This window comes from Chelonoidis abingdonii, chromosome 11, assembly GCF_003597395.2.
Source record: "Chelonoidis abingdonii isolate Lonesome George chromosome 11, CheloAbing_2.0, whole genome shotgun sequence".
Lineage (NCBI taxonomy): Eukaryota > Metazoa > Chordata > Testudines > Testudinidae > Chelonoidis > Chelonoidis abingdonii.
The window spans coordinates 43,247,903-43,318,412 of record NC_133779.1 but is presented as its reverse complement, the minus strand read 5'-3'; the positions used below and the strand labels follow the sequence as shown (position 1 = coordinate 43,318,412).

At 47.0% G+C, this 70,510-nt stretch overlaps 4 protein-coding genes across 5 annotated transcripts in view; all 4 read left to right on the top strand.

The window, feature by feature from the left end:
* TMEM38A (transmembrane protein 38A) overlaps positions 1-2,987 on the top strand; it is a 17,265-nt gene extending 14,278 nt beyond the window's left edge. Inside the window, exons 4-6 of the mRNA XM_032792267.2 lie at positions 755-842; positions 958-1,075; positions 2,391-2,987. Coding sequence (XP_032648158.1) covers positions 755-842; positions 958-1,075; positions 2,391-2,597 — 413 coding nt within the window. The 3' untranslated portion in view covers positions 2,598-2,987. The remainder of the gene's footprint in view (positions 1-754; positions 843-957; positions 1,076-2,390) is intronic.
* Positions 2,988-16,239: 13,252 nt separating this feature from the next.
* Positions 16,240-28,014, top strand: LOC116831932 (tetraspanin-33-like). Its single transcript, XM_032792268.2, has 8 exons — positions 16,240-16,371; positions 18,666-18,723; positions 19,623-19,747; positions 23,069-23,143; positions 23,666-23,761; positions 24,516-24,656; positions 25,719-25,880; positions 27,304-28,014. The coding sequence occupies exons 1-8, from the start codon at positions 16,315-16,317 to the stop codon at positions 27,397-27,399; spliced, it is 810 nt and encodes a 269-aa protein (XP_032648159.2). The 5' UTR covers positions 16,240-16,314; the 3' UTR covers positions 27,400-28,014.
* Positions 28,015-40,323: 12,309 nt separating this feature from the next.
* On the top strand, positions 40,324-62,015 carry NWD1 (NACHT and WD repeat domain containing 1). The gene is made up of 18 exons (XM_032782879.2): positions 40,324-40,469; positions 41,177-41,293; positions 42,796-43,144; positions 43,424-44,702; positions 45,151-45,354; positions 45,545-45,704; positions 46,094-46,211; positions 46,723-46,887; positions 47,456-47,650; positions 50,158-50,280; positions 51,667-51,866; positions 53,494-53,766; positions 54,594-54,684; positions 55,207-55,361; positions 57,644-57,920; positions 58,239-58,795; positions 59,920-60,028; positions 61,257-62,015. Exons 1-18 carry the CDS (start codon positions 40,356-40,358, stop codon positions 61,541-61,543), a joined length of 4,773 nt encoding a protein of 1,590 aa, XP_032638770.2. The 5' UTR covers positions 40,324-40,355; the 3' UTR covers positions 61,544-62,015.
* Positions 62,016-64,075: 2,060 nt separating this feature from the next.
* Positions 64,076-70,510, top strand: part of SIN3B (SIN3 transcription regulator family member B) — a 28,675-nt gene continuing 22,240 nt past the window's right edge. For both annotated transcript variants that reach the window (XR_004374043.2, XM_032782877.2), the window contains exons 1-4: positions 64,076-64,177; positions 65,214-65,320; positions 66,473-66,626; positions 70,365-70,510. The exon at positions 70,365-70,510 is cut by the window's right edge and continues 118 nt beyond it. Coding sequence is in view for 1 of the 2 variants with exons in the window: in XM_032782877.2 (XP_032638768.1) it covers positions 64,076-64,177; positions 65,214-65,320; positions 66,473-66,626; positions 70,365-70,510 (509 nt within the window). In the remaining variant the exon portion in view is untranslated. The remainder of the gene's footprint in view (positions 64,178-65,213; positions 65,321-66,472; positions 66,627-70,364) is intronic.

Genomic DNA, 70,510 nt, shown 5'->3' with positions numbered 1-70,510 from the left:
CACTGCGTTCCAGTCCGGGGCCCTAGCAGCGGTCAACAACACACTGACATTGGATCGGGCGAGTCTGCAGCCGGACGAGAGTCAGCTGCCCCCAGGCCACTTCCAACCTCCCCCTCACTGGGTACCTGCCCTTAGCCAGCATCGTCCGGGGGGTCCCAGACCATGGGCTCCTCAGCAGGTTCGGCGGCATGAGGTCCAGTCCAGTCCTCCGGGTACTGGGGTTCGGGCGGTCCGGTCCACTCCTCCACAGGCCGAGCGTCAGAGGGCTCCGCCGGCTTCTCTGGGTACTGGCCCCAGGGGAGGTCAGGCTCTGCCCGGGGCCGCAGCTTCTCTGGCCTATTCCCTTCAGGAGCGTGGGGGAGGGGGGCCCCCTCGCTACAGTCCCATTCATGTAACCACTAGCTATGAATCACCTATATATTTTTCAGGGTGTTTCTGTCTATGCCAAAAGGTTTAAATCCATTTTCCTTAGGGTTTTTGCTAACAGGTTGTTTAGTCTGTGTCAGCCCTACTGATTGAGATGGGAACCAGATACCCTTCCCCTACATGACAACACTTTAAAGAGCTGTACAAGTGTTTAGCTTTGGCTCCAAGGTTGGTTTTAGGATTACTTTTGTTTTGATCAGGAATGGGTTTTATGACCCTTTTATTCCTTTTAGGATTAGCCTGGTTCCCATATGATTGGGAAGAGTTATGCTTTTGCAGGGATCTTCTGGTTTGGCGATTTCACCACTTCACTTTAACTGTTTCCTAGGTTCTGGCATTACCTTGGTGTCTAATTTTGAGCAGCTGCTGCGTGGAGTCTGGAAGCCAGAAACAAATGAAATTATTCATATGACCTTGTAAGTATCTAGAATAAGTTCTCTCAGACCAAGAACATATCCAAGAACAATGCCTCCTATTTTGTGCAATTCTACTTGATGTGCTGTATGAAATGAGAGTTAATTTCTTTCCTAGCCCAACAAAAGCCAGTCTGTATGGCGCAATCCTCTTCACCCTGCAGCAGACTCACTGGCTCCCCATCTCTAAAGCGAACCTCATCTTCTTCTTCACCATGTTTATGATTGTTTGCAAGGTGAGTTTACAACAGGTTTGCAGCTAAAGAGTCTACAAAACCAAAAGGAAAGAAGGAGTGTGCATTGCCTCAGGAGTACATAACTAAGTTGGGGGGCCATATCACCACTGGAGTACAGAGTCAGGCTGGGGGTGATGCATCACCACAGGGGTACAAAGACAGGTTGGGTGGTGGTATCACCATAGGGGTATGGAGTGAGGTTGGCAGGGACAGGATTGCCAGAGTTATGGAGACAGCAGGTTGGGGGAGGCATATCCCCATACAGGTGTCGAGCCGGGGTGTGTGTGTGCATATTGCCACAGGGTAATATGTCAGATTGGAAGAGTTAATCAGTTTAATGTAAAACTCTCCCTTTTGGGATGCTGCTTTACATTTTTGTTTAGTCAGATTCTATCCAATGTCCCCTTACCTAATGTACAAATATTTCCATGTAGGGTGCTGCAGTTCTGACTAGTGGGTGTTGGCAGTAAGAATTTTTCTTTTATGAAGTTTAAAAAGTAGTTGGCCTGAAATGTTGAAAATGGCATTTTTGGCAAGGACAATTAGCAATGAGTAAAGCAGAGGGACTCCATCGGCTTGTGTTCAAGAGAAGCCCTAGGACAAGCTCTTGCCCAAGCTCTAGGTGACCCTCCTATGCTGTTATTGATAGCCCTGGGTGTTCACACTGTAGTTAGCCTGTAAAGAAACTGGGTGTTGAATTCTCCCAGTCTTCCAGAGATATGGGAGATTGGGGTCCCAGCACTGAAGACCCAAATCACTTCGCAATATTCACTCTCTCTACAAAAAGTTCAGGGAGCTGGGGCAGGAATATTCCTTGACAACTAGCATAGACGCCAACTTTTCCCAGCATTGGTAGGTGCTCGCCCTCCCCCACCCTCACCTCCCGCCCCACCCCTTCCCCTTCCTCCCGTCCTGCCCACCCCATTCCAACCCCTTCCCCAAAGTCCCTGCCCCAACTTTGCCTGCTCCCTGCCCCATTGGACCCCTTCCCCAAATCCCTGCCCCGGCCCCACCTATTCCCTGAGCGCGCCGCATTCCTCCCCCTCCCCCAAGTGCTTGCTGCCACGAAACAGCTGTTTTTCGGCAGCAAGCGCTGAGAGCTAGGGGGAGAAGCAGGGAAGGTGCGCTCGGGAGTAGGCGGAGGTGAGCTGGGGGGCAAGGCAGGGAGCTACCGGTGGGTGCAGACCACCCACCAATTTTTCCCCCATGGGTGCTCCAGCCCCAGACCACCCACGGAGTCAGTGGCTATGCCAACTAGTATTTAACAGGTGAGGTATGTGATCTGTAACTGCCCATCTCTGATGTTGCATAACAGGTGTTTATGGCTGGAACTCACTCGCATACCTCACCGTTTGCTCCAATAGAAGGCTTCATCTGCCCAGTACTCTTTGGCTCTGTCTCTAGTGGGCACAACAGTCACCATGACCACCATGAGGATTCCCATGATACTTCCCCTCCTGCGAAATCTAAGGAGGAGCTGAATGAAGGCACACGGAAACGGAAAGCGAAAAAGGCTCAATAAGTGAGATCAAATACACGTGGTGAACAAGCCAAGGAAGAATCCCTCAGAGCTGCATTGAAATCATCTCCAAGTCACCTGTGACCTCACATATCCACCAGTCCCTGAGGTTTCAAAAGAGAGAGATGGAAATCAGGACAATGCCAGATGGATCCCTGAATTTAATCCATGCACTTCACTCTGCTGCTAGCTTCATGATCTTTGTCTCTACATCTATTTTCAGGAGGGTTTTAAATTTGTGCCAGGCTGAGGTTTGGGTACAAGTTCCCAGCCCACCAACAATTATGAAAGCATTTTGTTACTATACAATTCCTACTGCCCTCCTGTTTGCGCCTCTCCCGCCCCCCATCATTGAAGGGGCTGTTTTGTGTTCCTCCAACTCACAAATTCCTTTTGATACCCTTAAAAAGAAAATGAAATACTTAGAAACAGCTGAATATGGAAATTTGCTGAAAAATCCATACAGTAAATTATCTCCTGTGAAGCTGAGCTAATACATTTCAGCTCCCATACTTGCAAAGTATCCCATGATGTAGGGCTTCAAAGTAATATGGTATATTTTATATGCCTGATGGGCCTCGCCAAGTACCACTTGGGTAGTTACATTTTTCTCATCTAAATTCCCCCTGCAATTCTTAATTGATACAACTTCTTCACTTCCTTAACTTAATGTTTACACGTTTTGAAGATGTAAAATGCTGTAAGTGTTCTATAGTAACAGTATGAATATCTTACACAGTTGGGTAGTGTTAGCTGTTAACTCTAACTGCCTACAACTTTCTGCCCCACCCCACAGCTGACTGCATTTCATTAGGGAGGTGAAATGATCCCTAGAGTTTGGATACTGGTTTGTTTGTAAACTACTTTGGAATCCTGACAATACAAGCACAATCTAAATGATTATTTATTATTATTTATTATTGCTAAGGCACCAAATTATTGGGCCTGAAATTGGCTTCTAAAGAGAACTCGGAATCTGTATTTACACAGCAGGGCACATTTGAGGAAGATCTTAGACCCTCAAGTACACTCTAGCCCATGCTGGTTCCAAAGCAGGCTGGAGGGTGGGCTTGATTCTCTCACTGCTGGGAGGGACATTTCCTTAAATTAAGATTTTATAAACCTAGGAAATGGTTTTCAGATAAATCTGATTAAAACACCACTAAACATTTGACTGGAGTGCATCTGCAGAGGAAATGAGCCTCTTTTGTACAGCCCATTGAGCCAAACTTTTATTAGCTAAGGCTGTAGAGCACTCTCTCTCAAATGGGACAGAACACCACACCCAGGTGGTGTATGGGTTACAATAGCACAAGTATGGGCCTGGGAGAAGGGCCTTTGCCCAGAGGGTGAGGAAGGAAATGGTCAGTCTCCTGAATGTGGAAAGCCATGGCTCACGGAGAATTCAGCCAATTCTTTCATGTCATGCTCTGTGAATGTTTGGGGATAAACTTTAGGAAGGGTTTGAAATCTATGCACTGAATTTGTTTTTAAAAGTGTGACCTTGAATGTTGCTGCCACAAGAAGTGCATTTGGGTGCTGAATTTCCTGGGTCAGCTGGAGCTGGGAATACTACTGCAGGGGCAGCCCAACTGGTGCTTGGGAGCATATGGGTGAGCTTTCAATGGCATTGCATCCTGCCAGCCTCAGCTGATGGTGTAGTTGCTCTGACTCAGCCTGGGTGGGTGAGTGTGTTTGGAGGTGGGGGAAATAAGTGAAACGAATTCAGAGAATCTCTCCCCATCCCTACTCCAAAACCTTTAATTTTTAAAAATCATTGAAATAAATGGAAATTAGTTGCCTAGTGGGGCTGGTGCATGTAACCCGAAACCAAATCCTACGTACAACAGGACTAAAGCCAGTACAGGAGATCAAATTAACTGTGCTTCTTAAGTTTTGAAAGTGCCTTATCCTTGTGGCCTTCTCTCACTCGTTATAAAATACAAGAATGGCCTGATAGCTGTCTATTTTAATAGATTTTGTTTTATTGAAGCCTGATGTTTCTCCGACATGTGCCAGAATATATTTAATGTTCAGTGAGATGCTTTATTCAAGGGGAATTATTGTTATAATAGCCATCAACAACATAAAGAGATTGTGAAGTGACTCGGTGTCCAGTGGTGCTCAGGAGGCAAATGTCTGTCCCTCTGACTTGCTTAAGCCCCAGAAGCACTCTAGTTACAACAGATTCCTGGGATGTGGTTACTGCCTGCTTGGCCGCCAACCCAGTTATGACATGGTTCTAAGGTGTAGTGTAGGTTAGACCTCACTGTGTTCTGTAACCAGACTAAAGCCTTGAACATGACCCAAGGCATACTTAGTCTGGTCTGTGCTCTAAATGAAATACGTGCACCTACAGGGTCTACTGCCATTGCTGTTCATAGTTCAGGCTGATCACATGGGGGCTCAGGAAAGAGGGGGTAACTTTTTGGAAGCTTGTTAGTTTCCCTGTTAGAGTTACAGTGGAAACTCGCGCTCCATATAGGCATGAAGATGGAAATGGGGATGACGCATGTGCACCCACATACACATCTCTGTATAATCTGTTTGAATCAATTATTGAGTCTTTGCAATTAAAGCTGATAAATCCATATGACTCTTACAAGAACAAGAATCCTGCATGTTTGCTCTACCCAAACCCTTTTGCTGTTATCTAGGGCTGAGTGCCAAGACTCTTTCCAAGGCAGACAGTTGGGTCAGGCTGATGATGCTCTTTGATAAGACCTAGAATACATGTTCTGTACAGTATAAGAAAGCAAAGGTTTCAGGCCCTCAAGGAACCGTTTCAGGCCCTGACCGGGTGGTGAATGCAGCTGCCAGAAAGAGAAGGCTCTATTACATTTAGTCAGGTCTTCTACGGTTAGAGCCATAGGGCCCTTTATTGAATGAGCAGGTTTCAGCTCTGGCAGCCTCTGGCATAATTCCAGCACTGGCCTCCCTAACCCCAGATGGTAGAGATGGTTCTACAGAAGGCAGTGGACCTAGAACCTACCACAAAGGAACAAGTGGCCCTTCAGGGCTCCCCCCACCTTTTGGTAGCCCACTGGGGCATCCTGTATATACAATGGCTACTTTAGGACTATAAGAGGAGACATGTTTGGTTTTGACTCTTGTAACAGTAACAGCCATGAAGTCCTATGGAGAGAGAGTTTGATTTACTCACTGTCATGGCACAAGAATGTGAGTGATGGGGACAACTCAGTGCAATCCACCTGCCTGCAATGCTTTTAAACAAACGAAGACCTGCACAGGGCCAATCACTTCCAGCCTTGTGAGTCCATCATCTCTCTCTTCCTAGGAGAAGTTTAAGATTTAATATTTTTGCCCTCTGGGTGATCATAGCCTTTGCTTAGGGCATCAGTCCCTTGGTCAATAAGCTGCAATGAATGGTTAGATCTGAGGTGTCGCTGTGATCTGAGCCAGGCGAGGAAAGGCCAGTGTGAAGTGAGAAGAATGAGGCTTGCTGCATGTGTTGAAACCCATCTTTTCAAAAAATACATGGTTTTAACAATTTTCCTCTCCCATCACATCCACAGAAAATGTTGAACCCATCAGTAAAATGTGCTCAGAGTGTGGTGCTGGCTGGGACTCACAGGCAGATGAAGGCAGAAGTTTCAGTTACTTTGTAAAGTTCTAAAATGTCTCAGTGCCCCATGCTGTGCTAGCGGTGCTGAACATTCCCAACTCCAAGTCATGCAGCAGTGCTGGAGCAGGAGTGGGCCTCCCAGGGCAAACAGTTTCATAGCACAGATGTCACTGCCTCCAAAGATGTTCTGATCCGCTAACTTTGTTGATACTAACTCTAGTGAGACGTATCTAAGGCCTGGTCTTCACTACGCGTTTACACTGATTTTAGCAGAGTTAAACCGATTTAACGCTGCACCCGTCCACATAACGGGGCCCTTTATATCGATATAAAGGGCTCTTTAAACCAGTTTATGTACTCCTCCCCGACGAGAGAAGAAGCGCTGAAATCAGTATTACCATATCGGATTAGGGTTACCGTGGCTGCAAATCAATGGTATTGGCCTCCGGGCGGTATCCCACAATGCACCACTGTGACCACTCTGGACAGCAATCTGAACTCGGATGCACTGGCCAGGTAGACAGGAAAAGCCCCACGAACTTTTGAATGTCATTTCCTGTTTGCCCAGCGTGGAGCGCTCACCAGCACAGGTGACCATGCACAGCTCATCAGCACAGGTAACAATGCAGTCTCCTGAGAATCGAAAAAGAGCTCCAGCATGGACCACACGGGAGGTACTGGATCTGATCACTATATGGGGAGAGGATTCTGTGCTAACCGAACTCCGTTCCAAAAGAATGAAATGAAAAAACATTTGAAAAAATTTCCAAGGCTCATGATGGAGAAAGGCCACACCAGGGACTCAGTGCAGTGCAGAGTGAAAGTTAAGGAGCTCAGACAAGCCTACCAGAAAACCAAAGAAGCAAACGGAAGGTCCGGGGCAGGGCCGAAAACATGCCTTCTACGCTGAGCTGCATGCAATTCTAGGGGGGGGGTCCCGCCACCACTACCCCACCCCTGTCCTGTGGATTCCGAGGTGGGGGTGGTAATCTCAGCCATGGCTGAGGATTCTGCGGACGGGGAAGATGAGGAGGAGGAAGAGGAGGACGAGCTTGCAGAGAGCACACAGCACTCCGTTCTCCCCAACAGCCAGGAGCTTTTTCTCACCCAGACGGAATTACCCTCCCAGCCCTCCCAAGCCACTAGCCCAGACAATGAAGCCATGGAAGCGACCTCTGGTGAGTGTACCTTTGTAAATATAAAACATGGTTTAAAAGCAAGTGTTTTTTAATGATTAATTTGCCCTGAGGACTTGGGATGCATTCGCGGCCAGTACAGTTATTGGAAAAGTTTGTTAACATGTCTGGGATGGAGCGGAAATCCTCCAGGGACATCTCCATGAAGCTCTCCTGGAGGTACTCCAAAAGCCTTTGCAGAAGGTTTCTGGGCAGGGCAGCCTTATTCCGTCCACCATGGTAGGACACTTGACCACGCCATGCATGTAGCAAGTAATCTGGTATCATTGCATGACAAAGCCTAGCTGCATATGGTCCCGGTGATTGCTGGCATTCAAGCAACATCCGTTCTTTATCTCGCTGTGTTATCCTCAGGAGAGTGATATCGTTCATGGTAACCTGGTTGAAATTCAGGAATTTAATTAAGGGGACAGAGAGATGGCCATTCCTACTGGCTGTTTGCCTGTTGCTTAAAAGAATCCTTCCTTGCAGGTAGCCAAGCAGGGGGAGGGGGGGGGATGGCGCTGAGCTTTTTCGCGTTTGGCTAGCAGGGATCTTCCTGCTACCAGCCCACGGGGTGGGGGGAAGGGGGTGATTAGCAGTGATCTTCCATGATACCAGCCACACGGTGGGGGAGGGGTAAAGCGATCATCCCAGAGAATTGGATGGGGGGGGTGGTTTCTGCTGCTGCATGTTAACAGGAAAGAAGCAGCACTGAAACGGGATTTGCTTGGTATTTGGGAAAGGAGGGCACTGTGTATATGAAGGCTGCAGAAGCCGAAAGACAATGGCTTACCATGGCCGCATGCAAGCTGAAATTCTGCTGCCTGGACCTGCGTCTGTGAGATCTCTAACACCAGAGCCGCAGGCACTCAATATTAAGATGCAAAATGCGACCTTGTAGTGAAATCACATGTGCTATGTAAGGTGAATAGTGTTGTTCACTGTGAAAGAGTATAACCATTGTTCTGTAAAATGTATCTTTTTAAATACTTCTCTCCCTTTTTTTACCTCCCTCATGCAGCTGCAAATTTTTCAAGCCTCCCTACTCCATCCCAAAGGCTATCTCAGATAAGGCGGAGGAAAAAAAAGACGCGAGACGAAATGTTCTCGGAAATCATGGAAGTAACCCGCAATGAAAGAGCTCATCTGAATGAGTGGAAGGACGTGGTATCAAATTACAGGAAAGATGCCAGTGAACGTGAGGACAGGAGGAGGACGCTCTGAAGTGAGAGGAGAGAGAGGAGGTGCGCAGGAAGATCAGAGGTGTAGGCAGGAAAGATCAGCGGTGGCGGATGCAACGCTGGGGCTGCTGCGTGATCAAACTGACATCCTCCGACGTCTGGTGGAGCTTCAGGAACAGCAGCAGGGTCACAGAGTGCCGCTGCAGCCCCTGTGTAACCACCCTCACCACTCACCATGTTCCATATCTTCCTCACCCAGACGTGTAAGAACGCGTGGGGGAAGGCTTCGTGCACCCGCCCACTCCACCCCGTGGACAGCCCAACCAAAAGGCTGTCATTACTTTGAAATTTTTTTAGTGGCCTTTTCCTTCCCTCCTATCCTCCTCCCAAACCACACACCCGGATACCTTGTCAGTTCTCTCCCTCTTTTTATAATGACTTTTTAATAAAGAATACATGATTTTTAAACGATAGTGACTTTATTTCCTTAAGCAAGCTGTAATCGAAGGGGGAGGGTGGGTTGCTTACAGGAATGAGTCAATCAAGGGGGGGGGTTCATCAAGGGGAAACAAACACAACAGTCACACCGTACCCTGGCCGTGATGAAACTCGTTTTCAAAGCTTCTCTGATGCGCACCGCTTCGTGGTGTGCTCTTCTAATCGCCCTGGTGTCTGGCTGCGCGTAATCAGCGGCCAGGTGATTTGCCTCAGCCTTCCCACCCGCCATAAAGGTCTCCCCCTTACTCTCACAGAGATTGTGGAGCACACAGCAAGCAGCAATAACAATGGGGACATTGTTTGGCTGAGGTCTGAGCGAGTCAGTAATGTGCGCCAGCGCCTTTAAACGGCCAAATGCACATTCTACCACCATTCTGCACTTGCTCAGCCTGTAGTTGAACAGCTCCTGACTACTGTCCAGGCTGCCTGTGTATGGCTTCATGAGCCATGGCATCAAGGGGTAGGCTGGGTCCCCAGGATAACTACAGGCATTTCAACATCCCCAACTGTTATTTCTGGTCTGGGAAGTAATTCCCTTGCTGCAGCCGTTTAAACAGAGTAGTGTTCCTGAAGACGCGAGTGTCATGAACCCTTCCCTGGCCATCCCACGTGGATGTTGGTGAAACGTCCCTTGTGATCCACCAGTGCTTGCAGCACCATTGAAAAGTACCCCTTGCGGTTTACGTACTGGGTGCCCTGGTGCTCCGGTGCCAAGATAGGGATATGGGTTCCATCTATCGCCCCCCCACAGTTAGGGAATCCCATTGCAGCAAAGCCATCCACTATGACCTGCACGTTTCCCAGAGTCACAACCTTTCGTAGCAGCAGCTTAATGATTGCTTTGGCTACTTGCATCACAGCAGCCCCCACAGTAGATTTTTCCCACTCCAAATTGATTCCCGACTGACCGGTAGCTGTCTGGCGTTGCAAGCTTCCAGAGGGCTATTGCCACTCGCTTCTCAACTGTGAGGGCTGCTCTCATCTTGGTATTCTGGCCGTTTCAGGGCAGGGGAAAGCAAGTCACAAAGTTCCATGAAAGTGCCCTTACGCATGCGAAGTTTCGCAGCCACTGCAAATCGTCCCACACCTGCAAAACTATGCGGTCCCACCAGTCTGTGCTTGTTTCCCGGGCCCAAAATCGGCGTTCAATGGCTAGAACCTGCCCCATTACCAGCAGGATCTCCAAAGCGCAGGGGCCTGCGGTTTGAGAGAATTCTGTGTCCATGTCCTCATCACTCTCGTCGCCGCTGCCGTAGCCTGCCGCCTCCTCCTCGCCTGGCTTTGCAGGTCCTGGTTCAGCATAGACTGCACGAGAATGCGCGAGGTGTTTACAACGTCCACGATTGCGGTCTTGATCTGAGCAGGGTCCATGCTTGCTGTGCTATGGCGTTTGCACAGTTCACCCAGGAAAAAAGGCGAAATGGTTGTCTGCTGCTTTCACGGAGGGAGGGGTGAGGCTGTACCCAGAACCACCCGCACAAATGTTTTTTGCCCCATCAGGCACTGGGATCTCAACCCAGAATTCCAAGGGCGGGGGAGACTGCGGGAACTATGGGATAGCTACGGGATAGCTACCCACAGTGCAACGCTCTGGAAGGTGAAATCGCTAGCCTTGGTACATGGACACAACCGCCAAATTAATGTGCTTAGTGTGGCCGCATGCACTTGACTGTATACAATCTGTTTTACAAAACCGGTTTATGTAAAATCGGAATAATCCCGTATTGTAGACATACCCTAAATGTAATAGATTTAATCTGCAAAGAGGCCCTGGTCTTGTGTAATCATCCTGCCTGCTGGAGATGGCAGAGACTTTCTGGCAATTCAAGTCACCCCTCTGAATATTTCCTGCTGATGGAGAAGTTTCCATTTTCTCTAAAATCAAAAAGGCAGAATAAGGGGTCTTTGGTTTTTGCCCATATAGATTGTTCCCATACATAGGGTCTTTTTGCAGCTTTTACATCTCTTATTTTGTGTGAAAGAAAAATCGAAGATTATTTCTGTAAGAAGTGGACATGGCTCTTTACAATACAAAGAGAGGAAGCCAAACAAAATACAGAATTCCTGTCCCAAAAACCTTGCAGGGGAAAAGGCAAAAGCCAATACATTGGAGAACAACCCCAGATTGGCCAATACTCCTGCCCTCTTGATTTCTTTTACTACTGCTGACACATTTTCTTTCAAACTCTGCCCAGACAGTAACCCAATGTGAACTCAACATGAATGAAACATCCCAGAAGGTAGAGTTGGAGGTTAGATTATCCAGTCCATTTCCCTGGCAATAATGGATTTTTCCCACTTGTACACTTCCCAGTGTTTTGTTCGCTGTAGACTGAAGTCCCACGCCAAAAGGATCCTGCCACTTCCTTCTGCTGAGTATTTAATGGTTGCATGGTGCTTTGAAGATGTAAACCACTAGAGGTACTGAGTGTCATTTCAGAGTGTGGCAAAAACTCAGCTCAGAACTAGAGCTATCTATGCCTACTGTACCTCCCTCTGATGCACCTGGTTCTGGCAGCTGTCAGAGTTAGGATACCGGACTAGAGCACTGACTAGCCTGACCAAGTATAATAGTATTTCCTATGTTCCTTGCTACAGTAAGGTTTTTCCCTCCCTCAGCAGCCTGTTCTCATCTTATACCAAAGCAGTAAGAAATTAGGAAATCTTGAAAAAAGATTTTTCCAAGATTCCCACAAACTGTGTTTGTTTTAATACAAACTTCTCTCATCTTTATGGGAAATACAGAGCAATAGCCAAGCAACCAAGGCAATTTGTCCTTAGCATGCAAAGCTGAGACTGCTGATCTGCACACAGGGATTTCAAACTCACCTCTCTCAGGTGCTACTGACTTTTTCACCATGAGACTGATTTTGTCCCAGGTGTCTGTGGCTACAATCAGGCTGTAGAGCAGTAGGAATATACCACAAACCACCTGACTAGGATGGTGACAGTGACTGTGAAACAGTCAGGAAGATTAGAGAGGCTACAAAAACAGAAAACCCATTAATAATGGATTATTTCCCCATATGACTGGCAACTGTCATCCCAGGGTGGCATGCAGAGACACCATTTCTAGACATCATTAATGACTGCTTCTTGAAGCAGCTAGTCCTGGAACCCACAAAGAGAGACAACATTCCTGATTTAGTTCAAAGTGGAGCAAAGGATCTGGTCCCAGAGGTGAATGTACATGAACCACACAGCAGTAGTGACCATAATATAATTAAATTTAACATTTGGGGGGAGGGGGAATACCAAAGAAACCCGTCACAGTAGCATTTAATTTAAAAAAGTGAAACTAGACAAAAATGAGGCAGCTAGTTAAAAGGGAAATTAACAGGAACAGTTAAAAGTGGTATGCCTGCAAGCTCCATGGAAACTATTTAAAAACACCATAACAGAGGCCCAAAGTATATGTATGCCTGTCACGTGTCCACTCACCACTTGCAGTGCCTTCTGCTGGCCATTCTGGGAATTAGCTCTGCCAGGATTGCGCTCCTCCTCCAGTGGCGCCTTCCCTCGTATTGTCTCTCTCTACAGCCCCACTCACTCCCGAACCTGCCATCTCCTCTTCAGGGCATGGCCCTCCAGCCAGGTCACTAAGATCCCCCCTTTCCAGGGAATTCACAGTCTTTCCAGACCTGCTCACTGGCAGCTCCAATGCCCTTGCCACGCCCCAGTGGCTGGTAGGAGAACCCAGGCCTGTCTTCTACACTGGGTTCCAGCCCAGGGACCATATAACAAGCAAATACAGTCCATGTACACTCCTACTCCTTGCTGCTGTTACCCGGGCTTCTTCCTGCTTATTTAGCTTCCCCTCAATCCAGGTTTGCCAGCCTCCAACTCCCTCCACTCAGAGCCTAGCTACAGTCTACTTTCCTGCAGTCTTTCCCAGTGGCAGCCTTGTATGCTGCCAGTTACATACAGGCTTTATACAGGCCCTGCCTGCTCCTGCACAGGTGAGCCTGTTCCTCTAACGAGGGCATTCATTCTACTAGGTTAATTGGGCCTCCATTAACCCCTTACACTTCGGTGTGGGATGTACACCCCATCACAATACCCCAAGTTTAAAAAAAAAAAAAAAAGGACCAAAAAACCACCCTGGCTAAACAGAGGAGGTTTGAGACACAAAAACATCCTTTAAAAATAGGAAGTCAAATCCTACAGAGGAAAACAAAAACAAGCATAAACTGTGGCAACTCAAATGTAAAAGTATAATTGGGCAGGACAAAAAAGAATATGAAGAGCAACTAGAAAAATAAACAAAAACTAACAGCAAAAACATTTTTAAGTACATCAGAAGCAGGAAGCCTGCCAAACAATCAGTGGATGATCCAGGTGCTAAAAGAGCACTCAAGGAAGACAAGGCTGTTATGGAGAAGCTAAACGAATTCTCTATCAGTCTTCACTGCAGAGGATGTGAAGGAGATTCCCACACCTGAGCCTTTCTTTTTAGGTGACAAATCTGAAGAAGCAGCAAAGAGTCCTGTGGCACCTTGTAGACTAACAGACGTATTGGAGCATGAGCTTTCGTGGGTGAATACCCACTTCATCGGTGCATNTCATCGGTGCATCCGACAAAGTGGGTATTCACCCACGAAAACTCATGCTCCAATACATCTGTTAGTCTATAAGGTACCACAGGACTCTGTTGCTTTTTACAGATCCAGACAAACATGGCTACCCTCTGATACTTGAAATCTGAAGAACTATCCCAGACTGAGGTGTCAGTAGATGATGTTGTGGAACAAATTGCCAAATTAAACAGTAATAAGTCACCAGGACCAAATGGTATTCACCCAAGAGTTCTGAAGGAACTCAAATATGAAATTGCAGAACTACTCACTGTGGTATGTAACCTATTGCTTAAATCAGCCTCTGGACTAGATGATTGGAGAGAAGCTAACGTACTGCCTATTTTTAAAAAAGGCTACAGAGGCAATCCTGGCAATTACAGACTGGTTAGCCTATCTTCAGTACCAGGCAAATTGGTTGAACCTATAGTAAAGAAGAGAATTATCAGACACATAGAGGAACACGATATGTTGGGGGGAGAGTCAACATGAATTTTGTAAAGGGAAATTACACCTCACCAATCTATTCAAATTTTTTGACAATGTCACCAAGCATGTGGACATAGACCTATCCATGTAAATTCTCGGTGTGACTATGTTTGTTGCTGGAGTGGAGGTTATGTTACTGGGTGGGGTGAGGTGAGGAAGGCCAAGAAATTGTGCCCCGGTTTTCATAATCTTTCTATGGGGCTTATCCTATCTCTACAGCTGTACCAAATTCATGTCCATGAAAAATGCATCACGGACCGTGAAATCTTGTCTCCTCCATGAAATCTGGTCTTTTGTGTACTTTTACCCTATACTATAGACATTTCATGGGGAAAACCAGCATTTCTTAAACAGAAGGTCCTGACCCAAAATGCAGTGCAGGAGGTCACAAGGTTATTATAAGGGGGTCATGCTATTGCCACCTTTACATCTGTTCTACCTTCAGAGCTATGTGGCTCAAGAGCAGTGGCTGTTGGCCAGGTGCCCAGCTCTGAAGGTAGCACCCTGCCAGGGGCACTGAAGAAGTAAGGGTGGGAATACCATCCTATGCCACACTTCGGTCTTGCTGCCTTCAGAGCTGGACAGCTGGAGAGTGGCGGCTGCTGGCTGACAGCCCAGCTCTGAAGGCAGCAGGACAGAAGTAAGGGTAGCAATACCATACCATGCCACTCTTACTTCTGCACTGCTGTTGGCGGGGGTGTTCAGAACTGGGCTCCTGGCCAGCAGCTGCCGCTCTGCGGCCACCCAGCTCTGAAGGTAGCGCCACCACCAATAGCAGCGCAGAAGAAAGGTTGGCAATACTGAGACCCCCCTACAATAATCTTATAACCCTCCCGCCAACACTCTTTTGGGTCAGGACCCCTACAACTGCAACACCATGAAATTTCAGATTTAAATATATGAAATTTATGATTTTAAAAAGTCCATTTTCAAAATGGACTGTGAATTTGGTAGTACCCTACCTATCTCCTTTTGAAACCTCTGAGCAGACTCTGCTCGTTTGACCTCACAGCCTCTCTCTCACATACACTCACCCTTGTTCAGACTCTTACAAAACAGCCCAGTTTGGAATTCTTAAGGAGGACAAATAAGATCTCGGGCCCCCACATTCATTTTTCTGCAGGGTGCAATGCAATGGTGCCACCTGGTGCATGGTCTCCAAGTCACGTGAGCAATGGCACAGCTTGGAGTGGAGAGACATCTGCTCTGTCAGCCTCTGCTAGAGCTCATCTCCCTGGAACATTTGGGCCAGTCTTGGGATGCCCAATACATCTGCAAATGGCTTCTCAGCAGTACTGAGAGTGCCCCCTGACCCAGCCTACTCCAACACCTAGCTGCTCACTTCTCTCCTGAACCTAGAATTCAAGAGCTCCTGGATGATCTAATTCAGCAGCAGAATGATGAGCCTAAGGAATGGAGACCAGGAATAAGTGAAGGTTGCCAGCAATGGAGAGGTATGTTTGGTGAGGAATGCAGGTTGGCTCAGTGAGAGGAAGCCCACTCTGCCACTGCATGTACTGCTCAATTCTGATGAAATTTTGTCTGTCTCCAGTGCTGGGCATGTGGCACCTTTCACTGTGTTTACTCTGAAGGCTGATTTAATAAAAAAAAATAATTGTAGGAGTCTCTATCTTTTTTACGTGTGGGGGTGAAGGGTGAGTTCTCGCAGGGTTCCCATTCCAAGTGCCTCTCTCCTCATTCCAGTTGCCAAGCACTCTTCCTTCTCAGTGAGCCATACCCAAGGAATAAGGGGCTGGAACTCTAGTTCCTGGGAACCTGCCTCTCTGATGCACAGAATCTAGTCTAAACCTGTTTCTTCCTGTCTCCTCTGACATTTCACAGACAGCTTGGGCAGAATCTCTTTTCAAATGGCTTCTCTTCCTCCTACTCTCAATAACCTGAATGGAAGAATGGTGCCCACTGCTGGGCTTCTCCTTGCCTTGGCCTCCTCTTCTTTCAGCGTGTCTGAGGTCTTCATTTCAGGAGTTTATTTTGCCTAGTCAGCCTGTCCTACTGCAGCTGCAAGAGAGCTGGAAACAGGTAAGTGACTTACACTAGGAAACACGTGGCAAACCTGACTGTACATGTCAGTCTTCTCCCTTTGTGCCTGTAACACTCCCTAGAGCACATGACCCAGGCATCAAGAATCAGCAGAGAAACGGACTCCACAGCGGGGAGAGTGGTGCACTGTTATCAGAGACTCCGACAGGAACCATGAGAACAAACCAGCTCATCAAATACACTTTGTTTGTCTCCTGTTACCTCTTCTGGGTGAGTCTGACCAGAGCTGGGGCTGACACTCCCAGGGTGGGGCTGACACTGGCTGGGCAGCAAGATCACTGCTTGCAGGGAAACCCACTTTCAAAGTCATCCCAGTGACAAATGGGAATGTGGATATGGAGGTGGATATTACCGCATCTGAGGTAGAGGCCAAACTTGAACAGCTTAATGGGACAAAATCGGAGGGACCGGACAATCTCCACCCGAGGATATTAAAGGAACTGGCGCGTGAAATTGCGAGCCCGTTAGCGAGAATTTTAAGCACCAGTAAACTCGGGGGTTGTGCGTCACGACTGGAGAATTGCTAACGTATCCTATTTTTAAGAAAGGGAATAAAGGATCCGGGTAATTAGGTAGGCCTGTTAGCTTGACGTTCTGTCGTGTGTAAGTCTTGGAAAATTTAAGCGGAAGAAAAGTTATTAAGGACATTGGAGTCAATGGGTATTCGGGACGAATTGCAACATGGGATTTAACTAAAGGTAATCGTGCCAACCAACCTGTCTCCTTCTTTGAGAAGGTGACGGATTACTTAGACAAAGGAAATGCGCGTAGATCTAATTTTACTTGATTTTCAGTAAGGCGTTGTGACACGGGTTCCCATGGGGAACTGTTAGTTAAATTGGAAAGATGGGGATGAATGCTGAAGTTGTAAGGTGGATAAGGAACTGGTTAAAGGGGGAGACTGCCAGCGGTGTCGTATGAAGGTGATAACGTCAGGCTGGAGGACGGTTACTAGCGGAAAGTCCCTTCAAGGATGGTTTTGACCGATCTTATTTAACCTATTTATACTGACTTTGCACAAAGAGCGGGAATGTGTTAATAAAGTTTGGATGACACAAAGCTGGGGGAGTATTTGCTAACACAGAGAAGACCGGGATACTATACAGGAAGATCTGGACCACCTTTGTAAGACTGGAGTAAAGTATAGGATGAAATATAGTGAAAAGTGCAAGTCAAGCACTTTAGGGATTGAATAATAGATTTAGATATTACGTTGGGGACGCATCAGTGGAAACGACGGAGGAGGAGAAGGATCTTGGGTATTGGTTGATAGCGGGATGACATGAGCCGCCAAGTGATATGGCTGTTAAAACAACAAATGCGGTTGTAGTGATGCATCGGGCGAGGTATTTCCAGCAAGGAGAAGGAGGTGTTATGGCCGTTATATACGGCGCTGGTGAGACCCCACCTGGAATATTGTGTGCAGTTCTTGGTGTCCCATGTGTAAAAGGATGAATTCAAACTGGAACAGGTTCAGAGACGGGTACTAGGATGATCCAGGCAAGGAAACCTGCCTTGAAGGAGCTCAAAAGGCTTGGCTTGTTTGCCTGGCCAAAGAAGACTCGGGATGGGATATGCTTGCTCTATATTAAATATATCAGGGGATTAACGTTAGGGAGGGAGAGGAAATTTTAAGTTTATACTAATGTAGGCAACGAGGAACAAATGGTACAAACGGATTTAGAAAGTTTAGACTTGAAATTAGACGAAAGGTTTCTAACCAGTTAGGGGACAGTGAAGTTCGTGGAACAGCCTTCCGAGGAAGTAGTGGGGGCAAAGACTTATCTGGCTTTAAGACTAAGTGATAAGTATAATGGAGGGGATTTAATGAGTGATAGTTTAATTTGGGCATTGGATTTTGGATTACGGCAGAAAAGTCTGCTCAATGGTCTGTATTGAGGGGATGTTGGATGGATGGGAACTGAGTTTACTGCAGAGAATCTTTCTTGGTGCTGGCTGGGTGAGTTCTTGCCCGATGCTCAGGGTTTAGCTGATGCCTATTTGGGGCTTGGAAGGATTTTCCTCCAGGGCGGTATTGCGGCAGGGCCCTGGAGGTTTTTCGCCTTCCCTGCAGCGTGGCATGGTCGCTTGCTGGTGGATTCCCTGCAGCTTGAGGTCTTCAAATTCAATTTTGAGGATTTAAATAACTAGTCCATGGGTTCGGGGTTGTTATAAATGTGTATGGGTAGGGTTTTGTGGCCTGCCTTGTGCAGGAGGTCAGACTAGATGATCATATTGGTCCCTTCTGACCTATGAGTCTATGAGTAAGAGTCAGTCTGGTCAGTTGTGATACTAGGGCCCTGTGGTGAGGACTGCAGGGTGCAGGTCCCTTGTAAATTGCTTATTTGCCCTCTGGTATCCCTTCATCTGGGCACCCCTTGGACAGGCTGTAAGTCCTGCTTCACTTCTCTGGCTCGGCAATTGTCTCCTGCTCCCAGGATTAGATGCTGTTGGGGATTTTTCCTCTTGCAAAATGATGTTTGTCTCTGATTCGTCCTTCCTAGGTGGCCAGTGGGCTCATGGTTGCAGTTGGCATTTATGCCAAACTCTCTAAAGAAGCAAGTAAGTACCATTTCCTCTCCCTCCTGTTACCAAGCTGGAGTTTAGGTAAAGCTAACTAAGTGACTGCAGGGTAATTCTGCAGTCATTGCTCTCTTCCCAGTACAGCGTGGAGATGAGCTTTGTGGTCCATCTCTGGCTGACAGTTTTCAAATCACCCTCCACCATCATTACTGTATGTCACTCCCACATGGTGGTGCAGGGTGTTGCCCAATCTTTTTGATGGATCTACCAGGGTGAGAAGGATTATTAATAACCATGTACATTTGTCAGCCTCAAAGACTGCTGAGGGTTCAGCAATATTCAATAAACAAATTACAAATGGATCAAATAAGGCGGTGCAGCCTAATGAATGTCTGAGAACTCTGGAAAGTAAATTCATGAGGGAGCTCAGCTCCTTCCACCAATGCCATGAACCTGAGGCTTCATTGCCTTTCACAGTTTCAAGGCTGGAGAATAAACTTCCAAGCACAAATTCCCCCTCCCTTCGATGTGCCATTTGTATTTGCTGAGCACTAGCTATGTGCTTGGTGTTGTACAGACTGTAGAGAAAACATGGCCTCTGTCCGGAAGGGTTTACAGTCCAAGGTGACATATGTGTTCATCAATTAAACATGCGGACCCCAGACCACCTTGTAGTGCAGAACTTTATTTGGTGAGTATTTTGTAATCCCGTAGCTCTGTGATGAGAAGGTGTGGCTAAAACTGACGAGTGCGGGGAGGAAATGTGTTTCAAGGGGAGGGTTGGGGCTTGCCCTGGAAGACTGGTATGTGGAACTTGTCCAGCTCAGTGTTCTTCTGTGAGCTCTGTAGCTATTCTTGATACTCTGAGGGGAAGAAGAAGGAGCAGGATTTGGCTTGCGCTAACTTCTTACTTTGCTGTGTTTTTCAATTTCTGACAGGTGCTGTGGATTCGCTCCTCGCTGATCCTGCACTGATCCTGCTTACGGTGGGGATCCTGATGTTTGGCATCACCTTTGTGGGGTGTACAGGAGCCTTGCGTGACCTGCCTGTGCTGCTGAAAATTGTAAGGAGAGGCTAGTGGGATGATTTCTTCTATCTGATAGGGATCCCTATGCCTTGGGCTGCCCTTACTAGGCAACTTCCTGCCTAAAGAGAGTGCCTCAAAGAGTGGAGTGTAAACCTGCTCCACCTGCATTAGAAGATCAATTTTTGTCAGTCCGTTAAGTGTGTGCTGAAGGGGGGCACAGGAAGTACTAGCATGTTACTGAGCTAGTGGGAAAATAGCTCACCGACTGCATGAACAGCAAGGAGAAAGAAAAAAAAATCAGTGAATTCCTGACCACACTAAAGGCCGTACTGCCATCGTGACTCATAACTTCTGCTCCCCACCTGTCTCTTTGGCTGCACAACCAAGCAAAAAGATCTGGTGGCTTGTGCCAGTTCTGTCACCCTTTAATGTGGCCTGTTTTTCAGATTTGCATCAACATGTTGCCATCTACACTATTTGTCCCAAGTCAAAGGGTTGTTTATAATATTTGCCCATGAGAATCCACAGTTGTTGCCTTTATGGGAATTTTGCAGAGAGTTTGCAAATGTAACATTCCTCCAGGTGTTGGTATGAGGTCATCCTGGAAATAATTTCATTGCGGAGTGTCTGGAGGCACAGACATGCTACAGCAGTGCAATGCAAGAAAGTGTGTCTGATATGTTTGGAGACTGCATGTTTCTTGTAGCTAATGGAATCCAATGTGGCTGGAAGAGGTTTAGGGTGTATTCTTTTCATTTGCAAATAACAAAAATTCCCGCTTGACAGGATTTAAAATTTCCCAGTAATACAAAAGGAAAGGTTCCTTCTCAGGTGTCAGCTAATGTTTATCACTATAGCTGGGTAAATACTGGCCCCCTCCAAACAGTGTCTTGGAATATTGGCTACAATTAAAAAATACACAGTGCCCTTATGTGCTTCTGAGCTGGCCTTCTGAGCTCTCAAATCACGCTCAGCAACATTTGGGTGAACAAATTTCAAAATGGTCGGTGTGAAGATCTGTGTAGGAAGAGCACTCCATAAGAGTTATATTTATGCAACTGGAGAACAGAAACAACCCCATCTGCCTATGGGACTACACTCAGGCTGAATTTTGAATGCTGGGAATCAAATGCGCAGACTCAACATGATAAATCCAGAGAGTAAAAAAAAAAATGTCACAACTTGTCAAATAAACCTGAGGAAATTGCTGACTGCAGGAAAGCAGCAAAAACTCACCGAAGAAATTGTTTGCTAACATAGTAAAGCAGAGAAGAATTCATTTCCCTGTGCTGGTTCCTCTCCCCAACGGGAGATTTAACCATGCTAATGAAAAGATGCCATTTAAACTAGACTGGACAAAACACTGGAGAACAGACTGTAGGGAACAACAACCAACCCCAGTGATGGGCTAACAACACGTGGCACATACCTAACCTAGCACTTTGCAACTTCAAAGCAAGCCAGGAGGTGAGTGTTATCAGCTGACCTCATAGGTCTTTTCCATCCCTAACAGTTGAGATTCCATGACAAGGGCACTCTTAAAGACAAGTGGTAGCCATGTTAGGTGTGTGTATCAGCAAAAACAACACGGAGTCCTTGTGGCACCTTAGAGACTAAGGCCTGGTCTACACTGGGGGGGCGGGGTCGATCTAAGTTACGTAACTTCAGCTATGTGAATAATATAGCTGAAGTCGATGTACTTAGATCGACTTACCGTAGTGTCTTTACTGCAGTGAGTCGACTGCTGCTGCTCCCCCGATGACTCCGCCTGTGCGTCTCGCAGAGGTGGAGTACAGGAGTCGATGGGAGAGCGCTTGGGGATTCATTTATCGCGTCTAGACTAAATGTGATAAATCAACCCCTGCTGGATCGATCGCTGCCTGCTGGTGGGTAGTGTAGCCATATCCTAAGGCTCCTTCCAAGCAGCTAACATAGATTTATAGCTCAATACAACAATCTATAATGCACTAACTTTTTGTGCTATGATAACAGAGATGTTAACTGCCAACTTCACCTTGAATGACCTCTTACAACATGTAATTCCTTATGCTAAACAACCTGTTCCACCTTGTATTTAGCTGTAACACTCTGAGTATCTTTCCCAGTCATGAAGAAGAGCTCTGTGTAAGCTCGAAAACTCGTCTCTTTCAGCAGTAGAAGTTGGGCCAATAAAAGATGTTACCTCACCCATCTTTTTGGGACCAACACAGCTACAACATTACAAAACGCAGCTAATAGGGCAGTCACAGTGGCAGCAAAGTCAGAGTACGTCTCCCAGCCTAGGCTGACAGGTTTCGGCGAGCAGAGCTTGCAGTGGAAGCTGAGCCCCAGCCCAAAATGCAATTTCAAAGTGCTGTCGCTAACACTATCTTTAAAACACTAGTGCAAGCCCCATTAGCCCTAATCTGGGCTGGGAGGCTTGCTCCAAAACGCTGACCTGACTGTGGAGTCAGTGCGCGTTCCATTAGGACAGGCAATCTCAGCCCCATCACCAGTGCTATAGCAGAGGTACTAGGTCATTTTTGTCTAAAATATTCTAATCATTTTCTTCTAGCCTCACCTGCAAATGAAGCAGGGAGGCTTGTGGGAAAACCAGCCAGGAGGAAATTCTGTTCTAGCCCATGCTGTATTCCTCAGCTGGGACTTGTAGCCAGGGGACTTGACTCTCTCCAGTACATTTGGGTAGTGACATTTACCAGCAGTAGTACCATTTAGCTATGATGGGGAGCCATATCTTGTAATAACACTGGTATCCAGGTGGTTGCCTGGATGTTCTCACATTCAGCCCTCCTGCTGCAAGGAGGGCTGGGATCTGAAAAAAACTGCAGTGTAATGCAGGCAGGAGACAGCCTTTTATGCATAATCAGGCCTGGTCTCTTCAAGGGGCTGATAATTTAAATAGTTCCCCTGCTCAGCCAGGTCTTAGGCTTGTCCCATGTTCTCTGCAGTGTTTCAGCTGCTGTGTCCTCTTGCAGAATATGGAACTAGATTTTCCAAGCCTTCCTGCACAGGGTGCATCTCTGGAGTTTCCAGGGATTGTCTTGTTTGTAACAGGTCCTAAGCAGGCCCCAGTGCCTTGAGAGCCCCCAAGATACGGTATTATTGAAGGGGAAATGCTGGTTCATTGCACCTGACATCTGATTTCCTCTGGACTGTTGGAGGTGGAGGATGTTGTCATTGGAGCTCTGGGCATGAGTATTAACACACATACACAGCAGGGCAAATCTATATGACACATCATAGACATGGCCCCAGCCCCACAGAGCTCTTGCTCTAAGGGCTTTTGCGTCAATGCTGGCAGGGGGGGACTGGGTGCTTTACAGGTTGTTCTGATGATCTCACCCCTTCATTTTTCAGTTTGCCTGGATTTTACTGATCATTCTCATTCTCCAGATCGTGGCTGCTGTCCTGGGATTTCTCTTCTCCGGCATGGTAACTGCAAAGCCAACTCCAAAGCTGGTTGACACTGCTGAATTAGACAGTTGCCTTTGGCAATATAGTTGCATGAGCACAGATCTAGAAGTCAGTAACACCCTATGTAGTCTTGGGCAAGTCTCTGCCCCTTCCTGCCTCAGTTTTCCCTCTGGAAGATGGGAACATTAATACTTCCTCTACCTGACTGTGTGGTTGTCAAGATTAATCAGGTAACATCTGAATGCATAGTGTAGTGTGCTGTATATATGCAGAGTATTTATACTTTGGCTGCCAACAGGATTCAGGTCAACCTTCTCCATCTGCACTTTTTGGGAGGCAAATGGGGAAAAAGGCAGCCACTTGGGTTTCACTTGCATTTGTCCCTGTGACATGCTCAGGTAAGGGGTGCCTTGGAGAGGCCAGATGCCAGAGACAAGACTTGGGCCCAAAGTGCAGGAAATGGAAGACAAGGGGAGCTTCTGAAAGTCAATGAATCTGCCTGGTAGATGCTGACAACTGCACTCTCTGTGTGTGTTGCAGGTGTTGGAGAAAGCAGCATTTCTGATGGGGAAAGCTATTTCCGGTTATAGGGATGACCTAGATTTACAGAACCTTATTGATTATATACAGAAAAAGGTAATTTAAAAACACCTCTCAGATTTGTATCATGCCTTGCTGTTTAATTATTTCAGTGAAGGCAAATAGCCAAATGTACCCTGTCTCAGATCCTCAGTCAGTGCTGGGATCTCAGTGCCAGCCTTAGACCCTCACATACACATGGAGTCTAAAGCCAGGTCCCTGATAGCCAGCTTCCCATTGTCTTGCCAGGCCCTGTGCTCAAGTCAGTGTTTTACCCACTGCTCAAACCACAGCAAGGAGAATGGTCTCCATTTATTTTTTTGTGTTCCAGGCAGCAGCTGTGACTTTCACCAGAGCAGCTGGGAACAGGGTGAAATTCACCATGGGCCAATTTAGGGAAATCCCATTTTTGCTCCCTGTTTGTACCACAAGACACAGTTGCTTCTCCCTCCCAAATTGGATTCCTAAAGTCCCCTGAGAGTCTCAGAGTCTACCTGTGAATACCCATGAGAGAGGTGAGAGAGAGATGGCTGAGGCAACCGAGTCTCAGAGGTGGGGGCCTGTCTCCTGTTCCTGCCGCTGCTCAGACATTGGTAATCCGAGGAGGCCATGGGGGAATTTGACTAGATTCCAAAGATTACAGTTCTCCTTTACTGGATTGTAAGGGGTCTTCTGGACAGTTTATTCCTACCCGTGGGTAACTTATCTCACAGCTATTCTCAGAACTCCTGTCCGTACAGTTCTGTGCATACCTGGGCCCTGTGTAAACAAGCAGCTACTCCAGGGTCCTCTTTCTGTTTCACTCTCTTAGTTTGAGTGCTGTGGGGTGCATTCCTACAAGGACTGGTCCCAGAATATTTACTTTGAGTGCCAAGACTCCAACCCCAGCCTGGAACGCTGTGCTGTGCCTTTCTCCTGCTGCATCCAAAAAGATCAAGAGGCAGCCATTACTGTAAGTCAAATCTGGCCACATTTTTCTGGTTAAAATTTTTTTCTTTAGGTTTTTATTTTAAAAAAATCTCCACTGCAGCATGTGGTTGGGAGCTAAGGACACATATTAAAATAAAGCCAAAGAGATCAAGTAGGAAAGTATCAGAGGTACTTTGCATTTATATAACATTTCATGTCAGGATCTCAATGCAGTTTGCAAGGTGAGGTCAGTATCATTATCCCCACTGGGATAGGGAAACTGAGGCACAGAAAGGTGATGTGACTTTACTTAGACTATACAGTGAGTCTGTGGAAGAGATGCAAACAGAACCCACATCTCCCAATTCCAAATCCCCTGTTCTAACCACTTAACATGCTGCCTGCCTGTAACGTAGCTGCTGAGACCACGAAGAACAAAGCAGTGTTCTGTTCTGGTTGTTTGATTGGGCCCATCACTATGTATCAGAATCGTAGGACTGGAAGGGACCTTGAGAGGTCATCTAGTCCAGTCCCCTGCACTCATGGCAGGACTAAGTATTAGCTAGCCCAGGGGTGGCTCCGGAGCCACATGCGGCTCTTCAGAAGTTAATATGCAGCTCCTCGTATAGGCACCGACCCCGAGGCTGGAGCTACAGGTGCCAACTTTCCAGTGTGCCAGGGGATGCTCACTGCTCAACCCCTGGCTTTGCCAGAGGCCCTCCCCCTAATCCTCCCCTTCCCGCCCCGTCCCCTGATCCGGCTGTGCCCTCACTCCTCTCCCACCCCCGAACCTCCTGTATGCCACAGAACAGCTGACTGGGAGGAAGGGGGAGATGCTGATCAGTGGGGCTGCCGGTGGGCGGGAGGAGCGGGGGGGAGCTGCTGACATATTACTGTGGCCCTTTGGCAATGTTCATTGGTAAATTCTGGCTCCATCTCAGGCTGACCACCTCTGAGCTAGACCATCCCTGATAGGTATTTGTATCAGGACACCTGTCCCCTCCCTCTCCTCTCAGAGTCAGGCATGTGGTGACTACTTCAGGGGAGAAAGAGCAGATCCTGTTCCTCACTCACTAAACTCTTGCTGACTCTTCTCTCCCTGCAGAGTGTTCTCAACAGCATGTGTGGCTATGGGACCCAGAACCTGAGATCATGGAAAGCAGAGAGTCTGATATACATTGAGGGCTGCTTGGAAAAGATTGTTGGCTGGGGGCACAGAAACCTGCTGCTTGTTGCAGGGCTAGCAATAGGACTGTTTTTCTTGGAGGTAACTGAGGCTGTAACAGCATTAAGATTATGTCTATTCTAGAAAAGTGCATCAAAAGTTTAACTAAATCCATTAAAAACTAATCAAGTTAAACCAGTGCAAACACTCAACAGCAATGCACTTAAACTGATTTAAGCTAAATTAACATAAGCAAAGGTTAAGTTGGTAACTTACTAATGCAAGCTAAACTAATATCAAGTGCATTGATGCAAACTACCTCCATGTATAGAAATGCATCTATATTAGGAGTTTGCACTGATTTAATTAAATTGATTTTGAAATAAATGTGGTTAAACCAGTGCATTTTTCTAGTATAAACAAAGCCAAGAATCTGCTTGGCTAACTCTGCTTGGCTAGCTCTATGAATGATAGCCACTCCCCTCCACATAAAGTTTTCAAACTTGGGTGGCTAACGTTAACAGAAGAGTCTGCAGAAGAGAAGAATGAGTGGGGGGATTTGATAGCTGCTTTCAACTACCTGAAAGGGGGTTCCAAAGAGGATGGATCTAGACTGTTCTCAGTGGTACCAGATGACAGAACAAGGAGTAATGGTCTCAAGTTGCAGTGGGGGAGGTTTAGGCTGGATATTAGGAAAAACTTTTTCACTAGGAGGGTGGTGAAGCACTGGAATGGGTTACCTAGGGAGGTGGTGGAATCGCCTTCTTTAGAGGTTTTTAAGGTCAGGCTTGGCAAAGCCCTGGCTGCGATGATTTAGTTGGGAATTGGTCCTGCATTGAGCAGGGGGTTGGACTAGATCAGTGTTTCTGAAACTGGGGTCGCTGCTTGTGTAGGGAAAGCCCCTGGTGGGCCAGGCCAGTTTGTTTACCTGCTGCGTCCACAGGTCCGGCTGATTGCGGCTCCCACTGGCCGCGGTTTGCTGCTCCAGGCCAATGGGAGCTGCTGGAAGCGGCGCGGGCCGAGAGTCTTACTGGCCGCCACTTCCAGCAGCTCCCATTGGCCTGCAGCAGTGAACCATGGCCAGTGGGAGCCGCGATCGGCCAGACCTGCAGACAGGGCAGGTAAACAAACTGTCCTGGCCTGGCCCACCAAGGGCTTTCCCTACACAAGCGGCAACTCCAGTTTGAGAAACACTGGACTAGATGACCTCCTGAGGTCCCTTCCAACCTTGATATTCTATGATTCTAACACCTAAATCCATAGTTAGATATACAGTACTAATTATATAGTGACATGCTTAGGCACTTAAACAAGCAGCCTGAGTTTCACAGGTGTTGAACTCCTGCAGCAACCATGAAAGTCAGTGGGGGACACAGTCCTTGGCACCAGAACCTTGGGTTTTGTTTAGAGGGTAAATTACAGGATTTTGTGGTCCCTTCCTTGCATTCCCCTGCTCTCAGCCCTCAGGGATGTTGCTTTCAGGTGTTAGTGAATCCAGCCCTAGTGACTTTCTTTTCCCTTCCAGATTCTCGTGTTTTCCATGGCCGTGATGCTCATTTACCAGATTGACTTTATCATACAGAAACGGAAAAGCACAAGGAGGAGAGGCCCCGAGAAATAAGTCTGTTGCTCCCAGCAAGAGCCCAGCATGGTCTCTATTGCTGCTGGTGCAGTCTGTGAAGAAGGAACAAACTGAGATCTCAGTCGAAACACTGTGAATACCCCAAAGGGTGCCAGGGCTCATGCCCCAGGTGAATGAACAGACACTGGAAAGCATTTTCTGTGCATATGAGGCAGAGGCAACTGCTGCTTGGAAAGGACCCTTGCTGCGTGGTGAGATCATCTGATGGGTCTCTCACTCTCTACTCCCGGACTGTTTTATTGCCATGGACATTTGCACAAAACCAGATCTTTCGTTTCTGAGATTCCTAATGCTTATTCTCCACCTGTGGTCACAGTACTCTGGTAGTTTTAGAGATCACTTTGGAGGATAGGATTACAATTGAAAAGAAACTTGACAAATTGGAGAATTGGTCAGAAATCAACAAGGTGAAATTCAGTGAAGACAAGTGCAAAGTACTACACTTAGGAAGAAAAAAGTCAAATGCATAATTACAAAATGGGGAATAACTGGTTAGGTGTTAGTGCTGCTGAAAAGGATCTGGGAGTTATAACAAATCACATGAGCCAACAATGAGATGCAGTTGTAAAAAAATGCTAATATCATTTCGGGGTATTGTAACAGAGGATAGCCCACCTAGGTTCCAGCCTTGCCTCCCTGCAAGAAGGCCTTTCAGTCCAGTTCCTAACCCTTGTATGGGACTTAGCTTTATCTCAGGGTTTTCAATGTCCTTGCCTTCTCCTTACTAGAGGGGGAGTGGGGTGGAAAGAACCTTACACTCCTCCTGCAGCAACGGCAGTTGGTAGGGAACCTGGTCCCTCCCACTCTACCAGGCTCTTACCCAGGGTCCTATGAGTGCCAACAGTGTCCAGCACCCTGGAATGCCCTCCACTTTGCCCCTTGGCCATTTCCTACCATCTATCTCCCCATATGCCTCCAAGTCCTATATAAGATGATAAAAGAAAATGAAAAGACAACTAAACCTTCAGCCCAAACTAGGCTCAGCAGGTAGCCCCATTCCTCACAGGGAGGCTGCTTTGGCACCCTTGTTCAGGAGCCCACAGGATAGGTCTGTCTTCCTCCCCAGCCTCTCTCTTCTGAGCTAAGTTGCTCTCTTTTAAGTTTTAAGGTGCCTCTCCAGTTGGAGCATGCTCTGCAGGTCTGGAGTGGTGGTGTTTCCTTTAACCCCTTCAGGCCCAGTGTGAGCTTTGTACACTCCATCACAGGTACATTAACAGGAGTGTTGTTTGTAAAACACAGGAGGTAATTGTCCCATTCTATTCAGCACTGGTGGGGCCTCAGCTGGAGTACTGTGTCCAATTCTGGATGCCACACTTTAGGAAAGATGTGGATAAACTGGAGAAAGTCCAAGGAGAGCAATAAAAATGACAAAAGGTTTAGTAAATCTGACTTATGAGGAAAAGTTAAAAAAACTGGGTATGTTTAGTCTTGAGAAAGATGGCGGAGGGGGATCTGATGACAGTCTTCTAATGTGTTATGGGCTGTTATAAACAGGATGGTGATCCACTATCCTCCATGTCCACTGAATGTAGGACAAGAAGAAATGGGCTTAACCTGCAGCTCAGGAGATATTAGGGAAAACTTTCTAACTATAAAGATAGTTAAGCTCTTGTAGGGGACTACGGAAGACTGTGTCACGGCCTAGCTAGGGTGTCTCCGCTTTCTCGGCGGCCTTGTGAAGAGCCCCTGCTTGCTAAGTGGCCGGTCATTGGCAGGACACAGCATGCCAGTTTATAACTTGCTTTTAACTGGTTGTAAACCAGTTTGTATGGCCTTAGGCCAAAGGGCGGACATAGCCTGTGGGAAGTCTTTTTGCATATGTATGAGTTGCTTTTGTATGACTTGTGTATATATATAGCTGTATGCTCCCGGTCCGCCTTTGGACTCCGACCCAGGCCGAGCTGAGCTTCGGTGCTGGGTTCCCCGCCTAAGTGACAGCAACGCCCAGCGGTCCCCGTTGCGGATGTGTCACTTTACCTTCATTAAAGCCAAATAACTCACTGTGTGTGGGGGCCTCGTCCTTGCAGAGCACTCAGGCATGTAACAGCTCTGGAGTAGGCTTCCAAGGGAAGTTGTAGAATCCCCATCATTGGGGGTTTTTATGAAACAGGTTGGACAGACGCCCATCAGGGATGGGAGAGCTTTACCTTGGTCCTCCCTCAGTTCAAGGGCCCGGACTAGAAGACCTATCAAGGTCCTTTCAGGTCTACATTTCTGTGATTGTGACAGCACACTCAGGGGGCTTTGGTCACAGTGGGACGAATAGCAATTGTTGCAGGGAAATTGTGAATCTGCTTACAGTACCAGTCCCTTGTAATAACTAATGGGGAATGTGCCAAAGGGACAGAACTGTTTCATAATAAAGATTTTCCCATTTTCCATGAGGTGCCAGTTCTTTGGAGTTTTAAAGCCACACAAGTTCCTATCATTGGAGGCTACTGGCTAGCGCAGGAGCTGGGGGATTTGTATTTTACAGGCTCTGTTATTCAGCCATATTTGCATGTACTGTAACTATACAGGTTTCAGAGTAGCAGTCGTGTTAGTCCTGTATCTGCAAAAAGAACAAGAGGACTTGTGGCACCTTAGAGCTAACACAAATTTATTTGAGCATAAGCTTTCGTGGGCTACAGCCCACTTCATCAGATGCAATGCAGTGGAAAATACAGTAGGAAGATATATATATATATACACACACAGAGAATATAAAAACAATGGGCGTCACCATACACACTCTAATGAGAGTGATCAGTTAGGGTGAGCTATTACCAGCAGGAGAGAAAAAAACATTTGTAGTGGTAATCAAAATGTTCCATTTGCAGCAGTTGATAAAAGGTGTGAGGAACAGTGTGTATTTTAAATATATAAAAAAAAAATTCCCCTCTCACCCCTATGGGTGGTATGTGTCTTCCTCAACCTCGGGTCCTCTACCAGAGGCCTGGAGTTTGAGGGTTCTGCGCAGTATCTTAGCTGTTCCTAGCACTGCACTCTTCTGGACAGAGAGCTCTGATGTTGTTCCTGGGATCTGTTGGAGCCACTCACCCAGCTTAGGAGTCACAGCCCCGAGGCTCCTACCACCACTGGGACCACTTTGGCCTTCACTTTCCACATCCTTTCTAGTTCCTCTTTCAGGCCCTGGTACTTCTCCAGCTTCTCATATTCCTTCTTCCTGATGTTGCTGTCACTTGGCACTGCTATATCTATCACCACCGCGTCTTCTGCTCCTTGTCTATTACCACGATGTCTGGTTGATTGGCCAGTACCTGCCTGTCCGTCTGGATCTGGAAGTCCCACAGAATCTTAGCCCTGCTATTCTCCACAACCTTCTGTGGAATCTCCCATCTGGTCTTGGGAGGGTCTAGCCCATACGCTGTGCAGATGTTCCTGTACACAATGCCAGCCACTTGGTTGTGCCGTTCAGTGTATGCTGTTCCTGCCTGCATCTTACATCCTGCCACTATGTGTTGGACTGTCTCTGAGGCCTCTCTGCACAGTCTGCACCTTGGGTCCTCTCTAGTGTGGTAGACCCCTGCTTCAATGGATCTGGTGCTCAGTGCCTGTTCCTGTGCTGCTATGATCAGTGCCTCAGTGCTGTCTTTTAGTCCAGCCCTTTCCAGCCACTGGTAGGATTTCCCAATGTCAGCCACCTCAGCTATCTGTCGATGGTACATCCCATGAAGGGTCTTGTCTTGCCATGGCACTTCTTCTGCTTGGTCTTCCTCCCATGTCTGCTGCTGCCTCAGGCATTCTCTCAGCAGCTCATCTTTGGGGCCATCTTACTGATGTACTCCTGGATGTTCCGGGTTTCATCCAGGACAGTGGCCTTGACGCTCACCAAGCCCGCCCGCCTTCTTTCCGGCTGGTATACAGTCTCTGGGTGTTGGACTTGGGGTGGAAACCTCCGTGCATTGTGAGGAGCTTCCGGTTTTCACATCGGCAGCCTCCATGTCCTCCTTTGGCCAGCTCACTATACCGGCAGGGTATCTGATGACCGGCAGGGCGTATCTGTTGATGGCGTGGATCTTGTTCTTCCCACTGAGCTGGCTCTTCAGGACCTGTCTTATCCTTTGGTGATACTTGGATGTTGCTGTCTTCCTTGCCTCCTCATCGTGGTTTCCATGTGACTGTGGGACGCCAAGGTACTTGTAGCTGGTCTGTATGTCTGCTATGTGGCCGCTGGTAGTTCCACCCCATCAGTCTTGACTACCTTCCTCTCTTCACTACCATCCGGCCACACTTCTCCAGTCCGAATGACATCCCGATATCCTCACTGTAGATCCGCGTCAGGTGGATTAGCGAGTCGATGTCTCGTTCATTCTTAGCATACAGCTTGATGTCATCCATGTAGAGGAGGTGGCTGATGGTAGTTCCACTCCTGAACCTGTACCCCGTATCCAGTCCTTGTGATTATCTGGCTGAGGGGGTTTAAGCCTATGCAGAACAGCAGCGGGGACAGTGCATCACCTTGGTATATGCCGCACTTGATGGCCACTTGTGCAAGCTGCCTTGAGTTGACTTCCAGTGTTGTCTTCCATAGTCCATTGAGTTCTTGAGGAAGGTCCTTAGTGTCCTGTTGACTTTGTATAGCGCCAGACATTCACAGATCCACGTGTGCGGCATTGAGTCATAAGGCTTTCCTGTAGTCAATCCAGGCTGTGCTCAGATTGGTCCCTAGTCTTGGAGCGACTGGATAGCGTAGTGGCCTAAGAGCATGCCCTTTGATACGGGAGACCGCCCTTTGATACGAGAGACCGGGGGTTCAAATCCCTGTTGGTACCCAACTTTCCAGTAGGGGTCCTTGGGCAAAAGACCCCCTAACGCTTCACCTGCCTACCTCAAAATATGAGAGTGACACGAACTAGGAGAGTCATGCCAGTCGCCGGCTCGGACGTCGCCCGGATTAACAAGGTCCGCGCCAGATGTTGAGGAACCAGGACAATCTGACGATAAGTGGGCTACTGGAACAAACCATTCATGGACGAGACAAGAGAACCTGGAATTGATGGAATGCTACTACAACAGTAGACCTAATGAGAGGGGATATATGAAACGTATGAGGGGACTATGGATGGACAAAAGACCTACATCCACACTTACTGAGAAACAGCTAGTTACCCAACGCTTCAACATAGTAAAGAGGAAGCTGCTCTCACAGCTTGAGATAGACCAACTCCACATTACATCCCAGACTCAAGAAGACCTGGAAGAACAAGTGGATGTGCAGCCCACACCTGAAGCTGAAACTTCACTGCCACCCCCTCCATTGCAGAGCACAGCAGCTGATATGAGGCATAAGATCATGGAGAAACTAGCTACAGTCAATCCTCGAGACCGATTACCAAGGCTCAGTGGAGAAGTACCATCAGATAGTATGTTAGAAGATGCCAATAGAGCCCTCATGACAATCCCTACTACCACCATAACTCAAACCAATGAACTGGTATACGCTACAGCCTCTGTAATCCTGGAGATGCTTGGCTACACGATCAAGAAGAACAACAGTATGTACCCACCCTGGAAAATGAGGTTGGAGGATAAGATCAAGGCGACTCGGAGAGAAGTTAGTCAGCTGGTGGAACTACAGAAGGGTGTAGAGATTAAGGATAAGACTCGGCTACTGAAAAAATACAAGGGCCTGACTCCATCTGAAGCCCTAGAGACTGCTAAACAAAGGCTCACAGCACTGGCTACCAGGCTAAGGAGATACACTAGAGAAGCAGAGGCCAAAAAAGTAAATGCCCTGTTCTCCAAAGAACCATCCAAGGTGTACTCCCAACTGCAGTGCAACAACACAATAACAGCAGAGCCACCAGCAGCAGAAACTGAACAGTACTGAAGAACATATGGGAGAAAGAGAAGACTCATAACACCAGTGCAAAGTGGCTGCAGGACCTGAGAACAGAGCACAGCAATCTCCCAGAACAGAAACCAGTCACCATCACAGTAGAAGACATCCAGCAGCGGGTCAAAACATGAAGAGCTGGACAGCACCTGGACCAGACATGATCCACACCTACTGGCTAAAGAAACTAACAGCAGTGCATGAACGCCTAGCAGCACAGATGAACCAGCTGCTAGCAGCAGGCTCCCACCCAAACTGGCTAACACAAGGAAGGACAGTGCTGATCATGAAAGACCCCTGCAAGGGACAGAACCGGCCAACTACCGGCCAATAACCTGCCTCCCCACAACATGGAAAGTCTATCAGGCATCATAGCTGCCAAGCTACAGGACCACATGGGCCAGTACATGAGCACAGCTCAGAAGGGCATTGGGAACAACACCAGAGGCTCAAAACAACCAGTTGCTCATAGATAGAGCAGTCGCCCAAGACTCAAGGTCTAGACAGACCAATCTGAGCACAGCCTGGATTGACTACAGGAAAGCCTACGACTCAATGCGCACACGTGGATCTGTGAATGTCTGGCGCTATACAAAGTCAAACAGGACACTAAGGACCTTCCTCAAGAACTCAATGGGACTATGGAAGACAACACTAGAAGTCAACTCAAGGCAACTTGCACAAGTGGCCATCAAGTGGCAGCATATACCAAGGTGATGCACTGTCCCGCTGCTGTTCTGCATAGGCTTAAACCCCTCAGCCAGATAATCACAAGGACTGGATACGGGTACAGGTTCAGGAGTGGAACTACCATCAGCCACCTCCTCTACATGGATGACATCAAGCTGTATGCTAAGAATGAACGAGACATCGACTCGCTAATCCACCTGACGCGGATCTACAGTGAGGATATCGGGATGTCATTCGGACTGGAGAAGTGTGGCCGGATGGTAGTGAAGAGAGGGAAGGTAGTCAAGACTGTGGGGTGGAACTACCAGCGGGCCACATAGCAGACATATAGACCAGCTACAAGTACCTGGCGTCCCACAGTCACATGGAAACCACGATGAGGAGGCAAGGAAGACAGCAACATCCCAGTATCACCAAAGGATAAGACAGGTCCTGAAGAGCCAGCTCAGTGGGAAGAACAGATCCACGCCATCAACGGATACGCCCTGCCGTCATCAGATACCCTGCACCGGTATAGTGAGCTGGCCAAGGAGGACATGGAGGCTGCCGATGTGAAACCCCGGAAGCTCCTCACAATGCACGGAGGTTTCCACCCAAGTCCAACACCCAGAGACGTATACCAGCCGGAAAGAAGGCGGGCGGGGCTTGGTGAGCGTCAAAGCCACTGTCCTGGATGAAACCCGGAACATCCAGGAGTACATCAGTAAGATGGCCCCAAAGATGAGCTGCTGAGAGAATGCCTGAGGCAGCAGCAACATGGGAGGAAGACCAAGCAGAAGAAGTGCCATGGCAAGACAAGACCCTGCAGGATGTACCATCGACAGATAGCTGAGGTGGCTGACATTGGGAAAATCCTACCAGTGGCTGGAAAGGCTGGACTAAAAGACAGCACTGAGGCCTGATCATAGCAGCACAGGAACAGGCACTGAGCACCAGATCCATTGAAGCAGGGGTCTACCACACTAGAGAGGACCCAAGGTGCAGACTGTGCAGAGAGGCCTCAGAGACAGTCCAACACATAGTGGCAGGATGTAAGATGCAGGCAGGAACAGCATACACTGAACGCACAACCAAGTGGCTGGCATTGTGTACAGAACATCTGCACAGCGTATGGGCTAGACCCTCCCAAGACCAGATGGGGAGATTTCCACAGAAGGTTGTGGAGATAGCAGGGCTAAGATTCTGTGGGACTTCCAGATCCAGACGGACAGGCAGGTACTGGCCAATCAACCAGACATCGTGGTAATAGACAGGACAGAAAGACAGCGGTGGTGATAGATATAGCCAGGCCAAGTGACCAGCAACATCAGGAAGAGCGAATGTGAGAAGCTGGCAGAAGTACCAGGGCCGAAAGACACTAGAGAGGATGTGAAAGTGAGCCAAAGTCGGTCCCACGGCGTGTAAGAGCACTGCGGAGGCTGAGTGACTCCCTAAGCTGTGAGTCGAGTGGCTCAAACAGATCCCAGGAACAACATAAACAGAAGCTCTCTGATCCAGGCAAGAAAAAAAAAAACAAAAAACAACAACCCCAAAAAAAAACTCCCAGGCTCTGTTTAGGGACCCGAGGTTGAGGAAGCACATGTACCCTGGCTATAGGGGTGAGAGGGGAATTTTTTTTTTTTTATATTGTCATGGTGCTAAAGGGTTCAATCATGTTAACAGCATCCAGCTCCCATTCACTAAGCAATCCTCACCTTTTATGATCACAAACTCAAACTTTGGAGTGGGGGGGAAATGGAACCAAACACCTTTTGCATCTGAAAACTACCAGTTTCCTTCAGCAGCAATTACAACTTTCCAGGCTCATAAAAATTTGGGAGCCTCTAGTGGGTGATGCTGCCACAGACTGAGAACTTCTAGTTGGTAGTTGTTGGAAATATGATACATTTGCTTGGAGTGAAGGAGTCTGTTTGCTGCTAACTCCAGCTGGTGAGAGTTTATCGGCAGGGCATTTTCCTCCTCACTGTACTCCATGTACTGTTGAAATGTGCAATTGGGAGTAACCCTGTGCAAGGCCAGTTCTCTCACAGTCTGACAAGTATGTGAACAAGCAGATTGCATTCTGTACAGTATAATCCAAACTGTAAGAGTCATCTTATGACACTGGAGTCCAGCTGTCATATCACTTGACAAAATAAAATAATTTTTTTTTTCCTGGTCATTGACGACACTGCATGGTCAGTTAGTTCTTGTATAATATTAAAATTTTCTTGTCAGCTTCCCCTGTGTGCTGCGTCTGTCCTCCCTGTAGTTTACTTGGAGCCACATCACAGGCTTCAGAGGTCACTGCACAGGTATAAATATTGACTGGGAATATTTTTAATTGAGGCATTTTAGCAGGTCACTCTTTTACACATTGACTAAAGACTAGTGCAGACCCATGTCAAAACCTGCTCTGAGCAGGTGGAAAGAATGCCAGTTCCCCGTCCGGATTCATGCTAATACTGTTGCTAGCAATGGTACCGCTGCCCACTGCTGGAATATGACTACAAGAATTTCTAGCATAAACAAGGTCCTTGAGCGAAAGGCCTCAAGTGTACATCCCTGACTAGGAGCACACTAGAGTCTGGCACTTTTAGAGCACCCCGGGGATTCGCCTAAGTGACAAACACTGGTTGCTATAGAGCTGGATGCCCTCCTGGGATGCAGCCAAGCCCCTGTGTTGCAAGGAGACAGAGTTTCACAGCTATCAGTACAGACTCAGAGCTCTAGGTTTTCCTATTTTTTCCATTTGAACAGCTGAGGATTTTACTGGGTCCTGTTTAAATGTGAAGGAACAAAGCTTCACAATGGTCTGTTCTCTGGGGTGACGTGGGAAGTCTTGAGGGGGCAGTTTCCAAGTGTGCTGAATCGCTCAATAGTGCCACATGCTGGGTCTCATTCCTGCCACTTGTTTGAATATATTCTTCTGTAAAGCAGTGTCCTCCAAGGGAGAAGTCAATGAGTGAAGACACCAGCGTGAGTCTCAGCTGCCTCAGCCCGGACACATGCCGGGACCTTCTCCAGGGTAAGATGGTCCCTTTGCCCTTCCAGCCGTCCAGTCTGGTCCGAATCTTCATCAGCTCAGCTTCCTCAGGTAAATAAACTGCGAAGTGCTGAAGATGCCAAATGCTTTTGGCAGTCTGAATGCAGATCTCGTCCCTTACACCAGAAGGGATGAGGGTAGTGGGTTGCACTGTGCTGCAACATGGCCAGGCTGCTTGACTCAGCAGAGAATCATGTCCTCCATGGGAGTTGCAGCTCCACATTAAAAGGTGAAGATGGCTGCTGCTGCATTTTATTCAAAGTCAGGTGCATGCTGTACTTGCCACCACCATCCCCTCTGCATGTAGATGGTGTCTGAGAGAGCAGGATTCTGGTACGAATGGCATTGCCAGTGCAGACAGGGTCAGCATGCAGCACACTTTACTGTGCAAGGGGCCAAGGAGAAGAGATGCTGGCTGGTGCACAAGGCTGACTTTCACGTGGCTTTAGTGAGGGTGGGTGCAATGGGTCCCCTGAATTTGGTTCTTTACTTCCACTGTAGTGTGAAGAAAAATACATGGAACAGCATGTGTGTGTATGTGCTTGTGTGTGACAGCATGGGTGAGAGTGTGCATGCTTGAGCATATGAAGAGTAGAGTATGCATGAACCTGTGTGTATGTGATGGGGAAGGGCTGTGCATGTGCAGGGCACTGTGTGGGGTAAGGGGTACATATGTGGCTGTGAGTGTTCTTATCTTTCTCCTATTTGCTCTTTGGTTTTCTTTGTCACAGCCCTGGTAGAGCTCTCTCAGTTGGACTTCATCAGGCTGCTGTGTTTGGATCCCAAGATCCTACGCCTGTGTGCTCTTAAGCTTCCCTTGGTCAAAGTAGGCTGCAGCACTCTCTCTTTATTTGGCTGCTGTGGTAGAGGTCCTGGGAACAGGCTTTCATCTGTTACCCCTTCACAAAAATGGGACTTGATGGCGCAGCTGTCCTTGGCCCCCAGGACCAGAGCTCACTTCCCAAACTCTCCCGTAGCTTAAGCATAACCTTTTCCGGGACCCAACCCTGTAGGCACTCTCCTTTACAATTCACCTATCCAGGGACACAGGATAGTGGAAACAGAAAGAGACCCAGGCTTTTCAAGGGCATCAAAAACCAATCACTTCTTTTTTAGCTAGCTCAAGAAATACACAAATCTAGACAAAACAATCACACCTCTACGCATTTCCCTACCTCATTTCCTCATTTGAGTGTTCTTCATGCTTAAGTCTGAGGTCTTTAAGGAGTCCAGAGTCTCCTCTTCTGTGCACAGCTTATCCTCTGCATCCAGTTCCCTCCTTATTAGTTGGTCCTGCAATTAAAAAATGTTAAAAAAAGTTAAAAAGCTATGAAAGCGTGCCCCCATGTGCCTCTCTCCTGCCCAAGCTTCCCTTGTTCTGTGAGTCCCCACTCTCAAGATCTCTGGTTTTTAAGATACAGCACTAGTAACTGGCCTTTTTGTTCTCCTGGTTAGGAATTTTCCACTCTCCAGAACCCAGGCCCCTGCAGAGAAGTTGGAGAAAATTAGTTTAACATAGGTCATGGCATTGTCCTAGTGCTTCACTTTGAATGGGAGCCATCAAGGTTTAACAACCCTACATTGTCCCTGGTTTTGGAGATACGTAGCACAGCCTCTGACAGCAGATGGCTGACTCCACATACACCTATTGTTTAGGCTCTACCAAATTCATAGTCATGAAAAATACATCATGGACTGTGAAATCTGGTCTCCCACCATGAAATCTGGTCTTTTGTGTGCTTTTACCCTGTACTGTACAGATTTCACAGGGGAGACCAGCATTTCTCAATTTGGCAGGTTCTGACCCAAAAGGAAGTTGCAGGGGGAGTCGCAAGGCTATTTTAGGGGGGCTGTGGTATTGACACCCTTACTTCTGTGCTGCCTTCAGAGCTGGGTGGCCGGAGAGCAGTGGCTGGTTGCAGGAGAGTGGCAGCTGGTGGCTATGTGCCCAGCTCTGAAGGCAGTGCCTCGCCAGCAGTAGAGCAGAAGGGTGGTAATACCACACCAGCAGAGAGTCCTGTGGCACCTTATGGACTAATAGACATATAGGAGCATGAGCTTTCGTGGGTGAATACCCACTTCGTTGGATGCAGGTCCATGCCATCACTACTTCTGTGCTGCTGTTGGTGGCGGGTCTGCCTTCAGAGCTGGGCTCCTGGCCAGCAGCCGCCACTCTCAAGCTGTCCAGCTCTGAAGGCAGCGCTGCCGCCAGTGGTGGCACAGAAGTAAGGGCAGCAGTACCACAACCCCTCCTACAATAACCTTGCGACACCTCCCCCCACACTCCTTTTTGAGTCAGGACCCCTACAATTACAACAGCCTGAAATTTCAGTTTTAAATAGCTGAAATAATGAAATTTACAATTTAAAAAATCCTATGACTGTGAAATTGACCAAAATGAACCATGAATTTGGTAGGATCCTACATATTGTATGCAGTGTCCCTGTAGCCATGTTGGTCCAATAAAAGATGTAACCTCATCTACTTTGTCCACATACACTGAGTAATTCAATGACATAGTAATTTAATTAAATCAATCAGTATTCATAAGTTGCACATAGACAGATTCCCCAAATCATCATATTTATTGTATTTTATTTTAACTTTCTCAGTTAACTGTTTGGGTTCATTCAGTGGATATGACACCGTTACAAGATGCTGCACTGACAGTCCTGGAGAGCCCTCTTTTCACAGCAGGCACAGTAGGGGCAGCAGCCACAGAAGCTTCACAAATGCAGCTCTGTCCCATGTGGAGGGACCCCCTCTAGGAGTTAAACTGTGCCCTTTGCTGTGGCTTTTCTACTGAGACAGACAACAGAGGGGCTGATTAGTCCCATATGTGAGGGGGTTTGACCATCATGAAATGCATCCAGGGGTTGGAAATACACTGTCCTGGATCAGTACTAGATCAAGGCTGCTGTGTGATACTCAACAGCTCTAAGCTACCTCAAAATCCACTGTTGCTCAGCTTGCATTTTAAAAAAAAACATAAAGCAAACCAAAAACACATTATGTTTCTATGTCTTATGAAGAAAATATTTAAAATACGACTTCACTTAACCAATGCAGTAATGTGTGCCTGAATTCGCACACAGCAGGAAACAATAGTGCTGACTGTCAGACAGCACTGTGGTGAGGAGAGTATGAAACCTAGCTAGATTAGACAAGTATTCATCTAAACAGGGTTTTTAAATCTGAAACCTAAAGGTAATGAGTAGGTTGACTGACAACTAGAAAGACGATTCCTAACTTTTGTTGTGGTGCTGCACAAATCTTTCCCCTGATGATTACCTGTTCTGTTCATTCCCTCTGAAGCACCTGGCATTGGCCACTGTCAGAAGACAGGATACTGGGCTAGATGGACCTTTGGTCTTAGCCAGTATGGCCACTCTTATGTTCTTCCTTGCAGACATGGCTACAGAGAGAGAGACCTTGCTTAAGGCAGCATACCCTGAGGTCCAGGCCTTCTGTCAGAAGCACAGTTTAATGTTTGAGGTAAACCATTTCCTGTAGTACAGATTATTGCTGATGCTTTCTAACCTGGCTGCAGGCCATTAAAGTGTGTGAGATGCAGGAAAAAAGTGATCCACGCCCCACAAATGCTCCCTGACTTCTCAGTCTCCCTAAAGGCTTAGGAGCTTTCAGGAAGGGTTGTGTTGGCCTCTTAGTTCTCACATTACTCCCAGGCTCCCAGGCTCCTTTGGAGAAGTTATTCTATACTTTCTCTACACTGATAAACAACTGTTCTGTGTTCCACCCCAGAGGTGGATGCACCTCAGGAGTATCTGCAATTATCTCAGTCTGTACCATCTGTGCAGAACTTTTGGCATAAAAGAGGTTGTTGTAAGGCTGGGGATCATTATTATTATATCCTATAATGCAGCAGCATACAAATATTGTAACAAACATCCTTCAGATTAACAAGTTTCCTTGACTTGAGCAAAACTATATGAGTCACATGTCAGACTGCATATGGTTCAAATTCCCAAATTTGTGCCTCCTTCCAGATATCCCTGGCAAGAAATTACATGCCTCTCTGCCTCTCCCAAGTTTCTAGTCACTAAATCACATGGGCCTTGTTGATTTCAGCTTTATTTTTGAAATTAAAGTGATGTGGTAGCTTTGTCCCTCCATATCACCGCCATTTCAAGATGCTCTGAATTATTCTCCAAGCATCCCTGTGCTTTTTTGCTGTTCTGCAGGTAATTGACCTGAGATGGGGTGTTTGTGACGTTATAGACATTGATCACATGAACACACAACTCTGTCTCGAGGAGATTGAATCCTGTCAAAAACTGTCAGTGGGTCCTACTTTTATCGTAAGTACAAAGAGTGCATGCTCAGACCCCACTACCAAGAAAGACATATGGGGCTGGACTCACACATCCATAACTTACTAAGCTCATGTGGAGATGCAGGAGTCTTTTAGTAACACAGAAAGATGATCAGGGTGCTTGTCATTACTTGGAGGAAGAAGTCTTCAGAAGTATTTCATCAGGGAGCAGAAGAGGGAAGTTTCAGCAACTAGGTGGGGTTTGGCCCCAAAAGTACACACACGGCACATGTCCAGGCCAGCTCTGAACACATGGGCTCTTAAGGGAACAGGGCTGCAGCACTGGAGACAATGGGTTGTGGGGAAGAGGACTGTGCGTACTGAAGAAGCAGCCAGAGTTAGGAGTAAGACAGACAGAATAAGAGATGAGTGGGCAGTGCCATCTATCACTCCAAGAGCTCTACCTGAGGGCCTGGGTGACTTTCATTGGCAAACTAAACAGTTCAGAAAAAATCTTCTCGGGAAAGAATGTGGCAAAGAACCAGAAATATACTCCCATGGCAAGGAGTGAGTGTGTCTGTTCCACTGCTTTGCCCCACACAGGGGGAGGGAACTGGGGACCCTCTAACATCTCCTTCCAGGAGCTGAAGGCTGCATGTTATGGCAACCTCTTTCCTGACCTGCTTGCTGCCCTTCCTTCAGGTGACCTAGCACTGTGCTGACAGGCATGGTATTAAAGATCTGATCAGAATACAATACTCAGAGCTGTCAGGTCCTGTTCTCTCCAAAGGAGATGAGCTGGGGTTACAATATCAGCCACCTGTTCTGGTGCCACACCCACCTTGTTGTTTGGGGTTGGTTACATTTTAGAAAGAGAGAAGAAAAGGTGCTGTTGACAGGACAGAACAAACAGGGAGAGGGCCCTGCCCTAGCAAGAGCCCCGTCCTGGTAAGGGCCTGGCCCCAGGGAGGCCCTGCTGTGGCCAGAGCTGCGTGTGAGTAAATAAATCATTGGGCAGTTGTGCGAAATACATCTGATATCCCCAAGAGTCTTCTGCATTCAAAGCCTGACAGGTCTCAGAGAGAGAGTCAATTAGAACCTCAGCACTGAGTTACTGTGTGCGCCCCAGAGGAGCATGCTTTGTGCTCTGCTCTGACTGTTCAGATGCTCCCATTAGCTGCTCCATGTTGTATTCTGCAAATGCCTCTAGTGGTAGTCAGGTAATTTCATAACCAAGCAGCCATGCCCAGACTGCCTCCCACTATGGGTCTTGCTCCCCAGGCCTCAGCCCAAGGCCTGATCCATTTGTCAGGGCCTCAGATACAGCCAAACTTCCAGGCCCTCAGGCCCAGTCCAGCTGTCAGGGCCACAGCCACAACCCAGTTTCCCATCTGAGGCCTTGTCCAGCTCGCAGGCACAAGCCCAGTGCAACTCTCGGGGCCCCAGGTCTTCATTTCTACTTATTCAGGAGAAATGGGTTTCCCCCATTTGCCAGCAGATGATGACGCTGGTGAGTATTACAAGCTTTTTCTGGTCCCTCTGCTACAGGGGCTGCTTGGGGATTGCTATGGACACCGGCCCCTCCCCCGACTTATAGAAGAGAAGGAGTTTGAGACCCTGATTGCACAGCTGACAGGGGACCCCACCACCACACATCTCCTGACATTTTGGTACTGGAAGGATGAGAATGCCATTCCTTCTGTATATGTCCTGCAGCCAATTACTGACCACCTGCCCCACTGCCATCCCGCTGCCAACCAGGCTCAGCACCAGGGAGATGTGGAGGTCTGGAGGAGCGTGGAGAGAGACTTAGCCTCAGCACTGCGCCTGGCAGCCCGGGAAGCAGAGAAACACGGACTCATCAGCCAGGAACAGAGGCATCGCTATGATAAATCAGGTGTGCCCCAACATGAGACAATGGCCATAGCCAAGCAGGGCTCTCCCCCTACACCCTGGTTTTGTCTTCTTTGTGGCAATCAGGAGAAGATGGGCCTTTAACTCCATTTTGAGTCATCCCCAGTCTATGTGGGGGCGGGTAGCAGTGTGCTGGCTCGCTAGCTGCACTTGAGGTGCAGAGTGGGTAAGTGGGAGTGTGCTGGGCTGATTTAGACTGTGGCTTCTCCTCTGCTCTTTGTTGGACCTAAATGTTCTTCACATCTCCCCCCTACTTTTGTAGAGACAGAGTGGGAGATTGAACAAGGCCTCCTCAGCACCCAAGAGATCGACTCGGCTGCTTCCATATTCCTCAGAGAGGTTGAGGGCCTTGACAAACACCTGCTGGAAGGGACAAGCACGCAACTGGTGGATACAGAGGAAGATGGGAGCCTGGACAATGAAGCCCAACAGCTGCTCCAGAGCCTCAAGGCAAAAATTGCAAACTATTACCCCCAGCATCTCAAAGTGCATACAGTCCCATGGAATGCACACCCTGGGAACCCACGACACAAGGGGCATACCAAGTACCTGAAGGAGCTGTGTGAACAATTTATCACTGCTACAAATCACCAGGTCCTGAGAAGCCTCCGATACCGAGGGAAGAGCAGCGAGGAGACAGAGGGGCTTTTGCAGGAGCTGAACCACCACATGATGCTGTGCCTAGAGAGCTGCAGACTGTTCTGTGGGAGGCATGACTTACTGGATAACATTCTCCAAAGCATCAGACAGAATGATGACCATGTCCACACACCCCTCATTCTCTATGGGCCTCCAGGCTGTGGAAAGACCGCCCTGATGTGCAAATTGTCTGAGCAGGTGCGAACTCTCCTGGGGCAGGAGACTGTGGTGGTAATTCGCCAGCTGGGGACATCCCAGGTCAGCTCTACAATCCACAGCCTGCTGAGAGATATTTGTTCCCAGGTGTGTTTAGCATTTGGTTTGCCACCTCTTCCTGTACAGGTAACACAGGCTTGCAGTGATTTAATCCTGTTCTTCCACAACCTCCTCCTCATTGTCTCTCACCTTGGTGTACAGTCACTGGTGCTGTTCTTTGACTCTGTGGACCAGCTAATCCCTGCTAATGGTGCCCACAGACTCTACTGGCTGCCTAAAGACTGTCCCCCAAAGGTTCACATTGTTGTCTCCACTTCCATAGCAGAGTATGGGATTCTGGAAACTCTCCAAGAGGCCATGCCTGAGCCCGAGGCCTACTTTGAAGTGGGTCCATTATCCAGAGAGGAAGGTGGGAAGATGTTGGAGGTGCTGTTGGCATCAGTGAGACGGAAACTGAGCCCAGCTCAGCAGACTGTTCTCCAGCAAAGTTTCCCTGAGGGTGGGCACCCCCTGCTATTCAAGCTGGCCTTCAATGAGGCCAGGAGATGGGCATCCTACACTCTGCCTTCAGCACTGATGATTGTTACCACAGCCCAAGAAGCCATGCGCGGTCTGTGTGTGAGACTGGAAAAGCTGCATGGCAAAGTCCTGGTGGCACACATGCTGGGGTATATTGCCTCCTCACGGTAAGTGCTGCCATATCCCCTTTTGGAGCATCCTGCATCATCTAACTGCTCCTTTTGTCTGGGTGAATCTCAAGGGCTAAACACAAGTGCAGGCAACAGCAGCTCTCAGATTCTCTAGCCTGTGAATGTCTTTACATGAGCATAGGCACAAGCTCCTTTCTCTTACCTGCCACGCTGCCTAGTCTGGCCTATGAGTAATTGGTCTCCTGTGCTCCTCCAGGATTTGAGCTCTTAGCTAAGACTGCCTAGTGGAGACTTGGGTGGGTGAGGTTTGGGGCCAGCCGGGGATTGAAGATATGTATATGAGAGAGAGAGAGTGAGTGAGAGTGTGTGTGTGTGTGTGTGTGTGTAAGGAGTAAAGATGCTGCTCCCCCTCCCACTTTGGAGGCCAATGCATACTGTTGGGGGGAGAGGACTAATCTCCCCGACTCTGTCATTCCCCAATCAGGAATGGGCTATCAGATGCAGAGCTGAAGGACATCTTGTCCGTCGATGATGAGGTTCTCTCTGAGATTTACCAGCACTGCTCTCCTCCATGTAAAACCATCCTGCACTTTCCTCCTCTGATGTGGGCTCGACTGCGCCATGACATTGGAGAGTACTTGGTAGAGAGACAGGCAGACGGCTTTGCACTTCTTGGCCTTGCTCACAGGTACAGAAGGGACACAGGATGAGGCGGCATAAACTCTTGTGTGGGGGATATCCCAGTGTTGGCTGTGTGGGGATCCTGCTTAGGTTCCCTGTCTCAGCCCTGCTGTCCATTCCCATCAGTGTTGATTGAGGCTCATGGGAACCCCATTCTCTGGATCCCCACCTCAGTGTCTCTGTCTTTCCTCTCCCAGACAGTTTACTGAAGTGGTGCAGAATCATTATCTACCAGCCCAAGAAAAAACCAAGCGTCATTTGCTCCTAGCAGATTTCTTCAGGGGGACTTGGAGTTGGGGCATGAAGAAGTCCCTGAAACTGCCACTTCTTGGCAAATCTCTGAATGCTGACAGGAAGGTGAGGCACCTCAGCAAGCATTCTTGGTACTCGCAGACCAAGAGGCCTGGGCCCTCAAACTGCAGGGCAGGGGGTAGGATCAGAGGCATTGGGAATTAGGGCAGATTGTTTCTGGGTGGCTTTTGTTATATCTACGCTACTTTGTCCATCACTGGTAACACCACTTGACAGGGACTTGGCCTGTATCAGCTTGCCTGCTGGCTCTGCTGTGCCCCTGGTGCAATATTGCTGCAGGTAGCCTGTCCCTCAGGCTGTTGCCTGGAAGGGTCGATGTCACACCATGAGTTAAAATCCAAATACTACGGCAGTGGAGGCATTAGTGAAATTAATCCATTACCTGTATCTCACCTGGTTTCTCCTTGATCACCTCCTGTTTCTCCCTTTACCAGGTAGCACCTCAGCCGCTCTGGTTCTCTGATACCGTTGCAAATCGGAGGAAGCTAAGCGAACTGCCTTTTCATTTACTCAACGCTGGGAGAATTGAGGAGCTAAAGCAAGACGTGCTGGGTAAGGGCTGGGGACAATGGTCAACAGGGAACATACTTCATTCCTTCAGCTGCATACCAGGGAGATGCAAAATCATAATTCATGTAACATTTCTGTATTGAAAGTACTGGGAGCTGCCAAACTGAGCATCAACAGCCAAATTGAGAAGGAAACCTGTGAAAGAGAAAAATACATTATCCTCACAAACTGTTACCCCAGACACTTCAGAGTCCTCATCATCCACACTCCAGTCACTGAGAGAAATAAAAATCCACACTCCCACTCTTCCCAAGGCTCAGGAGGAGACATTTTAAAACAGTACATTAAGAAAGTATTCACCCACTCAAAAAGAGGCTAAAAGAGGAACCACAAAGAATGACAGCCCCTAGTCTCCCTGAAGAGTGGCCTCAGACCCTCTCCAGGAGTGGGCTTTCCCATCATCACCAGGAGCATGACCCCCAGTCCTCTGGACTGAATGGTTCCACCTTGTGCCCAATGTTCTCTTCTCTGATGTCAGTACTCTTTTCTGCAGGGAATATGAACTGGATCACCTGTAAAATTGTTGCCACTGGAATTCAGGGCATTGTCAATGACTTTGCCATGTGCAATGAGCGTATTAACTGCCCAGAGCTACACCTTATACAAGAAACCCTTCTTCTTTTGAAACCAGCACTTGACTATATAGATGGTGTTGTAGGTAAGAGCCACTTCTGGTCCATATTTGAACTGCAGTTGGCCATGGGCAGATCTATTCTGGGGAAGTTGGAATATTTGCTCCCTAGAGGAAGTTTCTTCTTGGGCAATTACAACTAAAGATGAAATCCTTCCTTAGGTATCTCCGGACCTCTGGGGAGGAACCCGCAATTTTCTTTTTGGAAAGTTAATAGCTTTCGCCAATAGGCATCTTGTTTATTAGATCAGAGCAGTTCATCCAGCCCAGAAGGTCCTTCCCTTCATACTCCCTTCACTATCAGCGTCTACCAGCCACCTGAACCCCTGGCAGCGTTACCATTATTTAAAGGGATAGATTCACAATTCCCCACCCCCATGAAAATTCTCCAATACACAGTTAAATCTATCCAAGTTTTTATACTGCATCCATCCCTGCAGTATCTCAGTACCTAGCCAGGGAAGGGCAAACTCACACCTGCTCATTATAAACTGGTAGCCTATGCACTGTATTCCATACTGAATGATTGTAATGGCCTCCCACAGTCATATGCTAGGAGCCCTTTTAAAATTCCTTGTCTTTTCCCTCTTAGGAGTGAGTATTATATACATTGAGGTGCTGGCCAGGCTGCATTTTTTCATGTTTTCCTATCCTGATCTAATTGGAAAGCTGTGCCAACAGTGTCTAAGCTGGCTCAATGTCTGTCCTCATCCTGTTCTTGTCCCGCTGTGTGGATTCCTTCAGCCACCTGGTGGGCCTCTTAAGAGGACTATCACTGGATTTCTAAAAGGTAAGGCCTTTTCTCAGGGCATGAGGATTCCTCAAGGGAGCTGACGGAAACGGGTCACCTTAATGAGACCAGAAGTATAGGAGCTACATGTGAGGAGATGGCACTATCTGTCAGTTCTCCCTGCTCTCTTTGTCCCACAGCATCTCTGACATTTGCTATTTGGTGCTTGGGAAATGCAGTTGGATTTCCATGGGCCTCCTAGGGAATTTCAGATAGTTGAGTTACTTTACCAATAGGTGATTCTCTGTGACACAGCTGGCAGGATGGTGCATATTACTAACACCAGGGCACACAAAAGGAGCCTGGAAGGTGTTGCAAGCAACTCTGACTGGCATTAAAGTTCACATTAGCCTGTAATGAGAACAACTGATGTTGGGTGTCTGGTCTCTGACCTATTTCTGAGTGTGGGGATCAGCAGAGGCCTTGTTCCCCAGGTAGGGGACTAACAGTGTTGTAAATATTGGATATTGTGTCTCCCTCTATAGGTAGAGGTGACTATTGCACCACATAGGGCACTCATCCAAGGTCTCCTTTGCAGGACATTCCAGTTTGCTTATGATACTGTGAGGCTTACTCATATTTGGTTTAACTGTTTCTAGTTATTAATCTCACTTAGTGATTTCTGAATAATTGGCACAGTGCAGTAATGCACCAGCTCACTACAGTCTTGGAGGTGTATTAGTCTAGGCACAAAATCTACTCACTCATCCCTTACCAAGATGAAGATGATAAAGCTCATTATAGTTTGCTTGCCTGATTATTCTTGGGGGGAATTCTGATGGAATTAAAGAGAAGAATTAGATAAGTTCATGGAGGATAGGTCCATCAATGGCTATTAGCCAGGATGAGCAGGGATGGATCTCCCTAGCCTCTGTTTACAAGAAGCTGGGAATGGGCGACGGGATGGATCACTTGATGATTACCTGTTCTGTTCATTCCCTCTGTGGCACCTAGCATTGGCCACTGTCAGAAGACAGGATACTGGGATAGATAGACCTTTGGTCTGACCCAGTATGGCCGTTCTTATGCAGAATTTTACACAAATTAGTGGTGTTCGTGCAGAATTTCCTTTCCCCCACAGAAATGGGCTGCAGTGTTGCTGGTTGCCACTAGAGGCCACTGGACCCAGCAGAGCCCAGCTTGCACATAGAAGATATTGCGATGGGGCAGAGGAGGGCAGGGAAGGGAGCTAAAGGGTTCCTGACAGCTGAAGTTCCCAGCATGCCTTAAGGGAAGGAGAGGGCAGTGCACAGGAAACTTCATGCAAGACTGGGACAGAGCATTAGGTTCTTTCTCCCTCTGCATCCCTGGGCCCTAGGGAGAAGGGAGGCAGGTGTCTGGGCTGGGGGAGCCAAGACTGGGCTCTGGGGGAAAAGGGGGCAGGTATCTGGGCAAGGGGAGGCCCTGCAGCTGGGATCTAGGGGGAGGAAGTGCGGGTATCTGGGCTAGGGGGAATCCATGGCTGGGCTGGGAGTGGAGGGAGTTTGGGTGTATTTGCTGAGGGGGTCCACACAGTTGGGCTCTGGTGGGGAAGGGTTGTATCTCCCCCCGCCCCTCCCCAGCTGGGATCTGGAGTGGGGAAGAGGGCAGAGAAACAGGAACTGGGTTGTCCTAGTGGTTTGAACAGGGGGTTGGACTAGATGACCTCCTGAGGTCTCTTCCAACTCTAATCTTCTATGATCCTATGAATAACTCTACTCCTGGGGGAATTTTTGTGTGTGTCTGTATTGTTACAGACTTACTTGCTGACAGGTATTTTGATATAAATTACAAAAATAACTGAAACTGGTGATTATGTAGTGTTATTTTGACAAATAACGTTTGCAGAATTTTGCAATATTATGTGCAGAATTTTTTATTTTGGGGCACAGAATGCCCCCAAGAGTACCCAATAAAGAAAATGGATGTCCCTGTGGAAGCAGAATTTTGCTAGACTGCATTAATGTATATATTATGGGATGCGACAGTTTCCGTATTTCCTCTGCCTGTAACACAAAGGAATTGTAAGGTCCATCTGCTGATTTAACCTTTCATGGTTAATTTAGTACTGGTTACGTTTTTGACTGCTTTTACTGCACCAAGGGAGAGATGCCACTCAACAGTATTTACAATATAAACAAACTCAGATCCACAAATGTCTGAGGGAACCTAATCTAGTTTGGTTGGTCTCTTGTCACATAAGTCACACAAGGTCAGTAAAAGACTTGCTGCTATCACAGGTGAGAAATGATACATAAGACCAGTCATGATGGATCAGACCAAAGATCCATCTAGCCCAGTATCTTATCTTCCAACAGTGGCCAATATCAGGTGCCCCTGAAGGAATGAACAGAACAGGTAATCATCAAGTGATCCATCCCCTGTCACCCATTCCCAGCTTCTGGCAAACAGAGGCTAGGGACACCATCCCTGTCCATCTTGGCTAATAGCCATTGATAGACCTATCCTCCATGAACTTATCCAGTGCTGTGTCTGCAGACTCCCCTTCCATCTATGTTTAATTACAGGTGTGACAGTGCTGGAACTCAGTTCTGATCACAGGGTACTGGTGGCAGGATCCCAGGATGGCACGATGATTGTGTGGATCATGGAGGAAACTGAGGTGATGCACACCTTGACTGGGCACTCTGGTGAGCCTTTTAAAGGGGGCGTGGTTCCTGACTTCTGCTTATATTATACCGGAGGTCCTCAAACTTCATTGTACTGCTACCCCCTTCTGACAATAAAAATTATGACATGATCCTAGGAGGGGAGACTGAAGCCTGAACCTGCCCAAGCTCTGCCACTCCAGGTGGGGTGGGGGGTCAAAGCCAAAGCCTGAGCCCCACTGGCCTGGGCAGGGGAGCCAAAGCCAAAACCAAAGGGGTCAGCCCCAGGCAGGGTGCCTGTAACTTGAGCCCCAACCCTCTGGGCAGAAGCCCTCAGCCTTTGGCTTTGGCCTGCGGTGGTGGAGCTCAGGCTTCGGCCCTGGGCCCCAGCAAGTCCAAAACGGCCCTGGTGACCCCATTAAAATGGGGTTCCGACCCACTTTGGGGGCTCGACCTAAGTTCCCTCTAAGCTGCACAGCTGCCTATTAAGCCCCATGCAGGACCTCAGGGCTGCGGTGGGGAGAGGCACCCCTCCCTGCCAGCCCCAGCATGGTCCTGCCCCAGACTTGCCAAGGAGCCCCTCCCTTGGCCCAGCCCAACCAAAGCTGCCGCAGCTGGGGGGAGCTGCTGCAGCTGGGGGGAGGTGTCTGCACCCCAAACCCCTCATCTCTGGCCCCACCCCAGAGCCCACATCTCCCTACACGCGAAGCCTCTGCCCCAGCCCTGAGCCCCCTTCCGCACCCCAAACCTTCATCCCCAGCTCCACCCCAGAGCCCGCAACCCCAGCCAGAGCCCTCATCCCCCCACACCCCTACCCTCTGCTCCAGCCCTGCACCCCCTACCACACTCTGAACCCCTCGGCCCCACCTCCACTACATCAGTTTTGTTATGTGCACCAATATGAAGGTGATGTGTCACACATCACCTCCATATTGGTGTACATCATAAAATTCATTCGGCACATGAATGTAAAAAATTAGAGGGAACACTGGTCCTGACCCACAGCATGAGAACTGCTGTACTATACAGAGAGCTTCTGTGTGGTGGCAACACCCAGACCTCAAAGCTGAAGGCTGCAACAAATGTATTTTACCGCCAAACTGTCCTGTTCCATGCAGCATCCTTTAAACAGATCAAATGATTGCCCATAATTAAAAGTTATTTTAGAATGTGGTAACTGAGAGTCATTTAATGGATTAAAACTGCCCTCTCTAATGTTGCCGTAGAATGCAATTAACTCCCCCATTGACCCTCATTGGAGAATTTTTCTCACCGCCTTACAACAACATTGACTGTTTGCATCCAGTCATTCCTGAGCTGTAAGCACAACAGGCATTTCACAGCTGATGGTAATCTGGGCACTCTTCCAATTGTTAGAAGTGTGGAGGGTCCCCCATTTTGCAAATGCTTCTCTCTGCTGTTTTGTAGCTGAGGTGAGATGTGTGAAAGTGTTTGAAAAAGGGACTTCCGCTGTCTCAGCTGCCATGGATTACACTCTACGCATCTGGAATTTAGTCTCTGGCAGACAGAAGTTTTCTATTCAGGACAGTCACTCTGGAGAGCAGCATCTATATCAGCTTCACGTGGATGAAAGGAACAGGATTGTGTATTCAGCATCAGGTGCAAAGGTATGGAACTGGAAGCCATCCCATAATGTAAAGTGCACAGAAAAGACAAGAGTCTGAGCAGAAACCACAAGAAGTTACAATCAGGGAATCATGACGCATAGAGATGGAAAAAGCAGTGCTAGAACTAGGGATGCCGGAGGTGTGGCAGCACCCCTGGCTTTAAATGGTTTCCATCATATACAGGGTTGACAGCTTTGTTCCATGACTTTCAGCACCCCCACTATAAAAATTATTCCAACACCACTGGATGGAAAAGCCTACTGGGTCCTATCCAGTCCAAACTCCTGGGGCCAGTGCAGAATATCCCAGGTGGACATTTGCTAGTGCTTTGTCCAGTCTACTTTTCAAAGTCTTAAATGATGGGGCTCCCATGCCTTCCCTTCCACTGGCTAGCACAGGGAATCCCGTCTTCAGCAACCATTCCAGGAACTGAAGACAAAAATTGGTTGTTTGGAGCTTGGATAAAATGCAAAGCCTGATCTACATTTTAGAATTAACTCAACCTAGCTATGTCACACAGGGATCTGAAAAATTTCATGCCCTGAGTGTCAAGGTTAGATCAACCTAACCCCCAGTGTAACAGCAGCTAGGTCAACAGAAGAATTCTGATACTGATTCAAACTGGATTTTGTAGAAACCAACAGCCAAAGAAAGGGCTTTTGATATAAAAAAGGCTAAGTTTAAACCAGGGGCAGGCAATCTGCAGCATGCGAGCTGATTTTCAGTGGCACTCACACTGCCGGGTCCTGGCCACCGGTCCGGGGGGATCTGCATTTTAATTTAATTTTAAATGAAGTTTCTTAAACATTTAAAAAACCTAATTTACTTTACATACAATAATAGTTTAGTTATATATTATAGACTTATAGAAAGAGACCTTCTAAAAACGTTAAAATGTATTACCAGCACGCGAAACCTTAAATTAGAGTGAATAAATGAAAACTCGGCACACCACTGCTGAAAGGTTGCTGAGCCTGGTTTAAACTAACTCTGGGCTTTCTATCTAATCCAGCAAATGGACAGGACCTTCTGTCCAAAGGGGGAGGGGGCAACCCTTGCAGAAGGATTAGAAGGATTTTGACCTACTAGGGCCCCATAAAACTGATGGGTGAGTGCTGGTAAGCTTTTAGCATGCATATAGGAACTTTTATTGGTTTTTTTCCTCTGTAATGCTTTCACCTTAAGAATAAATGTGCTTGCTTAGGAAGATCTACGTGATAACTTGTAACTGCTGGGAATGCACTGTTCTACCCCTTAGAGAAAAAGCAAAGCACAGGCACCGGCCTTTAGGTAGAGTGGCTTACTAGGCATATCAAAATGTAAGGCAGGGAGCTATACATCCTTAAAAAGCCCAGTTTGAAGGCTAAACAGAGACAGGTGATACCAGGAGACCTGGCTGTGACCATAGAAGGGGGACACAGGTGCAGTTACTCTAAGATTGTGATAGCAACAACCACATGGAAGTTCTTCCAAGGAATCATGTGGGTTTTGTAAAATATTTTGAGATCCTTGAAGCGTGAAATTTGGGAAATTAAGTCAGCATCTAAACTTCAGAATCAATATATGTACAAATGCTGCATAAAAAGATCTCCGGCGAAGGTGACCTGCCAATCCTTCTTTTTACTAGGTTAATGCCTGGCACCTGGAAACAGCGGAACATATTTTCCAGATTTCTGGTGAGGCCCCAAATGCGTGGCTGTGCACTGAAGTGTTTGAGTCAAGGCAGGTGGTTATGACTGTGTCTGAAGGAGGAACACTGAGTCTGTGGGACAGCAGAACGGGAGAGCTCCAGTCTAAGCGCCAGCTATCAGGGCTACAGGAAGAAGCACCAACTTGCAGCATTCTGATCCAGAAGCAAGGAAAGATGATAGTAGGATTTAGCAGGGGTTCCCTCTCCATGGTGCGTCTCTCTGCTTAGCTAGCTATAACATTTCAGGGATTTAATCTACGAAATGCTGGCTTTGTGGGGATTCTGGATTCTCTCTTCTCAGTTTCACTTTGCTCTGTGCTGATGCCTGCATCTTTGATAGGTCTTTGTCATCATACAGATTCCCTGATAGATTTTCACACTTCCATGGTTTCTAGGAGTTCCTAAGACAGCCAATTTGACATACTGTAGCATGATGTCCTTTGTTCACTTGCTCACCCATCAGCAGCAATGTGATTGCAAGATCCAAATGCTGTAAAGCTAGGCTCCGTTTCTGACTCTCCCACAAATTTGCTATGTGACTGAGCAAAAAATTTCCCCTTTCTGTGCTTCAATTTGGCCATGTGTAATATGAAGATAATGCACTTCACTGGGGTGTTTTCTGTTCATAAAGCGCATTGAGCTCCTTGGATAGAAGGTGCTAGACAAGGGTAGAATATTATTAGCAATAAAAGTGTGCACGGGAGGAGAAAGACTTTGCACCAAGGTCTCCCTGGTAAACTGTCCACTAAGGTCCAGTGAAATGAGCCAAAGTACAGTTCCAGGCACCATCCAGCCTTCTGCTGAACTAGGTAATAGGATGGGTCTCCAAAGGACTTTCCTCTCCTCATGATGAAGAAAGCATGCTCCTTATAACTGCAGACCTCATGCTGTGTACACATGGGAGCTGCACATCATTGAGAGGCCAAACTAAACTCTATTCACCTTAGTTTCTATCCTCCTATCATCTTCCCTCTAACCTGAGAGAGGCAGCTTAACCACCACAGTGCTGTGTCTGACTCTACCTTCTCTTTCGGCAGATCTTCTCTGATGGAAACAGCTTAATGAAGAAACTTCCTGGAAGAGTTCGCTTTCTGGTAGTGTCAGAAGATGAGTCCCTTCTTGCTGCAGGTTTAACTCCATCCCGATTACTTGGGAAAGATTTCAGCAGATTTATAAAAGATGATGGCAGTAGTCTCTCTAAGTGTGATACACTCAGTGTCCCTTAAACAGGGGCCAAGATGGGGTTCTTTCCCTCTTATTAACATGTTCTTATCAATCTAATATGCTCAAAGGGCTGGAAAGCAATGGGGTGAAATTCATCCTGTGCAGACAGCCAGCACATGGTCTATGCACCATATAAGTCCTACAATGAGAAAGTAAGTGGGACTTAAGTGATGCATAGGACTTGTGCTGGGCCTCTGCCAGGGGAGAATTTCAGCCCCCTGGGTTCTGAGCAGTTCTCAATGTACAACTTTACTGGCATGCTCAGACCAACAGATTATGACCATGAATGGAGGAGATATGTAACATTTTAGAGCCTCTGAATGTACATTGGGTGGGTCTGGCCTTGTCTGTACTATATCTTCCCAAGTGCTTTCAAAAGCTTCTCCCCAGATCAGTAAATCAGAAACTAACATTCCATTGTTTTAGGCTTTGGGGTGTATGTGCGAGTGTTCCTGGCCAACTCAAAGGGACTCCACAGGTTCATGGCAGCAGACCTGGAACATGAGTGCATAGTGCACACAGGTGTTTTCTCTCCTGACAACAACATCATTGTCACAGGCTCTCAGGGTGAATCTATCCAGGTAAGAGGGGAAGCTTTCCCATGAGAAATGCCTCCTGCAGGCCCAGCTCACATCTGCGTGCTGGTCCCTAACCACCTGCCTTGTGGATGCATTTATGGTGTTTCTGTTATTGTCCCATCTGAATGTCTTTCTCTTATCTCTTTCCTAGTTCTAGTAGTGTGTAGCTCTCACTCTGTTCTCCTGTTAATTCTTTTCCTGGCACTGAACAGTGAGTGACAGTACTATATAAATTCCCAGAGAGAGAAAGGCCAGGGAGAGCTTATAACACTGGTCTACAATTTTTGAGAAGTCGTCTGCTTCAGAGATAAAATGTGGTATTTATTATGTATTTTGATGTGCTGAATTCAAATATGACAATTAAAACAACTAATTGGCTACTGTTTCTAAGATATTTAAGTTTTTACATTATTGTCTATGTATTGTGTCATAGTAAGAGTTTTAATCAATAAATTTTAACCTAGGTCTTTTTCATGTAGTTTTGGTTGCTTTACATGATATATTTACCTGTCCTGTTATAGCACAAAAAATCAGCAAAAGGGTATTATACAATAACTTTTAATTATGAACCAAAAAGGCAAAAACTAATTTAAGTACATAAGTTTTATTCAAGTGTCTACTCTGCATCTCTTGCTGTCTCTGTATTCTTAATGGAGCAAATCTCTGTCACTGTCTGCAATAGTCTGCAAGCATTGATGAGGCTCCATTCTGTGCGTTTCTCATGTTATGCAATGTCTGGTGAAATGTCACGTGCTTAGTCACTCTGCTCGCAGATTCGGTGGAAAAATCTAGATGAAGATGCAAAATGTATCTTTAGTGACAGTTGCAACCAGGCTTTGTATGCTTGAGGAGGATTTCTCCACACCAACCTGTAGTTGTTGCCTTGTTTTTCTGAAGAATTATTGCCACTAATGGAGGCTTCCATGGCGTCTTTTACTTGCACGCAGTGCGATGGTCAAATGCATTCATTATCGAGAAGTTCATGAATTGAGGACAACAAGAACCTTCTTTATCTTAGCTTCACTTACCTTGGAAATTTTCCACGGAGGTACTTGAAATCTGCTTGTGTTTTGTCAATGCTTGACAAATTGTTTTCATCAGACCCAGTCTTGATGTGTAGCGTGAGGTAACAAAATCTTCCTTGATTCAACAAGTGGTGATGCTGAACACTTTTCCTCCGGCTCAATGACTGTCGAGTGGCAGTCTTTCTTGATGTAGTGGGAAATCTCTTGCAGCTATCCTCATTCGCAGAAACACGCAGTTACTTTGTGTATCCAGTCTGCAGGGACGAGCAGAGAGGCAACAACCTTCAAATCCACTAAGCTGCCACGATGTTGGTCATAGTTTATGCACCTCAAAAGTTGTTATCTGTTGGCATAGTGTTCCTTCATATGGACTCGATGACCAACTGGGATTGATGGCAACACATTGCCATTATGCAGCAAAACAGTTTAAGACTCATCCTCGATGAATCATGAACAGTTCTCACATCATCTGGATACGTGAACGATGTATGAGGCTGCCATCACAATCGACGTTGTTGCAGTAAGATCACCTTCCATAAGAAGAATGGGACAGTCTTTTGCGGATCACCTTCAGAGAGTTCCACTGCTGTGTCTGGGCCAGCAGCTGATTAGAGAATCACAATTTTAAGCATCATTTTCGCTCTCAGTGACCCAGAATTAGTAAAGTTTGACTACATTTATTTCAGAAGCATTTTGGCTGTAGAGCAGTGTAACCAGAGTATTACGGGATATTATTTTAAAATAATTAAAATTCCAAGACCCCAGAAACTGCCCTCTCCTCCAACAGTGAGAGTGAAGCAGCCCAAAGGGAATATTCTGTACCCGAGACATCATTTCTTTCCAAGAGGCTAAGACCTGGTGCCACCTAATTGAGGTCAGCAGGATCTCATGGGGTGTCATTCAGAGCAGAGATATCAGATAGGCAGAACAGCTCAAGGTCTTTTATAAACATTTATTTAAGAGAAGGTTTGTGTGTTTATTAACTGAACAGAAATGCTTCTAACACATTATCACTTTTGGAACATGTCCCATCTTTCTTTACTCTGTGTATGACACACTTGATTTCTCTTCTTTGTTTCTTGTTTTATGAGACTGTTTCTTGTATCATTACTTTGACTTTGTTTTTATAAAATTTTACTTTAATTGTTCTACTCCCCTCTTAGTAGGGTATGGGAGAGAGGAAAAATTATTTATTTAATGATTTTGTGTTTTCTTACTATTTTGACTGAATGCCACTATGTTTTTTCTAATTCTTCCCAGGTGTGGAGTTTATCAGAGCAGGGTTTGCTGACAGACACTTTGGATGGCATGGGAACACCAGTGACTCTTTTAGCCCTATGTGGCCACACACTGGTATCTGCCTCCCACAGTGCACCATATCTCAAAGTTTGGAACCTCACTTATGATCGTAAGCACAAAACCTTAGCACCAGTCCCAGATCGCATGGGATGCACTGCAATGTCCCATGATGGGAACTATGTCTACTTCCCTCAAGCTGGAGAAAGACATCAAGTCATCATCTGGGACTCCACTAAAGGTGAACGACAATCTATAAAACACTGTCGAGAATTAAAACTTGGCGTAACATGGGAATTAAAATGATTCCAAAAAATGAATAATTGATCTGACAGAGCCAGAGTTTTTTGGCCTTCCAAGCATGCTGCAAGGACTCTCTGTTCCTTCACCCTGTGTCAGAAGGGATGGGTTGAGCAGAGAGGGACTGTAAATTTAGGAATTATTTTAATCTCTTTTCTTTGACATTTTTGTCTAGATCATTATCATGACATATGGGAAAAACCCAAAGGACTAGGGCTGGAGCAGGGAGAACCTCACAGACATCTCTTCTCTGTTGCAGGTGCAGAGTGTGACACACTGGACACCTCTGCCCAAGTGAGATGTCTAGAGGTGGCTGAGCAGAAGCAGCTCCTTTTCACTGGGCTGGTGTCTGGAACGGTCCTTGTGTTTCCACTTAAGTCAAGGCAAGATGTGGTGTGCATCCCACCCCCAAAGTCACAGAAACCAGTCAACCACATGGCATTCAACAGGCAGGAAGAGCAGCTAGCCATAGCATATGATGACTTAATTCTTGTGCTGGATGTTAGCCCTGGAAAGCCATGCCCTGTGATTGACAAGCCTATTTATACCTTTTATACTCAGATCCCTGCTGCTGTGATTTCCAGTGTGGCTGTCCTTGCAAACTACCGGGTCCTCTATGGCATGTCAAGTGGGGACTTGTTCCTTTATGACTGCCCACATTCCAAAGTGTTTCCTTTGGAAATGCACACATGCATAGTCACCTGTTTAGAAACCAGCCATGGAGAGCAGTGGGCACTAAGTGGCTCTGAAGATTCTCTGCAGCGTCTCTGGGACTTGGATGCCTGCCAGTGGGAACATGAAATGTGCTACTATAAGGTACTGCCCTGGTGGGTGGAGACAGGGGCACAGCATTGTGAGTCACTTATTTCAATGAGCTAATAATGCATCTGAAAAGCCAAACAGTAGAAAAATGAGTCCATAGGAAGCCAAATTTTTATACAGGGGGGCATCTAAATCCTGTATCTGGCAGCTCAGTTGGCAGCTAGGTACCTGTTTTATGGCCTGAAGTGCCGATTTGTACATATCCAGGATTTTGATGCCTTAGTCAGAGACACTGTCAGTGCACAGTCACCATGAGCTAATGCACTTAACATCTCTCTGGCCCAGAGCCTGCTCACCACACTCACTTTCTTGGCATCAGCTGGAGGACTTGCATGTAAAGAGAACAGGATTTTACTCAGTGAATAAACAAAAGCAACACAGAGTGAACAGGCCAGGAACAGTGGAGGCAAGTAAAGAAAAAAAAAGTGAGGGAAGAGTTTGAGTTGATATTTTTAGCCTTTCACCTGTGCCTGACAGACCTCAGACTTCACCTGATGATATACCATGGAGTCAGACTGTATCCCAGGGGTAGGCAACCTATGGCACGGGTGCCGAAGGCGGCACACGAGCTGATTTTCAGTGGCATTCATGCTGTCTGGGTCCTGGCCACAGGTCTGAGAGGCGCTGCATTTTAATTTTAAATGAAGCTTCTTAAAGATTTTAAAAACCTTATTTACTTTACATACAACAATAGTTTAGTTATATATTTGGCTTATAGAAAGAGACCTTCTAAAAACGTTAAAATGTATTGCTGGCACATGACACCTTAAATTAGAGTGAATAAATGAAGACTCAGCACAGCACTTCTGAAAGGTTGCCAACCCCTGCTGTATCCAATCCGTGTCACTTGTAGATTAATTAGGTTCCTGGGAGATCACAGTGGATCTCCTCTTTTCTGCACAGCTGTAGATTGTTTTACAAGCAAAGGACTTCGTATTGTGGCATTTTGTGCCCCTATCAGGACCACTCAGCCTTATGGTGGAAATCCTGGTTTAATTAGATTTTCATCCCCATTCTCACAACTGCTGAGTAGCCAATAAATTGCATAGGGCTTCCTAGTCTCAACTTGCATTTAACAAGATATTTGTGGTCTAATTCAAACCTTTATCCATTTTTAGCAGACTTCCTTCTTGAAAGGTATTCAGTGCGCTTGCTTCTCGAAAGATGATAAGTACGTGTACACTGGGTCATTCGATCACTCCATTACAGTTTGGGATGTTTTAAGCGGTGAGTAATTCTGGATTTATAGCAAATATAAGGCAGGTTGTACACCTTATTGCCTTTATTAAACAGAGATCCAATGGCCTTGATGTGGTGCAAAGGAAAAGAGTTTTCACTTAGCAGTCTGGGTGAGGGTGCCTGCATGTTGAACAGAAAACTTGGGATACGTCTCCTGGCCAAAGACAGTTAATTGACAGACACAGATGGATACAAGGGGTTACAACTATATGTGGAGGAACACTGACACCTTCCCCCCAATCCCTGAATATCTGTGTTCCACAACGGCCTGACTTGATACCTCTATCTTTTGTGACATCACAATAGGATGTACCATCCCAGAGACCAGACCGTGGTTCTTTTGGGAGTGATATTATTATATTGAATAGCCACCATTATCTGTGGCTATAGTTTCCTTCTCAGCTGTACAGAGGTGATTAGGACACTGTCTCTGAGAAAGAAGAGAAAGACCTTTGACCTCCTCATACATAGTATCCAAATAAGTCCACCTTTAGAAGTATCCCCAAAGGCTAGGGCCCAGGAGTTCAAAAGCACCAGACTCAGCATAAGGAAGAAATGGGGGGGTGTTCTTTTTCCTTGCCACATCTCTGTATCAGATGCTATTTTGTGTGATCACACTCAGTTCAGCCCATTTTGCATAATCACTGTGACCATCCTTCCTAGATGGCTGTATGACTTGTCATTCTTTCCCAAAGGATGTGGCTAATCTGAGAAGGGGTATTACAGCAAAAGGGTTGCACAACTGTGTGTTTTGCACCTCTGGTAGCAGATTTACTGCTTTTTGGTATTTAAGTTGATTGTAAGCTTACACCATGGTAATAAGAAAATGCTTTCTGGGCAGAAGCCCAGTGGCCCTTTGAGAGATTTTCTTTCTACCTATTCCTCTTGCACACACTGAAGACAAAGTATTTGGTCCTGATCAGTTGCAAGTTTTATGGCAGTGTGATACGGCCGCTACAGGCTTCCCTCACCAAAACCATCAATATAGTTCCAACGGGGAGCTAATGACACTACTGATACAAAATTATTATTATTATTATCAACATTAACATCAGGGACTTTTTTTCTTGAGTCCACATTGTCCTTCTAAATGGTTCTCATTTATGGAAAATGACAAGTCCTTTTCCCACGCTTCTGGGGAATATACTAAGCTACAAGTCCTTTTGTCTGTTCTGACCTTGGTTTCTCCCTTTTGTCTTCTGGGGGTCTTCTGCAGGTACCCTGTTGGCTGTTCAATTTGTGTATGCAACTGCTAACAGAATCATGCCAACTGCAGATGGGTTCGTTGCAACAACAAGACTCGGCTATATAATTCGTGAGAGGTTCCGCTGCCCACAGTTCATAAGATCACAGTACAATCCACTCCAGAACATCAAGGCAACATGTGTAGTAAAATCCAGAAAGAAAGAGGAGGCAAACCCAAGAGAGCAACATAACAGAGGAAAAGTCTCCAGAAACCAGATTCGAACTAATAAACTCTCTCAAAACTGTGAAATCATGTAAAACTGGTGAAGTGGTTGAGCAGTTCCAGCAAGATTCTCAGACTATTTACTGGCTGAATATTTTTCATTTCGTTTGCAGCAGCCTGGCTCTGGACTAAGAGTGAGATCTTGCCTCTTATTCCAGATCAGCTTGTGTTGTTTTCTGAGGTCTTGATCCCGTTCCTATCAGTTTTCATGATGCAAAATCAAGATTGGATGTTTTTCTAAAAACTATGTTTTAGGAATTATTTTAGGGAAGGTTTATTGTCTGCGTTATGCAGGAGGTCAGACTAGATGATCACCATGGTCCCTTCTGGCTTTGGAATCTACAAATCAGGGCCCTAATTCTTGTTCATCCTCCTGGTGGTGCCTACCAACTCTTCTGCATAAAAGAACATTTGAGATAACTAATGAGTATGGGTAAGGCCAAGAAAAACTGTCTGGCATTTCTTGACTTGGGAAGCTTCAGATCTGTTTACAATATACTTCCAGAAAAGAGGCATTATCTCTAAAATACCTATGGTATTGGACAAGAACAGAACAAATGATGAAAAGTAAATCTGAATTTTACAAATGTCACTGTTAATTTACAGTTTTATTAGAAACAATGGGAAGGAATAATTTAAGATGCAACTTTATTCCTTAATGCCCTCAGCCTGCCCATTCCATGTAGATCTGGAAGTAGGGTGACCAGACAGCAAGCATGAGAATTCGGGACAGAGTGTGGGAGGAATAGGTGCTCATATAAGTTCCTCATTTTTGTGTAGTTCTCCTATTTGAAGTTAAATGCTACTGTAGTGAGTTTCTTTGGCGTTTTTCCTTCCACAATGATGTTACGTTTATTACATCATGGTCACAATTACAGAGAGGTTCAGCTATATTCACCTCCTGGACCAGATACTGCATTCTATGTAGGACCAAATCAAGAACTACCTCTCCCAATGTGGGTTCCAGGACAAGTTGCTCCAAAAAGCAGTCATTTAATGTGTCTAGAAATTTTATCTCTGCATCCCTTCCTGATGTGACATATACCCAGCCAATATGAGAATAGTTTAAATCGCCCATTATTGTTGCGCTTTCTGCCTTTGTAGCCTCTCTAATCTGCCTCAGCAGTTCAGAATTGCTGTCACCACCCTGGTTTAGAGGTCAGTAGTATACTCAAACTTCTATACATTTATAGTTCAAGCACGGAATTTCTAACTATTGAGATGCTAAGATACTATTTGATTCATTTAAGATTTTTACTTTATTTGACTTTATGCTTTCTTTCACATAGAGTACCACCAGCACAACCTACTCTCTCATTCCTGTATATTTTTCCCAATGGCATTAACATGCTCCATTGATTATCCTCATTCCACCAAGTTTCCATGCTGGCTACTGTATCAATAGCCTCATTTAATGCCAGGCACTCTAGTCCACTCGTCTTAATATTTAGACTTCTAGCATTTGTACATAAGAACTTGTACATTTTGTCAATATTCAGATGTTTGCCGTTATCTATTATATTTAAACAGAACTCTTACGTTTGACTGTTTTTCCATTAGCTCCTACCTGTACTTTACCAATTTCTTTCCTATCTTCTTCACTAGGACCTATAGTTCTCCATTTAATAAATTCATCCCTAAGGGATGTCTCCACCCAGCGTGCCCCTGCGTCTGTCAGCTTTCCCCCAGCCCTTAGTTTAAAAAAAACTTTCCACACTTTTACATTTTATGTGAAAGGGCTTCATCTTTCTCCTACTGTATTTAAATAAACTGTTACTGTTGCCTTTTATGTCCCTTGCAAAGTGTAATTCGCTTTGGTGCGAGGTGAAACTTACCCTTTGTCCCTACATGCTTGTGCTGTTCTTTTAGCAATGAGGCCTTGTACGCAGCCCATCCCTGACCTGTCCTTTCTGCAGTCATTCCACCTTGCAAACTCGCATCCACTTTCAACCACTTCTGCTGTAAGTCTCTCTACCGCTCACTCAGCAGCTATAGTCCAGGTAACGTCCTGCCCCCGGGCCGCACCAACTGCAGCTGTCCAGGCAGGGCAAGGCGCACGATCTTCCCTCTCATGCTTCCGGTCTCTGCTGGACCCTTGGGAATATTCCTGTCTACACTAGCGCTGTCACGGCTCCCACCTCACTATGCTGCACAGGCAGCGTTGCCATAGTGACCACTGACATGGCGTCAACTCAGGCACAGAGCCTGCTGTCCCCCAGCCCCACCAGCGTCTATGAGCGCTCGTCCCCACACTGCCCCAGTGCAGAACCTCGCTGTACCTCAGCCCAGCTCTCCCGCCGAAGCCACCGCTGACCTGAGAGCGCCAGCGCGGACTAGCGAAAGCCAGCACCGGAAGCTACTTCAGAAGGCCGGAAGTTGGTGCAGCAAAACAAATCGTCCCGACCAACCCGTGCTCCGTCCCCGATAGCCCTGGTCCCTCCCCTAGGTTCCGCCCCATTCCGACGGGCCCAGGCGGAGCCGTGCAGCGCGTGGTGACGTAAGGCGCTCGGAACGCGCTGACGCGGTGGTTCTGGGCGGGTGCTTCTGCCCGGTGCCTGATTCCCATCATGGCGGCGGGGGGAGGCGGAGGTGGCCGGGGGGGCAGTGGCCCCAGATGGGGCGGGGGCCGGGCCGACGGGGGCGCAGCGCAGGAGAAACTGCCGGTGCATGTGAGTGCGGGGCCCTCCCCGAGCGCCGCCCCGGCTTCCTTCAGTGGACCCCCCGGGATAACCCCCGTGCCCGCTCCGAGCCCCCCATCGCCCCGCCCCACGGGCCCCCTGCACTTCAGCCGGGATAACCCCCCATTCCCTCCCACCCGGGACAATCCCCCTGCCCGCTCCGAGTCCCCCATCACTTCTCCCCTTGGGCCCCCTGCACTTCACCCGGGATAATCTCCGGCCCCTCCCACCCGGGATAATTCCACTGTGCCCGCTCGGGCCCCCCACCGCCCCGCCCCACAGATCCCCTGCACTTCACCCGGAATAACCCCCCATGCCCTCCTACCTGGGACGATCCCCCGTGCCCGCTCGGGCTCCCCTTCGCCCCGCCCCACGGGCCCCCTGGACTTCACCCGGGATAACCTCTGGCCCCTCCCACCTGGGACAATCCGCCCTGCCCGCTTGGGCCCCCCACCGTCTTTCTCCTTGGGTCCCCTGCAGTTCACCCGGGATAACCCCCCATTCCCTCCCAGCCAGGATAATTCCCCCTGTCCGCTCCGGGGCCTCCATCACTTCTCCCCTTGGGCCCCCTGCACTTCACCTGGGATAGCCTGAAGCCCCTCCCACCTGGGATAATCCCCTGTGCACGCTTGGGCCCCCCATTGTCCCACTTCACGGGCCCCATGCACTTCCCCCGGGGTAATCCCTTGTGCCCACTTGGGCCCCCCCCCACCCCATGGGCCCCCTGCACTTCACCTGGGATAATCTCCCATTCCTTTCCAGCCAGGATAATTCCCCCATTGCCCCACCCCCAGGCCCACTGCACTCACCTGGGATAACCCCCTGATTCCTCCCACCTAGGATAATCTACAGTGCCTGCTCCAGGGCCTCCCCCTCGAGGGTGACACCCCTCCTCTAGAGTGAACCCCAACCCCTTCCTGTGACCCCCTTAGTCCCGTCCCCCCAGGCGGATAGGTCCTCAGACCCTAGGTGGCCTTGCGCTCTGCTCTCCACTCCAGCTCCCTGACTAACTCCCACTTCCCTACAGGTGGAGGATGCACTCTCCTACCTGGACCAGGTGAAGATTCGCTTTGGCAGTGATCCTGCCACCTATAACGGTTTCCTGGAGATCATGAAGGAATTCAAGAGCCAGAGGTAAAGTGTTCCCCGCGCCTCCCCCCCCATCCAATACCCACTCCTACAGTGCCCTTCCTCTCAGGTATTCCATTTTGCCTTAGAATATTCCCCTGCTCCTAGCACTCCTCTTTTGGACCCCAGACCTTAGTGCCAGCACCCACCTTTAAGAACCTCCTCATTGCTCATCCCCACATAAAATACCCCCCAATATTCCCTTGTCTCCGTTCCCATTTTCAGCACACCTTCAGCAAAATCTGATCATCACAGTTTCCAAGCTCATGCAGGAAATATGCTTCTTGGGTTCCATGAGATTATGCAAGAGTTAAATTCCAGATATAAAGAGGTCCATTATCCCCTCCCCAGGAGGGTCCCAAATCTGCTTCTAGAGCACTGATCCCAACACCATTCATCCAGATGGAGTCAATATCCCAAATTTTTCCAGGGCCCTAATTCCAGAAAGACAATAAATCTTATAACTCAGCTCACTCAGGGAACCCAAATCCTACAAAGGGGTGAAGACGCCAGAACTTGTAACACCCAAAACACCAGGAATGAAGGCAGGCACATCCCCTTCAGTTAATCCACATCCTTGAGTCTCCATCTGGCCCCATAAGCAGAACCATCACTTTGGGAGGAGCTTGCTGATGTTTGGGAATCTTTCACTTCATTTGGGCCTACTAGTTCTGTTGATCTTTTAAAGTGATATGGACTGTCCAGAATAATGGCTTGGTCAGACATTGGTGTTCTATGGTATTGGGGCTAATGAATCTAATGTGTGCCTTGTTTGGAGAGTTCAGTCTGTAGACTGGGGAGGATGGGAAAAGGAGTTTCTTCTGACATCTGGCCTTAACCTTGCAAAATATATAAATTGTTTGATCAGTGGTTAGATTCAGGGAGGGGAACTATCCTTACTGTGGTACATGGATGCCCAGAGAGTTGGAATAATTCAACCTGCTGCAGTATAATTGCTGTGACTAAATCTTCTCTAGGAAGCCACAAGAACTCTGGACAGTTTGTCTTCAGGGGAGTCAGTGTTATCTTGATGCTTAAGTCTATCCAATTCCCTGGTGGTTAATAAGTGTTATTGCAGTTCTTACTTTTTCTGTATCTTACCTTCTATTTTGTGACTTAAGGCCTTACATGGAGTTAACAGCCTGTTCTTGGTTCTAGCATTGATACTCCTGGTGTAATCAGGCGGGTTTCTCAGCTGTTTCATGAACATCCCGACCTCATTGTAGGATTCAATGCTTTCCTCCCTTTGGGCTACAGAATAGAGATTCCAAAGAACGGGAAGTTAAGTATACAGTCGCCACTGGCTAGTCAGGTATGTTAAAATACATTATGATTAATTTAAATTACTCCAAGCATCTACAGGTGACATACAGGGTCTGCATAATAGATGAGTTGATTCGCCTTCATTGCAGTTTGAAAATATGTTTTACAGGTTGTTCAGATACCATGGCAATGGCTAGGAGAATGTAAATAGAGTAGAATTTCTGTAAGAAACATTTAATAGTTTTAGTCTGCACTAAAATGAAGCTCCCACACAAGTTGCCACGGTAGGCCAAATACTTCAATCAAATTTGAAAGTTAAAAATCATGGGTGATTGGCTGTGTATACACACAACATTTAGTGAATCTTTATAATCACACTTGAATTTAAACTTGAAAAACATCTTTGAAAAGATCATATTTCCACATTCCCATTAAGATGCCTGCACAGAACACAAATTTGTACATGTCATTCATTTGTATCATAAGAATGGCCATACTGGGTCAGACCAAAGGTCCATCTAACCCAGTATCCTGTCTTCTGATAGCAGCCAATGTCAGATGTCCCAGAGAGAATGAACAGAACAGGTAATCATCCAGTGATGCAACTATCACCTGTCACCCATTTCCAGATTATGGAAACAGAGGCTAGGGACACCATCTCTGCCCATCCTGGGTGATAGCCATTGGTGGACCTTCCTATCCTCTATGAATTTATCTAGTTCTTTTTTGAACCCTGTTGTTGTTGTTGTCTTGGCCTTCACAACATCACTGAGCAAGGAGTTCCACAGGTTGACTATTCATTGTGTGAAGAAGTATTTTCTTTTGTTTGTTTTAAACCTGATGCCTATTAATTTCATTTAGTGACCCCTTGTCTTGTATTATGAGGAGTAAATAACACTTATTTACTTTCTCCACAACAGTCATGACTTTATAGACCTCTATCATATCCCCTCTTAATCATCCCTTTTCCAAGCTGAAGTCCCAATCTTATTATCCATTTTGCATCCATTTTCACAGTTGCAGAGTTTGAAACTTAAAAATCTTCTCAGAATTTTGTTCAGAAGCCTCTGGTTTTAACTCTGATCTCTGCTACCTGCTAGTCTTTCAGCACTCACGTTCTTTGATCTGTCACTCAGAAACTTGACATTTCTTAGAGCTCTACTGTTGAACATGTTTCTTTAAATCTACAGTTCCTGCAGAATAAAGCAATGTTAGTAGAGAGTGTTTTGTATGTTCTTGGCATCACTACTTTCTAAAGTCCAGAGGATAATGGAGTGACAGTCACAAGCATTAATGAGTTAGTTACTGTTGAAGGAAGAATGAAAACAGAAGAGCAGAAGCAGTGGTGGCTTGTCGGTTTTTCATGGACATTTGGTCATTGAATTTTGAGTACTTTGTGTTCCTTTGTCAAGATCGTTGCCATCGGGTCCAGGTACAACATTTGAAAATCCCTTGATTATGAGACTAGCTCTGGTGGAAGAATTGTTCATGAAAACTGGACCTAAGAAGGCATTCACCCTTTGATAAAAGAACACAAAGAACAGTGTGTGAGAATCTAATGATGAAGTTTAGCTTTATTGTGCTGAAAATGCCTTCAGATGTTTAGACACTTACAGGAAACCTGTTCTGATCACTTGATCCTGAAACAAAATTACCCTGTGGTGCGAAAGTTTGTGGACAACTGAGACTTGCAACTGGAAAAAATGCTTTCAGAGGTTATCTACAAGGCCCTTTCTGTGAATCTCCTTATCGGAGATGGTTCCTGTATTTAACATATTCTGAGTTTCTCTTGGAATCAGCTACAAATGGACCGCTTCTTAATGTGGTTTTGGTCAGCCTGGGACCAAGGAACCATATGCTTCTAGAACACGGGTGGGCAAACTTTTTGGCCCAAGGGCCACCTCGGGGTTGTCAAACTGTATAGAGGGCTGGGTAGGGAAGGCTGTGCCTCCCCAAACAGCCTGCCCCCATCCACCCCGTCCCGCTTCCAACCCCTGAACCATCCAGCCCCGCCCCCTTCTTGTCCCCTGACCACCCGCTTCCGGGACCCCCTGCCCCAGGAACCTCACCCCCTGTCCAACCACCCCTGTCCCCTGACTGCCCTGACTCCTATCCACATACCCGCCCCTGGGACTTCCACGCCTATCCAACCCCCATGTCTGCTGACTGCCCCCACAGAACCTCCACCCCATCCAACTGCTCCCTGATTGCCCCCTGGGACAGCCTGCCCCTTATCCAACTCCCTCCCTGCCCTCTTACATTGCCTCTGAGTGGCAGGACTGGCAACTGCGCCGCCTGGCCGGAGCCAGATGCACTGCCAGCCGCACTCCCTGCAAGGTGAGCTGAGGCTGTGGGGGCGGGGAGACAGCAGGGGAGGGGCCAGGGGCTAGCCCCCCTGGATGGGAGCTCAAGGGTCGGGCAGGATGGTCCTGCAGGCCAGATGTGGCCCGTGGGCCATTGTTTGCCCACCTCTGTCCTAGAAGCTATTAAGAAATCAAAGGTAAAATTGGACTGAAACAAGTTGCTTGTAATGCTCAATTGCTTAGAAAAGTGGCTTTAAGGCAGTATCATAAGCAAGAGGTGGCATAGAGTCTGCATGTCACTACAATTAACCAAATTCTATGAATACAAATTCCAGTGAGCTTGACTGCTAGGAGCTGTTACGTTTCTATCCACTGATTGACATCTGTAAACTGCAAGCACGAAGTTCAACTGTCATTGGTTGGTCATTGGCCTATTTTAAAATGGCAATTTTTCCTGAACATTTGGACACTCAGTAACGTACATCAGACTGTCTGCTGTGCAGCGTCATGGTATAGCTGCGCTACTAGGCGCTCTCAGAACTTACCTTTATCCATTAGTGAAAGGAGGGACTTAGCCTTTAAATGATGTGGCAGGATAGGGCTTGTTGGATATGAAGGAGATGTTCTCGGTATTGAGACTCATTTTGAGTTATTTTATAGAGGCTGTTACAGTAAGGAAATATAGCTCTGTTTCTTGCTACATCACATATTTAAACACTTCCTTTTTATTATGTCACTGTAATTATTTTTCTGTAAAGAATGTGTGTTCAACATACTTCCTACACCAAACAAGTCAATAGCCAAAATGTAGTTCAGTTTTGGTATAACAGCCCATGAGTCTTTGCAAACACAGTCAAGTATATACAACAATTTCTTTTACTCTGTAAGTGTCCAAAAGTGTGGAGCTATAATCTTTAAGCGGTCTGGAGAATTAAGTAAGTGTTGGGGATATCTACCAATCACCCTGATAAAGGCTAGCAAACTGCAGTGTGCAATTCAAACCTGTTTTCCCTTCAAACATAAGTGCCTGTAAATAAAACAAGAGTCTTGAAGTTTAGCTGGTTAATGTTGGTCTTTGTTATAAATGATCAAAGTTGAAGCTTCAAAAGTGAAGTCTCAGTAATGTTCATACAGTGGGGTGCATCAGATGTGAAAATCCTCTGAATAATTACATTTAAGACTTTCAAGTACTGTAAACATCTGTCTGAAGCTCTGTTCTCAAATAGGTATGATGGGAAGAGCTCTTTACAAACAACGTTGGACTTAAATGGAAAGAGAAGTGAGAGTTTAGCACTATGGCTAATGTTTTTTAATTGATCGTCTTAGTAAAAGAGGTCAAGAAGTTCATGGGTCAGTTAAATCTTTTACTGTGCAATTAACCTTTCCCTAACTGAACAGTTTGTAAATGTGCGTGATAATTTTAATGAACATGTTGTACATCTCTTTTTATTTGAGTCACCAGCTTGTATTACTTCTATCACTAGGTGTCATCAGAGCCTCTTCCAAGTGCTCATCCGGGTGGTGGGTTATTGTTACATTATTGTCAGGAGAATTCTCACAACCACAGTGACTGCTCTGAAGACTTCCGGCAGCAACTTCCATACAAAGAAGATAAATCTCAAATCTCCTT

Bases quoted from the DNA above. Each gene is read 5' to 3' on its own strand.
- NWD1 (XM_032782879.2), top strand. From the start codon at position 40,356: ATGGCCACTCTTATGTTCTTCCTTGCAGACATGGCTACAGAGAGAGAG. The intron at 46,212-46,722 runs GTAAGGGCTGGG...TCTTTTCTGCAG, and splicing joins GCTAAAGCAAGACGTGCTGG to GGAATATGAACTGGATCACC. The intron at 51,867-53,493 runs GTATGGAACTGG...TCTTTTTACTAG, and splicing joins ATTCAGCATCAGGTGCAAAG to GTTAATGCCTGGCACCTGGA.
- LOC116831932 (XM_032792268.2), top strand. From the start codon at position 16,315: ATGAGAACAAACCAGCTCATCAAATACACTTTGTTTGTCTCCTGTTAC. The intron at 16,372-18,665 runs GTGAGTCTGACC...CGTCCTTCCTAG, and splicing joins TCTCCTGTTACCTCTTCTGG to GTGGCCAGTGGGCTCATGGT. The intron at 18,724-19,622 runs GTAAGTACCATT...AATTTCTGACAG, and splicing joins CAAACTCTCTAAAGAAGCAA to GTGCTGTGGATTCGCTCCTC.